General features: G+C 37.6%; 1 protein-coding gene across 1 annotated transcript; it reads left to right on the forward strand.

Moving 5' to 3' along the window:
• Positions 1-35239: 35239 nt before the first annotated feature.
• ZC3H15 (zinc finger CCCH-type containing 15) lies at positions 35240-59732 on the forward strand. The gene is made up of 10 exons (XM_066345885.1): positions 35240-35457; positions 45063-45164; positions 49743-49854; positions 50543-50695; positions 51125-51216; positions 52606-52788; positions 55153-55299; positions 55461-55562; positions 56309-56432; positions 58917-59732. Exons 1-10 carry the CDS (start codon positions 35383-35385, stop codon positions 59105-59107), a joined length of 1281 nt encoding a protein of 426 aa, XP_066201982.1. The 5' UTR covers positions 35240-35382; the 3' UTR covers positions 59108-59732.
• Positions 59733-72089: the final 12357 nt, after the last annotated feature.

Raw genomic sequence — 72089 nt, forward strand, 5'->3', positions numbered from 1 at the left:
ATTAGAGGAATTAGACAGGAACCTGAGAGAAATTTGTGGGGAGATTCTCTACTGCCGGCTTTGAGTACAGAGGGGGCCACATAACAAGAAATGTCAGTGGCCTCTAACGGTTGAGAGCAGACCCTGGGTGCCTACCAGCAAGGAAATGGGGATCTCGGTCAAACCACAAGGAACTGAATCTTGCCACAAACATATGAGCTCAAATGAGAACACAGCTAACCAACATCTTAAACTGAGAACTGAGTTGAGCTATGCCCAAACTTCTGACCCATGGAACTATGAGCTGATAAATGGGTTTTTTTAAGCCGTGAAATCTGTGGTAATATATTGGACAGAATTAAAAGAACTAACACACTGATGTAAAGAGTTTCTTATTTGAATTTTGGAATTCAGAGAAGCTGTTTCCTAGATCCAAAGCTGTATATGATTAATGACCAAAAACAAGGCAATGCCTTTCTTATTTTGTAGAATTCTAGAACAAAAATAGCTTAATATTATACAAACATCCCATTTAAAATAGCTCCTCAGAACAAATACATAAGCAAAATCTTCACTGTATTGGTCCTCTTTTTTTTTTTCCCTTTATGGAGAATCTCTCCTACCTGCCATAAAAATGGGTTAAATTTAATTATGAATTTAATTTTAAAAAGTATATTATTCCAAAAAACCTCAGCTATCAGTTCTGACACACTTCCTAGATTATATTACTAGTATTTTACATGTTTAATAATAAATACCTCTAAAATATTTATTAATATAGCATTTTATTTTTTAATCCTATTGCTCTATAGGTAGGTAATCTAGGTTAGTATTCTGGTAGAAATCACTGTTCTGAAGCAATAGAAAAAAAGGAGAGAAAGAAATCTATCCAGTTTGCCTTGTAAAGTACTCTGAGGAATCTCTTAAAAGCACACTTGCACATAAGCTATGCATATTTAGAACTTAAACAGTTTTTTTTCTTTTAATAATTGCTATGGTGCTGATGCTATTAAAATAAAGAAATCACATTAAAATTACAATAAAGTATCAACCTAATCATTTATTTTACAAAAGGTATTGGCTGCCATCTCTTGGACTGTTCAAGAATTGTGCTTTTAAAAAACATGAACAAATTAGGTCTTCAGTCTTTAATGTTGCTAAGATTTCTTCAAGAAAGAAATAACAAAGTTGTAATATTATTTGCATGTATTTGATTATCTCACTAAAAAGTTTACTTATAAAGTATTTACATATGTGGTTAAATTTTCCTGGGTGTTATAAAAGCAGTTTATCCAAACAGGTGGCAAAAAGAAAAGAGTAACTTTAAACTTTATGTTTTCATTTAAAATATTGCATATCTCCACTTTGCAATTCACCCATATTTTAATATAGTTATAGCTATAATGCTGGTCACTTCTCTACTTAATATATGTTAATAAGATGTCATGCTGGATTCAGTTCTTCTAAGGCTAGCTGATAATGTAAAGAAATAAATACTTTTATCTAATATGTAATATTTATGTGTAGAATAACTAGAATCAAGTTTATTTTTATTTTATGGACATAATATAATTGAAATTAATAGGGTTTAAGAAGGCTTAATTATTGGTATAAAACTACGGTACAGGTAAACTATCCTCATTTCATAGAAGTTAGTAATAAAAACACATTTTAATCTTCTCACCTTTTGTGATTAATTCTGTATGGCATCTGTTCATATATTTTTTAATATTTTGTAAATTAGCGACACTTTAAAAGTTAAAAAGTATTTGAGATGTCTCAATCTCTAAATATATACTTAGTTTTACCTAGGAAATATTTAAAGTACAGGACTATAAAAATTAAAACAACATAATATTATAGTAAAAACAATTTATCTCTCATTTAAAAAGTAACCCAGCATGACCAGTAATGGAGCAGTGGATAAATAACTGACCTGGGATGCTGGGGTCTTAGGTTTGAAGCACTGAGGTCGTGGCTTGGGCACATGCTCACTAGCTTGAGCACAGCGTCACCAGCTTGAGCATGGGATTATAGACATGACCCCATGGTCGCTGGTTTGAGCCCAAAGGTCACCGGCTCTACTGGAGCCCCCCTCCCCCATCAAGGCACATATGAAAAAGAAATCAATGAACAACTAAAGTGCCACAACTACAAATTGATGCTTCTCATCTCTCTCACTTCCTGTCTGTCTGTCTATGTCTCTGGGGGAGGGAGGATGACTATAAAGGAATCCTAATGATTATAAAGGAATCCTATAACACCCTCCAAATGACTAAATGAAAATTCTAAAGCAATTCTGCTTTTCAAAATAATAAGCACTAATAAGCTGAAACACTGTAATTCCATTGGGCTCACTGTGTTTGAGAAGTAAAATTTTTTCTTTGCAATTAGTAAATTGCAATAATGGTATAAAAATTAAAGGATATTTTGTCATTTTTCAAAACCTTTGGTTTTCTATGTTTAATGTGTTCTATTAAACAAGTTGAGAAGGTAAAAAGAACACCATTTAATTGCATCTGAGGTTCTGACAATTGCTCAAATATTTGAAAAGATCTAACTTTAAAATAATTTCTATTATGTTAAGTATTACATGTGTATGTAATTCACAATTATTTGTTCTCACCAAGTAGATCATCTCGGAAGAGATTACAAAAAAATTAAGGAAGTGTGGGTCTGATAAACAAATCGTTTTTAATTCATATTCATTTGTTTAAGTAGTAAAATTCATATTGCTTGATTTTTTTTTAATTATGTAGGCAAAAATCTCAAGTGGAAATCCAAATACACGAGAAGTCAAAAAATGTGTAAAAACAAATAGAATCCCAACAATTATCACCAAGAGAGAAAATTTTTTGTAAACTCATTGTGACACCTGGTGGATACTGTTAAAAATGCACATAATAGTAATATGCTTTTTTTTCTTTTTTAAGATTTTAGAAAGTGTATGGGAGAGATGACGTCAGAGTAATGGCGGGGTAGGAAGCGATTCCGATAAATCTCCCCCAAAACTCAACCAGAAACAGAAAAACCTATACTTGGAGCCTCCAGATGCTTCGCAATACACCCAAAGGTATGGTCGAGTGAAAAATTGGCTAAATATATAACCAAACCCCGAAGGAAATAGGGAGTAAGAAATGCTCCGCCTTCCTCACTAACCTAAACAGGGCGGATTTCTCTGGTAACTGTGAATATAGAAACTGAGGCGGGCAAAGGGGGTGAATAGATTCAGGCCACGGCACAAACGGCTGAACCAGGCTGTGGCACGGAGATCCAAGCCGAGGAAAAACTGATCATGTGGCAACCCGGGCAATACAAGCTAACACTCGCGCCAAACCCAAACAAAGAAAGACAAGCGGGGCGGCCATTTTACCCGGTCTCCTGGTTGGTGCGCAGTTAGTGGGCGAGAGATTTCTTCCTAGGCCCCGAGAGTGGGTGCCCGTGTTGCCCCACAGAGAAGCAGGGTCAGAGGCCTTTCTGTGGGCCGAGGGCAGAGTCTCTGGGCAGCCCCAGCGCCCTGGGAAAGCCACGCACGGGAGGGAGTGAGAACTAATTCCAACGGTGGAAATTTTCCGTGCTGCTGGGGGTTTCACTCAGAGGGAAACGCGGCCAGCCTCATATCCGGGTTTGCGCACGCAGATAGTGAATGAGAGATTCCTCCGAGTGCCTCGGCAGTGCGCGCCCGTGTTATTGCACAGAGGGGCAGAGTCAGGGGCCTTTGTGTGGGCCAAAGCGGAATCTCGGGCCGCCCCAGCGCCTTGCAAAAGCCGCACACGGGGACGGAGTGAGACTCAATTCCAACGCTGCAACTTTTCCCTGCGGTTGGGGGTTTCACTCAGAGCGTGAGACTGCTGGCCGGATATCCTGGTCTGCGCACAGCCAGTGAGTGAGAGTTTCCTCCAAGCGCCCCGGAAGTGGGCGCCAGCCTGTGTTACCGGACAGAGTGGCAGACAGAGCCAGAGGTCTTTGAGTGGGTGGAAAGCCCGCCTGATTATGCTAGCAGCTCTGACTGACTGAGCCTTACCCAGAGCCCTGTGCTGAGTGGAAATAGAGTGGGGAGTTGCCAGCTCTTTGAGCCTCTTACTATCCAGGCAGAGGCAGCAGCAACCCCATAGCTGGATTATCAGGCTACTAATTGAGGAAGGAAAGACTAGGAGAAAGGCTCCAGGAACACGGACTCTCTCACTGTCGGAGCCTATAAATGCTAATAGCCTCAACTGCCAACGAGACTAAAGCACAATACATGACATTGCCATAGAGACTTATCAACTGCAAACCTCTACCTGAGCGTGCCAAAGGGGCAGAACCCGGGGTACAGAGTCACCGACCAGGAAGAGGGAGAGAAAAGAAAAAGCAAGAAGATAACCTCTCAAAATCAAGAATAATCTGCAGACTTTATAACCTACCCCATTTTATTATATTTGTTCGTTTGTTTCTCTTATCTTCATTCTTGATACTTTTTTTCCTCCTCCAATTTGGCCGATTAACTCTCTGCCGGTCTTACTCTCTCCTCTCCTTGAACTACACTACCCATAAGTGTTACATCTCCCATTATCTTTTCTCTTCTCTTCCTTTCTCTCCATGAGGGTTGCACTCCAAAACCCTTAACTCTCTCTCTCTCTCTCTCTCTCTCTCTCTCCTTTCTTTTTTCTTCTATTAGTGGTTCCCTCTTTTTCTCTCTCTCTCTCTTTCTTTTCTCCCTCTATATTAGTTTCTTCCTTTCTCCTTTACATCTCCTCTCATTCAAACCTCAATAATGAACAAATTATCTTATCTGGGACTCAAACTTATGTTTGTGGCATTTTGGGGGGATTTTACTTCACCTTTTTAACTCACTAGCAGTGCTCCCATCCCTGGCTCTCCATTTTATCTAGTTCTTGTTCCACTAAATACAATAGTAATTTTTTAATTTGTCTCCCCATTTTTCCGTTTTCCTCTTATTCCTCTCATCACAACTCTTAGAAAACCAACACCTAAAAGCAAATCATTTTATTCTTGACCCAAATTTTTTCCTTATTTGCTTTTTGTGGGTCCATATGCTCTTTTTTTTTTTTTTTTTTTTTTTTCTTTTTCTCGTTTTTTTTTTTTTTTTTTTTCCTTTTTTTTTTTTTTTTTTTTTTTTTTTTTTTTTTTTGCCCCTTTATTACTTTTCCCCAATTCAGGCCCTCCATCACAGGCATTGTTTGTTATAATTCACAGATCACCACAAGATTTTCTCAAGAAAGAGGGGAGAGGAGAGGAGAGGAAAAAAGGAGGGGGGGAATAATTTCCTTTTTAAAAAATTTTTTTTTATTTTATTTTTCTTTATTTCATTATTAATTTTTTTTTAAAAAACTATTTTTGATTTTTTATTTTTTTTATTATTTTTTTAACTTTTTATTCTTTATTAAATCTCATTAATACTATCAACAAAACCACCCTCAGATGCCATTAAGGAAGAGAAAATCGAATTTCATGGATATAAAAGAAAGAGAGGTAACACAGCTAGATGAGGAAAAATCTATGGAGAAAAAATTTAATATATTGGAAACCTTGGAGCTAAATGACAGAGAATTCAAGATAGAAATCCTAAAAATCCTCTGAGATATACAAGAAAACACAGAAAGACAATTTAGGGAGCTCAGAAAACAACTCAATGAACACAAAGAATATATGTCCAAGGAAATTGAAACTATAAAAATAAATCAAACAGAGATGAAAAACTCAATTCACGAGCTGAAAAACGAAGTAACAACCTTAGCTAATAGAACAGGTCAGATAGAAGAGAGGATTAGTGAAATAGAAGACAAGCAACTTGAGGCACAGCAGAGAGAAGAAGAAAGAGACTCAAAAATTAAAAAAAATGAGATAGCCCTACAAGAATTATCTGACTCCATCAAAAAGAATAACATAAGAATAATAGGTATAACAGAGGGAGAAGAGAGAGAAAATGGAATGGAGAACATACTCAAAAAAATAATAGATGAGAACTTCCCAAGCCTGTGGAAAGAACTAAAGCCTCAAGTTCAAGAAGCAAACAGAACTCCGAGTTTTCTTAACCCCAACAAACCTACTCCAAGGCATATCATAATGAAATTGACACAAACCAACAGCAAAGAAAAAATTCTCAAGGCAGCCAGGGAAAAGAAGAATACAACATATAAAGGAAGGCCCATTAGATTATCATCAGATTTCTCAGCAGAAACTCTACAAGCTAGAAGAGAGTGGACCCCAATATTTAAAGTCCTGAAAGAGAGGAACTTTCAGCCACGAACACTATACCCATCAAAGCTATCCTTCAAATATGAAGGAGAAATAAAAACATTCACAGATACAGAAAGGATGAGGGAATTTATCATCAGAAAAGCCCCACTCCAGGAATTACTAAAGGGGGTTCTCCAATCAGATACAAAGAACAAAAAAAAAACAGAGCCACAAGTAAAAGCTCCAAGAAGAACACAATAAAACCAAATTTAAACTGTGACAACAACAAAAAGAAAGAGGGGGAGAAGATGGAGATTCATAGTAGCAAAGGACGATGGAGTGCAAAAGTACTCACAAAATAGTTCGCTACAATGAACAGGGTAGGGACCCTTTTCATTACTCAAAGGTAACCACCATTGAAAAAACCACCACAGAAGCACATGAGATAAAAAAGATAGCAACAGAGGAAAGATGTATGGAATACAACCAAATAAAAACAAAAGATAGAAAAACGAAAGAGAAGGATCAAACAAGACACAAAACTAACAGAAAGCAAGATATAAAATGGCAATAGGGAACTCACAAGTATCAATAATTACACTAAATGTAAACGGATTAAACTCACCAATAAAAAGGCACAGAGTAGCAGAATGGATTAAAAAAGAAAATCCAACTGTATGCTGCCTACAGGAAACTCATCTAATTAACAAGGATAAAAACAAATTCAAAGTGAAAGGCTGGAAAACAATACTCCAAGCATAACATCCAAAAAAAAGCAGGTGTAGCAATACTCATATCGGATAATGCTGACTACAAGACAGCAAAAGTACTCAGAGACAAAAATGGCCATTTCATAATGGCTAAAGGGACACTGAATCAAGAAGACATAACAATTCTTAATATATATGCACCAAACCAAGGAGCACCAAAATATATAAGACAGCTACTTATTGATCTTAAAACAAAAACTGACAAAAACACAATCATACTTGGAGACCTCAATACACCGCTGACGGCTCTAGATTGGTCATCCAAACAGAGAATCAACAAAGACATAGTGGCCTTAAACAAAACACTAGAGCACCTGGATATGATAGACATCTACAGGACATTTCATCCCAAAGTGACTGAGTATACATTTTTCTCCAGTGTACATGGATCATTCTCAAGAATTGACCATATGTTGGGACACAAAAACAACATCAGCAAATTCAGAAAAACTGAAGTTGTACCAAGCATATTTTCTGATCATAAAGCCTTGAAACTAGAATTCAACTGCAAAAAAGAGGAAAAAAATTCCACAAAAATGTGGAAACTAAACAACATACTTTTAAAAAATGAATGGGTCAAAGAAGAAATAAGTGCAGAGATCAAAAGATATATACAGACTAATGAAAATGACAATACGACATATCAGAATCTATGGGATGCAGCAAAAGCAGTAATAAGAGGGAAGTTCATATCACTTCAGGCATATATGAACAAACAAGAGAGAGCCCAAGTGAACCACTTAACTTCCCACCTTAAGGAACTAGAAAAAGAAGAACAAAGACAACCCAAAACCATTCGAAGAAAGGAGATAATAAAAATCAGAGCAGAAATAAATGAATTAGAGAACAGAAAAACTATAGAAAAAATTAATAGAACAAGGAGCTGGTTCTTTGAAAAGATCAACAAAATTGACAAACCCTTGGCAAGACTTACCAAGGAAAAAAGAGAAAGAACTCATATAAACAAAATCCAAAATGAAAGAGGAGAAATCACTACGGACACCGTAGATATACAAAGGATTATTGTAGAATACTATGAAAAACTTTATGCCACTAAATTCAACAACCTAGAAGAAATGGATAAATTCCTAGAACAATACAACCTTCCTAGACTGAGTCAAGAAGAAGCAGAAAGCCTAAACAGACCTATCAGTAAAGAAGAAATAGAAAAAACCATTAAAAACCTCCCCAAAAATAAAAGTCCAGGCCCTGACGGCTATACAAGCGAATTTTATCAAACATTCAAAGAAGACTTGGTTCCTATTCTACTCAAAGTCTTCCAAAAAATTGAAGAAGAAGCAATACTTCCAAACACATTTTATGAGGCCAACATAACCCTCATACCAAAACCAGGCAAGGATGGCACAAAAAAAGAAAACTACAGACCAATATCTCTAATGAATACAGATGCTAAAATACTAAACAAAATACTAGCAAATCGAATACAACAACATATTAAAAAAATAATACATCATGATCAAGTGGGATTCATCCCAGAATCTCAAGGATGGTTCAACATTCGTAAAACGGTTAACGTAATACACCATATCAACAAAACAAAGAACAAAAACCACATGATCTTATCAATAGACGCAGAAAAGGCTTTCGATAAAATACAACACAATTTTATGTTTAAGACTCTCAACAAAATAGGTATAGAAGGAAAATATCTCAACATGATAAAGGCCATATATGATAAACCATCAGCTAACATCATATTAAATGGCACTAAACTGAAGGCTTTCCCCCTTAAATCAGGAACAAGACAGGGTTGTCCACTCTCTCCACTCTTATTTAATGTGGTACTAGAAGTTCTAGCCAGAGCAATCAGACAAGACAAAGAAATAAAAGGCATCCATATCGGAAAAGAAGAAGTAAAGGTATCACTTTTTGCAGATGATATGATCCTATACATCGAAAACCCCAAAGAATCCACAAAAAGACTACTAGAAACAATAAGCCAATACAGTAAGGTCGCAGGATACAAAATTAACATACAGAAGTCAATAGCCTTTCTATATGCCAACAATGAGACATTTGAGAATGAACTCAAAAGAATAATCCCCTTCACGATTGCAACAAAAAAAATAAAATACTTAGGAATAAACATAACAAAGAATTTAAAGGACTTATATAATGAAAACTATAAACCATTGTTAAGGGAAATCGAAAAAGATATAATGAGATGGAAGAATATACCTTGTTCTTGGCTAGGAAGAATAAATATAATCAAGATGGCTATATTACCCAAAGCAATATACAAATTTAATGCAATTCCCATCAAACTTCCAATGACGTTTTTTAAAGAAATAGAGCAAAAAATCATCAGATTTATATGGAACTATAAAAAACCCCAAATAGCCAAAGCAATCCTAAAGAAAAAGAATGAAGCTGGGGGCATTACAATACCTGACTTCAAACTATATTATAGGGCCACGACAATCAAAACAGCATGGTATTGGCAGAAAAATAGACAATCAGACCAATGGAACAGAATAGAAAGTCCAGAAATAAAACCACATATATATAGTCAAATAATTTTTGATAAAGGGGCCAACAACACACAATGGAGAAAAGAAAGCCTCTTCAATAAATGGTGCTGGGAAAACTGGAAAGCCACATGCAAAAGAATGAAACTGGACTACAGTCTCTCCCCCTGTACAAAAATGAACTCAAAATGGATCAAAGATCTAAACATAAGACCTGAAACAATTAAGTACATAGAAGAAGACATAGGTACTCAACTCATGGACCTGGGTTTTAAAGAGCATTTTATGAATTTGACTCCACAGGCAAGAGAAGTGAAGGCAAAAATTAATGAATGGGACTACATCAGACTAAGAAGTTTTTGCTCAGCAAGAGAAACTGATAACAAAATAAACAGAAAGCCAACTAAATGGGAAATGATATTTTCAAACAACAGCTCAGATAAGGGCCTAATATCCAAAATATACAAAGAACTCATAAAACTCAACAACAAACAAACAAACAATCCAATAAAAAAATGGGAAGAGGATATGAATAGACACTTCTCCCAGGAAGAAATACAAATGGCCAACAGATATATGAAAAGATGCTCATCTTCTTTAGCTATTAGAGAAATGCAAATCAAAACGGCAATGAGATACCACCTCACACCTGTTCGATTAGCTGTTATTAGCAAGACAGGTAATAGCAAATGTTGGAGAGGCTGTGGAGAAAAAGGAACCCTCATACACTGTTGGTGGGAATGTAAAGTAGTACAACCATTATGGAAGAAAGTATGGTGGTTCCTCAAAAAACTGAAAATAGAACTACCTTATGACCCAGCAATCCCTCTACTGGGTATATATCCCAAAAACTCAGAAACATTGATACGTAAAGACACATGCAGCCCCATGTTTATTGCAGCATTGTTCACAGTGGCCAGGACATGGAAACAACCAAAAAGCCCATCAATAGATGACTGGATAAAGAAGATGTGGCACATATACACTATGGAATACTACTCAGCCATAAGAAATGATGACATCGGAACATTTACAGCAAAATGGTGGGATCTTGATAACATGATACGAAGCGAAATTAGTAAATCAGAAAAAAACAGGAACTGTATTATTCCATACGTAGGTGGGACATAATAGTGAAACTAAGAGACATTGATAAGAGTGTGGTGGTTACGGGGGGGAGGGGGGAATGGGAGAGGGAAAGGGGGTGGGGAGGGGCACAAAGAAAACAAGATAGAAGGTGACAGAGGACAATCTGACTTTGGGTGGTGGGTATGCAACATAATTGAATGACAAGATAACCTGGACTTGTTATCTTTGAATATATGTATCCTGATTTATTGATGTCACCCCATTAAAAAAATAAAATTATTATAAAAAAATAAAATAAAATAAAAAAGATTTTAGAAAGTAGAGAGAGAGAAAGAGAGAAGGGGGAGGAGCAGGAAGCATCAACCCCCATGTGTGCCCTGACCAGGCAAGCCCAGGGTTTCAAACTGGCAACCTCAGCATTCCAGGCTGATGCTTTATCCACTGTGCTTCCACAGGTCAGGCCAGTACACACTTTCAATACAACCACCACCAGCAACCTGAGGCTCTTGAACACTTGAAATGTGACTGACCCAAACTGCGATGTGGTGGTCAAAGACTTAATATAAAAAGAATATATTTTATTAATAATGTTCTACATTGATTACATGTTGAAATGATATTCTGGATATATTGTTTAAATAAAATATATTATTAAAATTAATGTCACTTGTTTCTATTTACCTTACTTCCCCATGTATAAGATGCACCTTAATTTTGGGGCCTGAAATTTGAAAAAAAATGTATTATATAAAGTTAATGAATTCAAGTTTTATTCATCGCAAAATTCATATAACTCCTCAACAAGAGTGAAAAAGTGGGAAATGCAAGTAAAAAATCTACAACCACTGTATAAGACGCATCCAGTTTTTAGGCCCGAAATTTTTATTTTATTTTATTTTTATTTATTTATTTATTTTTTTTAGAGAGGAGAGGGAGAGACAGAGAGAGAGAGAGAGAAGGTGGGGAGGAGCAGGAAGCATCAACTCCCATATGTGCCTTGACCAGGCAAGCCCAGGGTTTTGAACCGGCGACCTCAGCATTTCCAGGTCGACGCTTTATCCACTGTGCCACCACAGGTCAGGCCCGAAATTTTTAGAAAAAAGGTGCATCTTATACATGGGGAAATACTCTACTTTTTCTTTTATAGCTACTAAAATATTTTAAGGTATAGATGTGGCTCACATTTGTGGCTCAGATTATATTTCCACTAGAGAGTCCTACGACAGCATCTAAGCCTTCAATATTATAAAGCTATAAAATTTCTCAGCTCATTTGTGAAAACAGAAAAAATATTTGTAATTGAAGATTGATATATGGGGTAGGCAGGATTTTTTTTTTTTTTTTTTGCAAGACAGAGTAAAAGTAAGAAAGAAAAAGGGACAGTTAGGGACAGACAGACAGGAGAGGAGAGAGATGAGAATCATCAATTCTTTGTTGCAGCACTTTAGTTGTTCATTGATTGCTTTCTCATATATGCTTGACTAGGGGGCTTCAGCTGAGCCAGTGACCCCTTGATTAAGCCAGCAACATTGGGCTCAAGCCAGCCATCTTGGGCTTCAAGCCAGTGGCCTTTGGGCTCAAGATGGGGACCATGGGGTCATGTTCCTGATTCCACACTCTATCCAGGGACCCTGCATTCAGATGGCGAGCCCACGCTCAAGCCAGTGATCTCGGGGTTTTGAACCTGGGTCTTCTGCATCCCAGGTCCACACTCTATTCACTGCGCCACCACCTGGACAGGCGGCAGAATTTTATTTATTTTTTTTAGAAAATTAAATTTAATGGGGTGACATTGATCAATAAGAGTACATAGGTTTCAGGTAAACATTTCTATAGCATTTGAACTGTTGATTATGTTATATACCCATCACCTAAAGTCATATCATTTTCCATCACCATAAGGGTAGGTAGAATTTTAAGATGAGTGCCAATGACCCACATCCTTGTATAATTTTCTCCCTTTGAGAGTTGGCAAGATCTTTGAATATGATGGGATAGCATTCCCTTGATTAACATACACTATACGGCAATAATGAAGAGATTTCAAAGATGTAATTAAGATACTTAGTTAGCTGTCATTGAGTTAAAAAAACAGGGAGATTTTCTAGGTGGGGCCTGCCTAACCATAGCCCTTAAAGAGAGTCAAAATAGCAGTGGACACTATACTGTTGGCCTAGCAACAAACTTGGATGCTGTGGAAAGAGCCACATGGCAGGGGATGACAATCTCCAGGGGCTGAGGGCCTTAGATCTGCTGCTATAGAAAAACAAATTCTGCCAGCAACCAGTAACTTTGGAAGAGGACCTAAACCTCAGATAAGTTGCAGCTCTGTCTGATACCTTTAATGTAGTCTTCTGAGACCCTGAGACAGGACCCAGCTAACCTGTGACTGGACTCCTGATCCACAGAAACTGCAAGATAGTAAATATTGTTTTAAAGAATAAAGTTTGTGATAATTTGTTATGCAACAATAGAAAACTCATACACTATATCTTCAAGCCATTTTTTACTTTATGTTGTTATTGTATTACTAATAATTCATAAGATTATTTTTCCATTTTCACCTAAGACATATTCATCATAAGAGAAAATCAGTGATGAAAATCATAACTTTATTACAGAATGTACCTTATTGTATTATGTACTTTATCAGCACATATATAATAAAAACAGAAATAAACACAGGGAAATTATATAAAGTCTCAGTAGAACTGTGCTACTATGTAAATCACAGAAGCCCCAGCTCAGAGATCTTTAAATTTAAAGCAGTGATACATTTTTTTTTCCTTCATCATTTTGTGTTTTGGCACTTAAGATTATTAGACTTCTAGTGGTGAAGAAGGAGGGAGTAAAGGGAAATCCAGGGTTCTTGGAGAGTGGTGAAGCCCATCCTTCTGAGCTCATACCTAAGCTGGGACCTCTAAACAGAGCTCCTAACAATTTAGAAGTTCATATCAGGGTTTAGAAGTTCTAGTATCAGAGACCTTTCACTTTGCTGCCTTGGCTTCCTGAAATGTATAGCATAGTCTCCACCCAAGCTTCCTCAAATTGAGGATTAACTCAAAGAACCATGGCACACAAAGAGCTGTGCCCTACAGTCTTACCAATGATTCTGAGGGTAGTGGCTTTCTACTCTAGCTCCTCCAATTAACTTATTATTCATCAAAATCATCATAATTTTTCCTAAGCTCTTCAGCCTTTGCAAATACATTTTGCTTTTCCTGGAATAAATTTACATTGCTTCCAGGCCTGGTAAAGGTCATCTCTCCTGTGGATCTTTCCCATTGCCTTCTGTTGACTTTCTGGATAGCTTTTGCTTTTTCTCAAAGTTTTTTCTATTTGGTGAGGCCAACTAGGAGAACAAGTGTGACAACATTGTGTGGCAATTTTGTGATTATCTACCTGATTCATCAGAGCCAGTGAATGAAGCTAGAGTTTTCCAAAACACTCTCAGGTGCACAGAATTGGATCTACAGACTTATATAAAAAATAAAAAGTCCTTTTGTTTCCAATATTGACTGCTTCCCGTGGGACTGTATGACACCCAGGCCTTGGTTTCTTCATTTGCATGTTATTAGAATACAAGGAGCTACCTATCTTCTTCTTGTTAAACCTCCCTAATATCTGTTGATATCAGGCCAATGGACCTATTTTCTCACTATCCTTGTATTTTTGCATTTGATTTTTGGAAGAAGCCTTGGTTTCTTAGTTTACTTTTACTTTGTCAACATATTTCCATATACATATAATAAGACTTACTTTTTTATCATATTATATTTCTTGTCACACCAGGAAAGAGTTTTTCTCACTCTAGCTCTAAGACACTTTGTAGACTTCTGTTCCAAAATTTACAATGTAGTATAGTAACTAGTTTATGTCTATATTCACCATTAAACTAAAAACAGGGACCATGCCTTATTCAATCTGCTATTAATAATCTCTAAAAGGTAATAAAACAAAATAAAATACACTATCTAATTTAGCTTAATTAAAACATTTAAGATAAACATATCATCGCAATAGTAAACTTCCTATCCCTCTGCAATTAGTTAATGTTTTATTTGGGTGAACCAATGGGAAAGGGAGAAGAAGAGGGAAAATAAACATCGACTTGTGTCTCCTCCCTCTCCAGCTCCCAAAAAACTGAACCATTGTCATTTTTTTAAGATTTCAGAGCCACACTTGTTTAATAACCATTTAAGAAATTGCTGGCCCTGGCCAGTTGGCTCAGTGGTAGAGCATCGACCTAGCATGTGGAAGTCCTAGGTTCAATTCACAGCCAGGGCACACAGAAGAAGTGCCCATCTGCTTCTCCACCCTTCCCCCTTTCCTTTCTCTCTAACTCTCTCTTCCCCTCCCACAGCCAAGGCTCCATTGGAGCAAAGTTGGCCCAGGTGCTGAGGATGCCTCCATGGCCTCTGCCTCAGGTACTGGAATGGCTCTAGCTGCAATGGAGCAGCAGTACCAGATAGGCAGAGCATCGTCCCCTAGTGGGCATGTTGGGTGGATCCTGGCCTGGCGAATGTGGGAGTCTGTCTCTCTGCCTCCCCGCTTCTCACTTCAGAAAAAAAAATTTTTAATAAAAATTAAAAAAAATACATTGCTAAAGCCTGACCTGTGGTAGCACAGGAAATAAAACGTCAACTTGGAACACTGAGGTCACTGGTTCAAAACTTTGGTTTGCCTGGTCAAGGCACAAATGGAAGTTGATGCTTCCTGCTCCTTCCCCCTTCTCTCTCTCTTTCTTCCCTCTAAAATGAATGAATTTTTTTTAAAAATTGATAAAAATGTGATTTTCCTGTAGGTGAAATTGATGTATATTGTAGAAGAAAGTGAGAGAAATTAAAAAGAATATATTTCTTAAAAAAAAAGATTAAAACTATTCTCTGGTTTTCCACACTGAAGGTCATGAGTAGTACCCTTGAGGTGTTCTGGTTGGCCTCATTACTGGTGATATTTATTTTTATAATTATCACGTAGATTCTTTAAAGTGAACATTTTTGTGACTCCTATATTTATCTGAGTTATAATCTCTGTATGAGCTCAGCTATTATTTGAGCCTGTCTCAGCCAAGTTTACTGGCAATTGCAGTCTATTTGCCAACAACTTAAGAAGCACTCACTTTAAACTAAAGTATACCCCAATCCTTAGATACAATCCAGCCTCTGGTTCAGAAGGCCAAATCAATAGAATCATTCAAATCCAAGGTTAACTCTTATCCTGAAACCAAGCTCATTTCCATTGATTAAACTTCTATTTTTGACTTATTATGAAGAACAATAGGACCTTAGGAGGGAGGGTTATAGAAAGAAGGCACCATAAATAATTTATTTTATGTACCTTGCAATACAAATTAATTCATGTAATTTGTACTTCCAACTTCATTCCAAATAATTTTCTTGCATATAAGAATTATTTTTCCTGGTCGATAGAAGACTTTTCAATATTTTTAGTATTTTCTAAAAAACACTGGGGAACAATAGAAATTGAAATAAATCAGATATATTGTACATGAAACAGACACAAAATTTTATAAAATCAGAGTAGAATAAAGTTGTGTGTGTGGGTGCTAACTTCTAAAAATTAATGATTTTTAAGAAATTTTCATTTACTTTAGGTTACATTAATTGGCACTAGAAAAGTACTTGATATTTTATTCTCTCTGCTTTTTCCTCATGAGCATTTGATATCCTTTTTACTTTGTTTATGGTGACAAAAACAAATACACAGGTAATTTAACTGAAAGGACAGACAATTTGTGGAGCAAAACTAAAGTTTCCCAGAGAAAAGGGAATTCTGTCTCAAGATAGTACAAGATTGCAACATCATCTCTTGCTTGAATTCTAGCCTGCCAGCCTGCTCTACATATTTCAGGCTTGTTAGCTTCCAAAATCACATGAGCCACTTTCTGAAAATAAAGAAACATACACACACACATATACACACAATGTTCTTTGGAGCACTCTAACTGATATACTAGGAATATACTGTATTTTCAACTACAAACAGGTACGCAAGAAATGTCAAATTCCATTATTTCTTTTAAATCAAATTAAATCCAACTCAAAGCTCTTATCTGACAAGACAGCAGGAAGTTCAACCTAGGTCCTTAGGTCCTCTTATTTTTCTTTTTTGTATTCCCCTTTGATATCTTCCAAAGCCATTTGGTTTCTGAAGGCAGACAGCTCTGTTCATTGCACGTCAAACCTGAATACATGAAACATTTTCTAGGATAGACCACATGTTAGGAAACAAAACAAGTCTCAATATGTTTAAGAAGACTGAAATCATATTAAGCATTTTATCTGACCATAATGGTGTGAAACTAGAAGTCAAGCACAAGCAAAAACCTGAAAAGCGCACAAAGACATGGAGGCTGAACATCTTACGAAACAATGAATAGGTTAACAATGAGATCAAGGAACAAAGCTAAGGATACCTTGAAACAAATGGAAATGAGAACATAACAATCCAAAATTTATGAGACACAGCAAAAGTAGTCCTAAGAAGAAATTTATAGCATTACCGGTGTACCTCAAGGAAAAAGAAAAATATTAAATGAACAATCCAACCTTACACTTACAGGAACTTGAAAAATAACAATAAAAAAAAAAACCAAAGTGAGTAGAAGGAAGAAAATAATAAAGATCAAAGCAGAAATAAATGAAATAGAGACTGAAAAAAACAATACCAAAAATCAATGAAACCAAAAACTAGCTCTTTGAAAAGATAAATAAGAATGACAAACCCTTAACCAAACTCAAGAAAAGAAGAGAAAGGACCCAAATAAATAAAATCAGAGATGAAAAAGGAGAAGTAACAACAGATACCAAAGAAATACAATACACTGTAAGAAAATATAATAATTATATCCCAAAAAACTGATGAATCTGGATGAAATGGGTAAACTCCTAGAAATATACAATCTTTCAAAACTGAATCAGGAAAAATAAAAAAATCAAAATAGATTACAGCCAATAAAATTGAAGCAGTAATCAAAAAACTCCCAACAAACAAAAGTCTTGGACCAGACAGCCTCACAGATGAATTTTTTTTTTTTTTCTGAAGCTGGAAATGGGGATAGACAGTCAGACAGACTCCCGCATGCGCCAGACCGGGATCCACCCGGCACGCCCACCAGGGGGCGACGCTCTGCCCACCAGGGGGCGATGCTCTGCCCCTCCAGGGTGTCGCTCTGTCGCGACCAGAGCCACTCTAGCGCCTGGGGCAGAGGCCAAGGAGCCATCCCCAGCGCCCGGACCATCTTTGCTCCAATGGAGCCTTGCTGCGGGAGGGGAAGAGAGAGACAGAGAGGAAGGAGAGGGGGAGGGGTGGAGAAGCAGATGGGCACTTCTCCTGTGTGCCCTGGCCAGGAATCGAACCCAGGACTTCTGCACGCCAGGCCGACGCTCTACCACTGAGCCAACCGGCCAGGGCTCTCACAGATGAATTTTGCCAAACGTTCAAAGAAGAATTGACACCAATCCTATTAACACCAATCAAACTAGTCAAAAAAATTCAAGTGGAGGGAAGGCTCCCAAGCTTATTTTACAAGGCTAGCATTATCCTAATTCTAAAACCAGATAAAGACACTAAAAAGAAAGAAAATTATAGGCCAATATCCCTGATGAACATAGATACTAAAGTCCTCAACAAAATATTAGTAAACCAGATGCAACAATATATTAAAAAGATTATACACCATGATCAAGTGGGGTTTATTCCAGAGATGCAAGATTGGCACAACATCCAAAAATTAATAATACACCGTAACAACAAAATGAAGGATAAAAATCACATGTTCATATCACTAGATGCAGAAAAAGCATTTGATAAAATCAAGCACCCAATTATGTTAAAAACTCTCAGCAAAGTGGGAATAGAGGAAACATACCTCAACATAATAAAGGCCTAGATGACAAACCCACAGCCAACATCATACTCTATGGGCAAAAACTACAAGCATTTTCCTTAAGATCAAGAACAAGACAGGGATGTCCACTTTTACCACTGTTATTCAACATACTACTGGAAGTACTAACCACAGATATAAGACAATAAGAAGTAAAAGGCATACAAATTACAAAGAAAGAAGTAAAACTGTCATTATTTGCAGATGGCATGATACTGTATATAGAGAGCCCTAAAGATTCCACCAAAAAATTACTAGAACTGATAAATGAATTCAGTAAAGTAGTGGGATACAAAATAAATTTCCAGAAATGATCTATCAGAAAGAGACACCAAGAAAACAATACCATTCACAATTTCTTCAAAAAGAATAAAATACCTAAGAATAAATTTAACCAAGAATGTAAAAGACCTGTTCTAAGAAAATTATAAGACACTGAAGAAAGAAATTGAAGAAGATACAAACAAATAGAAGCATACATCATGTTCATGGATAGAAAGAATTAACATCACTAACATGTTCATATTATTCAAAGCAATCTATAGATTCAACACAATTCCCATTAAGGTACCAATGATGTATTTTACATAACTAGAATAAATATTCCAAAAATTTATATGAAACCACAAAAGACCCCAAATGGCCCTCAGCAATCTTGCCAAAGAACAGAGTTGGAGGAATCATGCTACCTGATATCAAACTATACTAAAAGGCCACAGTAACCAAAACAGCATGGTACTGGCAGAAAACAGATATACAGACTAGAGAGCCCAGAAACCAACCCATGCCTATACAGTCAATTAATATTTGACAAAGAAGGCAACAACGTAAAATGGCACAAAGACAGTCTATTCAATAAATGTTGGGAAAAATGAACAGAAATGTGCAAAAAAATATATCAGACCACCTTCTTACACCACACACACAAATTAACTCAAACTGAGTTATTAAAGACTTAAACAGCAGACACAAAACTATAAAAATCCTAGAAGAAAACATAGGCAGTAATATCTTGGACATTTCTCATAGTAATATATTTTCAGAAATGTCTCTTCAGGCAAGGGAAGCAAGAGACTAGATAAATGGGGCTGCATAAAACTAAAACATTTTTGCACAGCAAAGGAAACCATCAACAAAATGAAAAGACAACTTACTGAATGGAAGAACATATTTGGCAATGATACATCTGATAAGAGATTACTATCCAATATTTATAAAGAACTTTTAAAACTCAACACCAAAAAAAATCCAATTAAAAAATGGGCAAAAGACCTGAATAGACTCTTTTCTAAAGAGGACTGTATGTGGCCAACAGACATATGAAAGATGCTCAACATCACTAATCACTGAAATGCAAATTAAAATCACGATGAGATATATCACCTCACAACTGTCAGAATGGTTATCATCAATAAATAAATAAGTGCTAGCAAGGGTGTAGCTAAAAAGGAAACCCTTATGCACTGTTGGTGGGAATGCAGATTGGTAAACCAGTGTGGAAAGCAGTATGGAATTATTTCTAAAAGTTAAAAATGGAACTGCCTTTTGACCTAGTAATCCCACTTCTGGGAAATTACCCTAAGAATCCCGAAACAATAATTTGAAGAATATATGCACAACTATGTTCACTGAAGCATTATTTACAATAGCCAATATCTAAAACATACTTTTTTGCAAGCTCAGAGGAGGGAAACACTCTGGAAATGTTTAAACAACTAATCAATTCCTGTAGTTATTCAAGCAAGGCTACCAGACCACAGTCATTAAGCCTAATTTTCAGTTTATAGCAATTTTAGAAACCTACTTTCTATTTTATTGACAAATAAGCATATTTTTAGCCTTGACATATGGTAATAAAACATGAATTACACTTTAGATTCACATGTAAATGTCAGTAAAATTTATATGTTAGTTTCTTTAGGAAATTAATAACTTGATTAAAGTCATGAAATAAGGTTTGCTGCATTAACTCTGCCTTCTTTTACACAATGTCTTTTTGAAAGCTGTGTGTGGCACTTTTGCCTCACATTATAAAAAGGAGACCCTTTACTGAAGAATATCATTGGCTCTGTGTGAGCTTTGAATTGTTTCCACTTAACTTTTGAATTAATATGTCACACTTCTCCCTCCAATTTACCTGTGAGTTTATTGTAGTTGGTTAAAAAATATATTAAGGTAAGTTAGTTAATAAACTGTGATTTAGGCCCTGGATGGTTTGCTCAGTGGTAGAGTATAGACTGGAGTGTGGAAATCCCGGTTTGATTTCCAGTCAAGGCACACAGAAGAAGCAACCATCTGCTTCTTCCCCCACCCCCATCTCTCTCTCTTATCCTCCTAGAGCCATGTCTCAAATGGTCGAGCAAAGTTGGCCCTGGACTCTGAGGATGGCTACATGACCTTGCCTCAGGGGCTGGAATGGCATGGTTGCCCAGCAATGAAGCAGCAGCCGAGCCAGAAAGAGCATGACCTGGTAGGGGGCTTGCTGTGTGGATCCTGGTCGGGGCACATGCAGGAGTCTGTCTCCATCTCCCTACCTCTCTCTTAATAAAAATGAATAAAAAACTGTGGTTTAGTAGGGGTCAGAAAGCTGCACAAACTATACGGCTATAGCATTCAATAAGACATCTGATAGTGAATCAACATGTCCCTACTTCACCCTATTCTGCAGGCCTCAATAAAGCAACTGCCATAATCTTCCTCTAATACAAGTTAGTGGCCCTGGCTGGTTGGCTCAGTGGTAGAGTGTCGGCCTGGCGTGCGGAAGTCCCGGGTTCGATTCCCAGCCAGGGCACACAGGAGAAGCGCCCATCTGCTTCTCCACCCCTCCCCCTCTTCTTCATCTCTGTCTCTCTCTTCCCCTCCTGCAGCCAAGGCTCCATTGGAGCAAAAGATGGCCCGGGCGCTGGGGATGGCTCCTTGGCCTCTGCCCCAGGCGCTAGAGTGGCTCTGGTCGCGACAGAGCGACGCCCCGGATGGGCAGAGCATTGCCTCCTGGTGGGCGTGCCGGGTGGATCCCAGTAGGGCGCATGCGGGAGTCTGTCTGACTGCCTCCCCGTTTCCAGCTTCAGAAAAATACAAAAAAAAAAAAAAAAGAAAAAAGAAGAAGTTAGTTAGAATATTCTTTCTTTAAAAATCCTTTCCCGCCTGACCTGTGGTGGCGCAGTGGATAAAGCGTTGACCTGGAAATGCTGAGGTCGCCGGTTCAAAACCCCGGGCTTGCCTTGTCAAGGCACACATGGGAGTTGATGCTTCCTGCTCCTCCCCCCTGTCTCTCTCTCCTCTCTCTCTCTCTCTGTCTCTCTCTCTCCTCTCTAAAATGAATAAATAAAATTTAAAAAAAATAAAAAAAATAAAAAAAATCCTTTCCCCACAAGAAAATATAGATAAGAATATATTTTAAATATATTTAAAATACCAGTTAACATGATTTTCCCTTGCAGTACTCAATAGTAGGAACTGGAGAGAAAAGGTAGATTGTGGGAAAATGGACAGATCAAGGAGGGAAAGACTAGTCTGGAATGGGCACAGAATGCTTCCCAGTGATTTCTTTAGTTATCTGCCTACCCACGCTGCTCCCCCTCTTTTAGTGATAACCACTTAAAAATGTGGGGGGAAAAGCTATAAGAAATTCACCTGTCCTTATCTCTACTTCCAAACACCTCTATTTGTGTCCACTATACTCCCCTTCCTCTTATTTCACAGAGACTGGTACTTTCCCCACCTCTCCAAGGAAAGAATCTCTTCCTAAGTTCTTTAATCACCTTCAGCCTCCTTGATTTTGCTTCATCATTAATTCACTCATAATTTCTGCATCTAAGCTGTTTTAGTCCTCTCAATCTATAAACATGGTCAAACATCCCCACTATCTTGAACGTATCTTTCCTTATTTTTGACATTCCCTCAATCTACTTTCCTTAGGAATCATTTTTATTTACTGTTCTCACTTTCTACTTGATTTTTCTACATATTATAATGTGGCTTTCATTGCTATCAGCTCTAATGAGATTGCTGTCATTTAAATCACCAATGCCCTCCTAATCAGAACCAATGGCCTTTTTCAACGGTAGTACTATTTATCTATAGTATTTCACACAGTTCTGCCTCCTAAAAATATCACCTCTCTTGATTTTTACAACACTATTCTTTCCTTGTTTCCCTTCTGTCTGATAATGCCTTTTTATTTTTAATATCTTGTATTAGTTATCCATTACTGTGTAACAAATTACCCTTAAACTTACTGGCTCAAAACAACCAACCTTAACTATCTCCAAGTGTCTGTTGATCAGGAAATAAGGAGCAGCTTGAGGTTGGGGAACAGTGGCATTCTCACTCAGGATCTCTAATGAGGTTGCAGTCAAGACTATGACTAGGGCTAGCGTCATCTAAAGGCTTGAATGAGACAGAGGATCCACTTTCATGATGGTTCACCTACAAGGCTGTTAACAGAAGGCCTCAGTTCCTTTCTAACTTTTGACAGATGTTTCAATTCTTCACTGGCTGTTTGCTAAAAGTCTCAGTTCCTCACTACACGGGTCTTTCCATTGGGCTGTCTGAGTGTCTTCATGGTATCTTTGATGCCCTAGTCTCTGAAATTGTACATTGCCACTTCTACTATAATTTGTTGCAAGTAAGTCACCAAGTTCATCCCAACACTTGAGAAGATGTAGGCTCTACATCTTGAAGAGTATATACATATTAATTTGTGGGCATATTTGTATATTACCACAAATTTCTACATTTCATTCCTTGAATGTTAGCAGTACTTAGAGTCTTACCTCAGTCCTCTTACCATTTCACTTTATTCACCCTCCCTGGGTGCCATCAACTACTCCAGTGCCTCTAAGTACCAGCTATATTGTTTAATATATTCACCTATTTTGAATATCAAATTATTTGAGATTCATTATTTTAATCCTGATCTCTCTTCCAAAGCCTATATTTGTATTTTAAGCTTCCAGTAATACATCACCTAAAAAGCCAACTCAGCCTAATCAAAACCAAATTCCTGTTTTTCTCTCTCATTACACTGAATCTGGTTTTCTTCTGTATCTTCAGCCCAGTTACCCAAGATAGAAAACATAAAATCGTATTCAATTCCTACCTCTCCTTGTCTCTCATATCTTTTGATATAGACTTACCCATATTGGGCGCTGGCCAGTTGGCTCAGTAGTAAAATGTCAGCCCAGCATGTGGAAGTCCCAGGTTCAATTCCCAGTCAGGGAACACAGGAGAAGCAACCATCTGCTTCACCACTCCTCCCCCTCCCCCTTCTATCACTCTCTCCTTCTCTCTCTCTCTCTTCCCCTCCAGCAGCCAGGCTCAAATGGTTCAAGCAAGTTGGCCCCAGGCACTGAGGATGACTCACTCCATGGCCTTGTCTCAGACATCACAATAGCAGTGTCCCCAGATGGGCCAAGCATTGCCCCATAGGGGACTTGCCTGGTGGATCCAGGTTGGGGTGCATGTAAGAGTTTGTCTTAATAATAAAAATAAAAAATAAATTAAAAAAAGAGATTTATCCATATTCTTTGAATCTCCTAAATAATTCTCAATTTGTTTCCTCTATCATCACTATCTTTGTACAGGCTATCATTTCTCTCCAAAACCACTGCTGTAGCTTAATATATGATCTCTATGCCTTATCTCTTCACTTTCTAATTTATCTTTTGCCAGATATATCTTGACTAAAATATATATATTTAGTGTAAAGCCCAAATCCTTTAAAACAATATCAGGCCCTTTAAAATCTAATTCTAAAGCGTTTTTAGCTTCATCTCTTGTCACTGCCTCACATATTCACCAAATCATTGTCACTCCACAAAAATGTCATATAGCACATGCTATTTTCTCTACCCAGAATACCTACTATTCTCCACTCAGCTTGAAAAATTCCTATATTCACAGCTCAAACAGCACCTTCTCTAAGCTCCTCTCTCTGACTTCTCTAGGTGAGAAGTCATTTTTACCTACTATGGCTCCACATCATCTTGCATATACTAATGGCACATACTTGTTACCTATACATCATAGATGTTTTTAGGACTTTTTCAATTTCAAATGTTCTGTCTTCATGCCCTCATAAGAATGTGAATAAGTTTGTCAGATTATGTTTCCTACTTTTTTATTTCAGAAAATATGATTGTTAGTGACACTACTTGTCCCTTCCAGCAATTCCAGAATTACCAATTGCGAGAAGATGCTTATGTCTTACAGAACTTTTTGAATATTTTCTGACTTTGTGTTGCATACATACATTATTGAGGATGGCAAAGTGTCATTTCAAGCCTAGAGCACAAGTAAATATTTTACCAATGTTTATACCCTTGTGTACATTGCTCATTTCCCATTCACTGCAACGCCCAACACACCATTACACACCCACATTTCATAAACAGCTGAGGTGTCATCAGGAGAACTGAGAGAACCCACTAATTAAAGACATTTACCCTCAGGAGCCTCATCTATTAATTTTATCCTTTATTGTGGAACCTTGGAATTTAGTGACCTATAATACATCTCTATTATTACTGGAAAGTTCCCCAGATGGATCTGGGTGCTCATAACACCTTGGCACAGTGGCTTTCATTAAATTCATCTTCAATACATAAGATAAACACTCAAATACCAAAACTAAATATCATCTTACAGAATAAATGGGAAATAACCTCCAACTTTCAACTTAGTTCTCAGCCATCATCCACTTTCTTAAACACATTTATTAAGTTCCTTCCAAGAGACAGGTTGTATTAGGTGCTGTTAATACAGTGATAAAGAGTTTGAATCACTACTCCTATGAAGCTTACATTCTGGTGCAACAGATACCCAAGTAAGAAATAAACAAAAACACAAACTAATCACAAATTGTGACAGCTGCTATTAAAGACATGAAGAGAGTGATAAGACAGAGATGAACTGAAAGTCAGTGATGGAGGCCCTGTAGATATAATGGTCAGGGACAACCATTTGGAGGAGTTGGCATTTGAGCTGAGATCTCTGGGATGAAAACAAGCCAGCTATGTGGAGGTCTACAAGAATACACACCAAAGAGGGAACAAGGACAAACACACCCTAAATGTACTAAGTGCCCTAATCACTCTGAATGAGTAGCTACCCTTTCAAGCCAACTCTAGAGTCAAAATTACCCTACCAGAAAAGTTCTTCTCCCTAAGTGACCCTGTCTTAGTTGCCTTGCCTCACTTTCCCTTCCTGAACTTTTTCTATATGTGTATTTTAAATATCCCCCAAACTATTTTTTTCTCTGAATAACCCCCTTCAAAGTTGTCCATTCCCATTGACACAATATGTTCCACCTGCGTTTCCAAGCCAAATAACCATATGCCATTGGATTTGTCCACAGGGATAGCCCACTAGCAGCCGAAATCCAACAATGCTAAAACTGGAAACATTAGTTCCTTCTCTGACCACACACTTCATACATTGCCAGGGTAACTTACCTAGCACCATCAGTGATCATTTGCCCATGCTTAACACCTGAAAGTTCTCTTCTACTTTCTGACTTCTTCCCCCTCAACTCCCATATCCAATCATCCAATCTCCAGATTTTACACTCTTAATATTTTTTGGAGAGAGCTTCTTTAGAAATTAATGAGGCAAGTCCTGGCCAGTTAGCTCAGTCAGAGCATCCTTCTGAAATGCCAAGGTTGTAGATTCCATCCCCAGTCAGGGCACCTATGGGAAGTAACCAATGAATGCACAACTAGGTGGAACAACAGATAAACACATCTCTCCCCCCCTCCTTCCCTCTGTGTCTCTCTAAAGTCAATCAATAAATAATAAAAACTTTTATATTAATAAAAGAAATTGTTGAGTCAACACTGAATTCTTTACTCCTTTACACTATTACCTAGATTATATAGTACCGTATTCCCTAATGCATAAAATGCACCCTTTTTTGAAAAAATTTGGGTCTAAAAACTGGGTGCATTTTTTACAGTGGTTGTAGAGTTTTTTTACTTACATTTCCTGCTTTTTTGTGCTTTTGTGCTCATTGTTGAAGACAGTGATTCCTCATCAGACACAGATGAGGACAAGGTAATGGATGCGACTTTCAACAGTGATGAGGAGTTGTATGAATTTTATGATGAATAAAACTTGAGTCCTATGTCCACATTACAGTGGATACATATTCTGGATTTATAGTAACCTCTGTCAGAACAGGAGAGGCTGCTAAGCATGTTATAGCTCATTGTCTGTATGCATTGTCCTATTATTGGATTTCCTAAACTGGTTAAACTGACAATGCTCCTGCATATGGAGCAAAAGCATTTACTGTATTTTGTCATTCTTACAATCTTTAAAGTCAAGGTATTATTAAAGTGTACCCAGCAAATATTTTAAGGTCAATTTAAAAAAATTTAAAAGGGGGAAGTCAAATCCTGAAACTCCTACTGGTCTACCTCATCATGCTTTTTACTTAAAAAAAATTAAATTTCTTTTGAATGCTGATGAACAGGCAATGCCAAATCTTTTTCTTCAGCAAACTACTACCCTCTTTATTTGATCCAACAAATAACACTGTTTTGTCTTTTTCCAAATAGCTCCAGATATATGGAAAAGATTTATATAGGCGGATGGGGAGCCTCAAACCCCTCAGCGAGATCTTCTGAGCATGGCTTTTAAGATACCAAGGGCAGAAAAAGCCCAATAGAGATCAGGGGAACTACCAGCTTTTAGGATACACCCTTAAAGGCTCCAACGCCCCAAAGGGGTCTCATAGGATGCCATCTGGGTCCTGTTTCAATAGTGGAAAGGAAGGTCATTGAGCTAAAGCCTGCCAGACTTACATGCTTCTGCTGTGAGGAAACAGGGACACTGGAAGGTAGGCTTCTCCCTCACTCCTCTAAGGGAGGGTTCAGTCTCTTCCAGCACTGCTCCAGCCACCTATGACTTAACCTTGCCCAGAATGCTGGAGTTTGCCACTGAAGGCTGAAGGTGCCCAGGGCCGTTGGCCCCATCTACGACCCTGTGGACGAGCCTTGGGTATTTCTTCCAAGAAGCAAGTAAACTGATCTCATTTGCACAAGGGCCACTTAACTATGTCTTGCCTGAATAGTCAGGTTTTTTATTCTTCCCTCAAAGATCTCTGTTGTGGGTGTTGATAGTCCTATTTTCTGCTGTTTTGTTTAATATATAGTGTTTCCTTTATTCCTCCTACCTCAATGCCACACTCATATTTCAGGCTGGGACCTACTCCTAATTTAGAGCTCTCTTTCCCCCTTTGGCCAACTTCTATTATGAATCTACCTTTACCACCCAGCTTAGTGTATCCCAAGGTTCTCTTTACCAAGCCACAATCGCAGAGCTCCAGGGAAAAGCAACCTAGTCTCATCTCTCCAGGCAGAGGAGAACAGAAGCTCCATCTCCACACATGCTGCAGATGGCTTTTCCAATCTACCTGAATCATTACCAGCTAGAAGCAGCAGTCAATGGGACTTGGACGTGAGCTGCAAAGTATAGAATTGTGACAATTCCAGTGCCATGCGGACTTTTCCTGGATGTGGACTTTTCCTGGACTCCTGCTCCTTGTGACAGCTCCTAACAGACTGAACTGGGGTTGGGTTGCATTTTTCAGGGATTTGGCATGGTGTTGGGGCCAACTTGGACTTGGTGAACATGTTAAGTTCTATTCTTGGTGAACACGTTAAGTTCTATTCTTAATAGTTAAGAACTATTCTTTTATGGATTCTTGCTGTATTGGCCAAGAGTTTGCTTAAAGGCTTTAATCACTGTAAAAAAAAATAGAAGACTGGATAAAGAAGATGTGGCAAATATACACCATGGTATACTATTCAGCCATAAGAAATGATGACATCGGATCACTTACAACAAAATGGTGGGATCTTGATAATATTATACAGAGTAAAATAAGTAAATCAGAAAAAAAAAAACAAGAACTGCAGGATTCCATACATTGGTGGGACATAAAAACGAGACTAAGAGACATGGACAAGAGTGTGGTGGTTGGGGGCGGAGGGAGGGAAGGAGGGAGAGGGACAGGGAGAGGGGGAGGGGCACAAAGAAAACTAGATAGAAGGTGACAGAGGACAATCTGACTTTGGGTTATGGGTATGCAACATAATTGAATGACAAGATAACCTGGACATGTTTTCTTTGAATATATGTACCCTGATTTATTGATGTCACCCCATTAAAATCAAAATTTATTTATTAAAAAATAAGTAAATAAATCATTCTTAGCCAAAAAAAATAATAACTTTATGTGATACATTTTTTTCAAATTTCAGGCCCCACAATTAAGGTGTGTCTTATACATGGGAGCATCTTATACATGGTTAAATTCAGTAATATAAACTAATTATGTGTTTACCATGTGCCAATCTGAGTGTTCACATGCATTATTTCATTCTTCCAATAATTCTTTAAGATGCAAACTTATAATTATCTCTCTTTTATATATAAGGAAACTAAAGCTTAGAGATATTCAGCAATTGGCCTAAAGTCACTTATAAAAGGGGAAGCCTTAATATTTAACCCACAAATTTCTGACTCCAAAATCTGATCTAGAAAAGAAGAAATTAGATTTCATAACACAAAAATTAAGCATTTAACTTGATTTATGACTATTTTACATATATTATTTGGTATGCATATAAAACATTTTATTATATAAAATATGATTTATCTATTTCTGCTTGTTTCCTCTTTGTTCATTTGTCTGCTAGCTTAAAAAAATGTTAAGAACCTACTAACGTTTTAAGGAAAAATGTGAGGGAGAAAGCTTAAAATTGAGAACAAGAGGTTCTTGCAAGAGCCTAAGCGAGAGATGTGGCCCCGAAATAAGGTAGTGAGGTAGAAAGAGCATAAACTGAAAGAAACTTAAGAGGTGGAGTTATTAGGACTTGCCTGGATTTGGAGGTTGAAGGAGGAATCAGAAATGACTCACCAACGTTTCTATTCCTGGCACCTAAATAGAAGGTAGACTAGTTTTTATTTGGTAATGTATTTGTAAGGCTATTTATGAAAAGCTTTAAAGCTTTGGTAAGTGGGGTGTGGAGGTGGGGAAGAGGCCAGTTGGCCTAAAAGTGGAGTATAAGCTGATATAACAATATAAAAAGCAGACATTATTGGGCTGAAAAAAGCATGGAATTCCTTGTATTGAAGTCAAAGGGAACCATTAGAAGCTATTACTAGAGAAATGACATAATTGATGAGAATCATAGGAAATCTTCTTAGCTTCAATGAAGCAAATATTTGGAAATTGTACATCTTGCTTTCTTGACAAATGCCTTAACTATTATCATAACAGCACCAAGAAATATTTCAAAAAGGAACAGTAAATCACCCATCTAATTCACTGATTTAATAAAAGTCTGTCAGTATAACCTGAAGTGAAGGTTTACAAAATTGAAACTTAAACTGACAAGTTCGAAGAGATTTTACAAGCTCTGCTGAAATACTGGCAAATCTTTTGTAATAGTTCATTATTTTGGAGAAAAATAATGTCTCAAAGAAACTGCCTACATGTTAGAAACATTTTGAAGCATTCAGTATTTAATTTAAAATAACATCCTAATATATATTGCCTCAACCCATAAAATAGATCAGAAACTAACATGACTAGTCAAATTAGTCATTTCTCCTTAAAAAATTAGTAGGTTGCTAGCATGTTTTTTAGCTAGCAGAAAACAGAAAAGAAACAGCAGAAATAGATAAATCATGTTTTATATAATAAAATGCTTTTATAGACATTCCAAATAATGTGGGAATATTTATGTAAAATATAGTCATAAATCAAGTCAAATGCCTAATTTTTCTGTTATGAAAGAATTACTTGGAAATATTTTTCATGGAATCTAAAGTGACCAACTTTTTTACAGTGAAAAAGAGGACAAAAACAAATTAGAGAAAACAAATATCATAAATAAAATAAACATTTTATTCATTGTAACAATAACTATAATATGATAAATCCATAATAAAAACATTTGTAATATTTTATATTGTAATTATGCTTACATGCTGTAATGCCAGTAGCCGCGGTCACCATTACAGCTGCCTGGCCCATACAGGTTCGCATTTGATTCAGGAAGATGGTAATGAAACAACAGAGCCAAGAACTAGTGGGCCATTTTCCTTTATCCTAAACTAATACTGGTCAACAAGTAAAAACAAACACAAAGGGCACCAAAACCCACTCACATGTTCTCCTGTTCCACAACCAGGAGAATCTTTCCAGTTTTTGCTAGAATCAAAGGCTTTATCAGCCTCACTCAGTCCCTTCTGCACGCCTCCATTTTGGCTGCCTCTTCTCCTCCACATGGCCTCCCTGCCCTGCTACAACATGGTCTCCTCCTCTCTACAACAACGTAGGCTCTCTCAAAATGGCCTCCTAGCTCCTCCTTTTAAAACTTTTTGGCTGACAACCCCCTCCTCCAGCACACATTAGCATAACCTAGCCCCTTCCCGAGCAAGAAAGGCAATTAGCTGTATCGTGTGAGAGGACCATCACGTGAGCAGCAGCCATCTTTAACAATGAGAGTGGGCATAAAAATCACATTAAACTTACTTGCCCAACACATGCCTATTAATTTTTAATAATAATTGTAAGAAAAAAGTACTCATTTAGATACAAATATGTCACGTCACACACAATGGATCAACTCTGCATCGATCAAATACGGACATTTACAGATTAGTCTTCCAAAATCAAAAAGGAGGACATGTAGGAGGACACTTTTTGAGGGAGGACAGAACTTACAAAAGAAGGACTGTCCTCCCTAAAGGAAGACAATCGGTCACCTTAATCTGCAGGGGTCCCCAAACTTTTTACACAGAGGGCCAGTTCACTGTCCCTCAGACCGTTGGAGGGCCGCCACATACAGTGCTCCTCTCAGTGACCACCAATGAAAGAGGTGGCCCTTCCAGAAATGCAGTGGGGGGCCAGATAAATGGCCTCAGGGGGCTGCATGCGGCCCGTGGGCCGTAGTTTGGGGACGCCTGATAAGGAATCCTGGAAATTTGAGGAAATCCAGAAATCTTGGGCAGCCTGGAAAATCAAGCTAAAACAACAAAAGCAGGAAGAGATAGTAGTAAACAATGTAGTTCAAGTCCTAGTGCAGATGCAGCAAAGGTTTACCAGCACTGCAGAATACGTGTATTCTTCTAAAGCCCTGAAGAACTCTTGAACTCCTAAGGAGTTTTGTCTCATTCTTTTGAGACTGAAAGTTTTAGGCTTAGGTGGAGATAGCAGGAAGCATCTGCCTGCCCAACCCTAAACTATATATCTAGTATCTGGTTCTGTGGGATAAGGGGGAGAAACTTGCCCCCTTAGCTTCTAAATTGGGTATTGTAACATTAACAGGCACTCTTCCATACATACACTGTAAGGGCCTTTGTTTATTTTTGTAGTTGTTCCAGTTTTATTTTGGATCTTGAATCTTAATCCCTTTTTCCTGTTTTATTGAGATATAATTAATTTATAATGTGTTAAAGATGTACAATGTGAATGTGAATATATAGGTATATATTGCAAAATGATTACCACAATAAAGTTAAACATCCAACACCCCATGTAGTTACTGTGTGTGTGTGTGTGTGTGTGTGTGTGTGTATAAGAGAAAGAAATTATAAGATACACTCTCTTAGCAACTTTCCAGTATACAATACAGTACAGTGTGTCCGTAAAGTCATGGTGCACTTTTGACCAGTCACAGGAAAGCAACAAAAGACGATAGAAATGTGAAATCTGCACCAGATAAAAAGGAAACTCTCCCAGTTTCATACCTATTCAGTGCAGTTCGATGTGGGCTCACGCACAGATTTTTTAGGGCTCCTTAGGTAGCTATTCCATATAGCCTCTTCAGCAGCGGTTCTCAACCTGTGGGTCGCGACCCCGGCGGGGTCAAACGACCAAAGCACAGGGGTTGCCTAAAGCCATCGGAAAATACATATCTATTATACAATACATTTTTAAATAAAATATGTATTTTCCAATGGCTTTATACAATACATTTTTTAATAAAATATGTATTTTCCGATGGCTTTATACAATACATTTTTTAATAAAATATGTATTTTCCAATGGCTTTATACAATACATTTTTAAATAAAGTATATATTTTCCAATGGCTTTAGGTGACCCCTGTGTTTTGGTTGTTCGACCCCCGCCGGGGTTGCGACCCACAGGTTGAGAACCGCTGCTCTAGACTCATCATTGACTGATGGCCTACCAGAATGGGGTTTCTCCACCAAACTGCTGGTTTCCTTCAACTGCTTATCCCACCAAGTAATGTTATTCCTATGTGGTGGCACTTCGTTATAAACGCACCGATATTCACATTGCACTTTGGTCACGGATTCGAATTTAGCGAGCCACAGAACACACTGAACTTTCCTCTGTACCGTCCACATCTCGACTGGCATGGCCATGGGCTGCTCCGCTGTATACACGGTGTTACGTCATCATCTGCACATGCGCACATGCTGCCACATCATCCTACAGAAACTGAGAGGGTTTTCCTTTTATTTGGTGCAGATTTCACATTTCTATCGTCTTTTGTTGCTTTCCTGTGACTGGTCAAAAGTGAACCATGCAGCGGTAGAGCGTCGGCCTGGTGTGCAGGGGACCCGGGTTCGATTTCCGGCCAGGGCACATAAGAGAAGTGCCCATTTGCTTCTCCACCCCCCCCCCCTCCTTCCTCTCTGTCTCTCTCTTCCCCTCCCGCAGCCAAGGCTGCATTGGAGCAAAGATGGCCCGGGTGCTGGGGATGGCTCCTTGGCCTCTGCCCCAGGCGCTAGAGTGGCTTTGGTCACAGCAGAGCGATGCCCCTGAGGGGCAGAGCATCGCCCCCTGGTGGGCAGAGCATGCCCCTGGGGGGCGTGCTGGGTGGATCCCGGTCGGGTGCATGCGGGAGTCTGTCTGATTGTCTCTCCCCATTTCCAGCTTCAGAAAAATACAAAAAAAAAAAAAAAGTGAACCATGACTTTATAGACACACTGTATTGTTAACTATAGTAAGGACCTTTGGATGCTAAGAGGCAAAAAAAAAAAAAAAGAATTCCTATTTCAATACCAAATCTCCTGTTGCCTAGTGATTAAGGTCCAAGAAATATATTCTGATGTCTTCTAAAAACATAGTTATGAAATGGACTATATTAAATGCAGAAAATCCACAGCCTGTCCTACCAAATCAACTAGATTCAGCATTTTTTTCCCCAGCTCTTTCATGGTAAGCATTTACCTCAGGGTGTGAAGGCTGGAGGACATTTCACTATTTGAATTTGTAACCCTTACACTACACCATTAAACTTTTTTGTAAAGGATCAGAGAATTTTTTTGTATTTTTATTTATTTTTAAATTTTATCTTATTATTATTATTTAGAGAGAGGAAGAGAAAAACATCAGCCTGTTCCTCTCTGTGCCCTGAATGGAGTGCAAACCCACAACCTTTGCCTATCCCAAGGATGCTCTAACCAACAGAGCTAGGAGTAGAGAAAAGGTTATAGAATTCCTAACTTTGCTTCCATTTGCTATTTGGAGAGACCACAAACAAGCAATTCTCATTTCAAAAAACAGTGAATTCACTGAGTGAGGCTTCTTTCTAATCTCTGAAGAAATGACTGAGGGGGGAGGACTATCAGAGCAGGTACTGTATTTAGAAATGAATGCTTTCCATTTGAGGAAAGGAAGATCTTTTTTCTCAACCCGAATCACATGTTCAGGCCAAAAGTAAAAGCAAAGGTCAGATGGAGAAGGGAGTTAAGAGGTATGAAATTGGGTCCACTGTTAGGAGATTTTTAAAAGACAGTATTTTTGTACAAATATTAACGGGCTCCATTTATTTATAAAATACCTTTCAAATAGGATCATCTAGTTTTGTAATATTAGAGATTGGCATTTAGACTTGGAAGTCAGACTGCCAAAGTTGGCATTCCTGGCTTAACGTTTACCACGACCTTGGACATCTCACCTCCTTTCTGTGCTTCATCTATGAAATGGTCACAGTGAAACGCTTGCCTCCCTCAGTGTCGCTATGGCAACTACATGAAGTGATGTGTGAAACCTGTCACGCAGTTTCTGGACTTATCCAGCACTCAATGAAAGCTGTTGAGAGGCGCTCTCCACCTTCAAACCAGGTTTAGTGAATTTCACCCTATAAAGCGGATTTTGGAAGCGTTTAGACACTTTCCTGAAATCTGAAAATAACTATATATATATATATATATATATATATATATATATATATATATATATATATATATATATATATATATATATATATATATATTTATAGTACGTCAAAGGAGTTCAAGTGACTCTTCTGGGCGGCACTCTTCAAATAAAAAGAAACGCTTTTCATTTCTTCAAAAACTTCCCCAGGAACTGGAAGCAAGCTGCACGTGCACGCCGGCAGACCCGGTCCGGACCGGCCCACTCGGCACGGGAAGAAGGTCACAGGGAACCCTGGCCGTCTATCCAGTCCTGAGTTGCTGGGGCTGCTCGGTGGTGACTCAGAATGGTACAGGGACCACGAACCCACCCGCAGACAAACCCCCACCTGAAGCGCAGATGGACAAAAACAGTCCTATCCTCAGCGAAAAAGAACACGGACGGAGGAGGACAAGACCCGTTCGCGCGGGTTCACCCTTAGGCTTGCCTCAAACGAGGGAGAGTTGGGTGGGTGAACGACGTCACGTGTTACGCGCAGTCCTTTTCCCACGTACTATCCCGGCCCCCGACCTGGACAGAAACGCACGCGCAGCTCCGCTTCCGGGAGCGGGTCTTACCTACCCACAATGCTCTGCCGCGCCGACCTGTCGCAAAGGCCGCGTTTCGGCGGCGAGTGAACGCCTCACTTTCCGTGCGGTGCGGCGGCGGCGGCGACGGCTCCCGCGTCTTCCTCCTCCTGCTGCCGCGGGGCCAGAAACCCTGACGGTGTTCAGCTGCGCCTAAGTCTGGCCGGTGCCACCTGCTTCCGCAATGCCCCCCAAAAAACAGGCTCAGGCCGGGGGCAGCAAAAAGGCGGAGCAAAAAAAAAAGGAGAAGATTATCGAAGTGAGTACCCGTCCCCTCCCCCACTCGGGCTGCGAGCCCTCGGGGAGGCAGTCACCGCGTTCCCCCTTCCCGGGGTCCTGCTTGCGTTTTCCGGGGCCATGTGTCCCTCCCTTCGTCTCTGTATGTGCCACTGCCCCTCCTTCAGCCCCCTGGTGACGCTCGCTGCGTCTCATCGCTATAGTGACGCTGCTGGCGCCCCCGTGCCAAGCCACTGCTCCTCTCACGCCTTCCTTCTCCGACCCCGGTACGAAGCCGCACCTCCCCCTCGCTCACCCCGTGCCTGCTGCAGGGTCTTATCCTGCGGTGGTTCTCAAAGTTGCAGATGTTTCTGGACTTGTGTTTAAGATCATAACGCTAGACGGACTCGAGCAAGACTAGTAGGAAGGCCGGTTCCTGACGAGCCTTTGTGCTCCTTATTTTCCTTATCATCCATCACCTAGAAGTAGTGGTTAACTTCTTTCGAGCTAACAAATTAATATTTTGTGGCTTTTTCGATTCATTTCTAAAGTGCTCCAAGTTTCGTAAAAAATGGAGGCTTCTTTCAGGTGGCAGCCCACCCTGTGCTACATGGCGCTTGCTACATATATTTTGCATTAATAATATGGAATGACGCTTGTAAGAGGGATTAGGTTTCAGTGTCACTAACTGTGTTAAGTGCCGAATCTGGATTTGTTTTATATGTGTTGGTTTTAGTGCATTGCGCCTGTAGCCCTTAAATTGCCAAGGAACGCATTTGACATTTGTAAATGTTTTAAATACTTGTCTACCAACAACTGTATTAATGAGATTCCCTAAGAAAGTGAACCATAGTTAAGATTCCATAAACATGTCACATATTCCCCAACGAGGCATTTTTCCCTCCATTCCTGCTATTACTCCTTCTCATAATTAAAATCAATAGTTCTTCATATGGTTTGGATGTAACTGAAAAAGCAGTGACCATATTTTTGTATAAAGTGTATCTGAATAATGCCTTTTGTAGAATAGTTACTTTTTATTAGAACATGACCAAAATGCATTTCAGGTATTTTGAAATGAAATGTTTATAAATGATAAATTCTGATTTCACTTAATTAATATGCTTAGGAATTCTGATTTCACTTAATTAATACACTTAGGAAGAGTTCTACTAATTTGGGCCAAGTTCCAAATCTGAAGCAGCACCTGTACTCCTTATTTTTTAAATTATTTATTTTATCGTTTTAGAGAAACGGAGGAAGGGAGAGAAAGAAAAAGAAAGGGAAGCATTCATTTGTTGTCCCACTTAGTTGGGCATTCATTCCTCACTTCCAGTATGTGCCCTTAACCGGAGTAGGGATCAAAACCCCCAACCTTGGTTGGTGTTTCAGGACCATGCTGTAACTGAGCTAACCGCCAGCGCGGCACCTATAATCTTATTGCCAATTTGTACTCATTAGAACTGTCATGACCTAGCATAGCCACTGCTGGCATTTAGGTAGATCTCTGGGGATGGTGATCTTACGGCATTTATTGCTAACTAAACCAGGGCATTTTAGGGATGGCGTTTTCCTTTACTGAGTTTGAGTTAACATGACTGACCATCACGGCAAAGTAAAATCCCATATACGTGTGAAACTAAATATTCTGTGACAATTTAAAGTATACTTGATTATTGTTGAGCTTTAACTACATTAGTTCCTGCTCATCACAAGAGGATACTTACACAACTCTCATTGGATGCCTGATACCAAATCTTTCTGTATATACTGTGTTTTTTCCCCATATGTACATACTTATGTTGAAGTTTAATTTACAAAATAGGTACAATAAGAAATGAACAATAATAAAATAGAACAATTATAACAATGTACTGTAATAAAAATCATGTGAACGTGGTCTCTCTCTGATAACCTATCTCATAACCTGCCCTAGCTGGCTACTAAGTGACGGGTAGGTAGTGTATTCACTGTGAATACGCCACATAAAGGGATAATGGACATCCCGAGTGGGAGGGTAGGAGATTTCATCGTGCCACTGGACCAGCACACAGTTTAAAACTTAATGAATTATTTATTTCTGGAATTTTTCTATTTAATATATTTGGACTGTAGTTAAGCATGGGTAACTGAAAACACAGTAAGCAACCATAGTAATGTGACCTACTGTATATACAATCTTTTTTTTTTTCACTTTAAATTGGTAGGACTGGTGTTTTTGTTTTAAGAAATTGTACATGAAAGTTTTTTATCATATCCCATCTGTCTGTAAATGTCCCTTTCTCTCTTTCCCTCACGTGCATGTTGCACGCCAAAAAAAAAAATAAAAAAAATAAATCCAATTCCTAGCATGTCTCAATGGCTAATGCAAGGGGCATAAAAGTTAAAGTAAAATATATTTTATGACAAACTCTTAATGAACATTTTTGAAACCAGGTTCATTCTGGTTATTGATACTAGTTATTGATCTCTATCATAATTTTCTTGGAAAAGTGTTTCTTTATAGTCTATTTAGACTTTTAAAGACTAATACTTATTCAGATATGGTTATTTTGTTGCAGTTTTACGGTAATATGACCTGAGATTATAAATTGTTCAAAATTAATAATTAAGTAGAATATACGCTTTTAAAAAGTAGTTTTTGTTTGTTTGTTTTTATTTTTTATTAGGTTAGTGGTGGTGAGGCAGACAGACAGGCTCCCTGACAAGCCCCCTACCAAGCAATGCTTTGCCTATCCAGGCTGCTGCTCCATTGCTCAGCAGCCCAGCTGTTTTAGCACCTGAGGAGAAGCATGGAGCCATCCTCAGCACCCTGGGCCAACTTGATCAAACCATTTGAGCCATGGCTGCAGGAGGGGAAGGGAGGGGTTCAGAAGCAGATGGTCACTTCTCCTGTGTGCCCTGACCAGGAACTGAACCTGGGACTTCCACACACTGGGCTGATGCTCTTCCGCTGAGCCAACTGGCCAGGGCCTAAGAAGCACTTTTGAATAGACTTTAAAATAACTGATTTCCCTATATTCTTGTCCCCTCTTCTGTACCTCTGTTGCTTCCACTGCCACCACCATAGGCACTTACTGTAGAAAAAAAACAACAACAAGTTTTGGGGAACTCTAAAGGAATAAGTAAAAATAGACATGAGAGGCAGCATAATATAAAGAAAAAAGTGCCAGCTTTGGGGTCAGGTAGACCTGGGTTTGAGTCCCATATTTTAAACCCTGTAGTTTTAGGCATGTTACTTGACCTGTCTAAACCACAGTTTCTCCTCAATAAAAAGGAGCTAATTTCTGTATTACAGAGCTATAGGTTAAGTGAGATGACATTTAAGGAATCATATAGTATGCAATGAATGACAACTGTTATTCATATCATAATTAAGAACTAGTTGCAGGAAATGATCAGAGTGACCTGAATTATCTATGCAGTGCTTGTTTTTTGTTGATTGAAAAATTGTTTATGTTGTTTGCATTTTTTTCTTTTCCTCTTTAAACTCCCTAAAATTTCATGAATTTATTTGAATTAATGTGTTTTTCTTCTGAAATGAACATACCAAAAAGCATTGTGGTTTTATTAGATGTTCATGCAGTTGTCCCAAATGTCATTGTAAGGCCGGTGATTGTGGCCTTGCAGGTTCACATTGGATTCAGGCAGATGGTAAAGGAACAGTGGAGCTGAAAAACGGTGGGCCATTCCATTTATTAGAGTTTCGCAAGGACTGACAAGCAAGCAGACAGGGAAAACTGCTTCTCTTTCTCTCTCTCTCTCTCTCTCTCTCTCTCTCTCTCTCTCTCTCTCGGCTGATGAGCAAACAGAAATGGAGGGAGGAGGGCTTCTCTGGCAAACAGCAAAAAATGGCCCCTCCCAATGGCGCAGGCATCTGCAATCTACAGTCTGGCGCCCTGAGGGCAAGCACCTGCAGCCTTACATAAACCTACACGTGATACTGCCCCTTGCTCATGCACCAGTCAGGGAAAGTACAAGCGAGGAAGCCTAACACACTTGTTTGCCCAACAGGCATATACCATTTGCTTTACTTTGAGCTAAAATTTAATAAATTGAAGTCAGCTTTAAAAAATGGAACGTTTGATCATGGAAAGGGGGGAATTAATCTTTGGGTTTAAAACGCAAGCAAATAGAATATGTCCAGCAAAGGATTTGTAGCAGCAAGGGAGTTGTAATATGTAGAGACCTATAGAGATGGAATATGGTGTGTAAAGGATGCAGGAAGAGAAATAATTGGTGGTAATGAAAAACTCAGACCGAACTGTTGATCACTTGAAGCTGGGTAAGCAGTTATAGGATGTCCGTTGCATGAATAAACTACAAAAATACATTAAATAATGTGTGGGACGAGGGTGCTAAGCAGGTAAAACAGCACTAGCCTCCACATACCCTACTTTCCCAAAAGGTAGACTCCAGTTATCTTCGAGCACTAGTCAGTATTGACCTGCCTTCCTGCCCCTTTCTTTTTTCAAACATCTTATTTAAGGAGTGGAGGTTGGCCTTTAAAATAAGCAGGATTACTAGAGGAAGGGGGTGTAGTTTTAAGTGAAATCTAGAATTCACTGAGTGTAAGGTTCATGCAGCTTCAGGGAGCTGTTCTTTTCTTAGAATTAACTGCCTGTTTTCTAAACTCCTTTGTATTCAAATTTTCAAATCTGAAAAACACACACTGTTCCTTCCTTATAACCTAACCTTTGGGATCTTAATTATGTCCCTAGTTTCATCTTACCCATGACCTGGGATTGCTTGTCACCTCTTCCCACCTCACATTCCTTGTTCCCCCAAATCTAGGTTAAGTTTATGTAAAGTCTGTCCTAAACTAAAGAAAAAGGGAGAAAGCCCTTTTGAAGTATTCCAAATTGCAAACCATCGTGTGTGTGTGTGTGTGTGTGTGTGTATACACATATATATGTTAGATTATTTACTTATCTATTCATTTTTAGAGAGAAGGGGAAGGAGCAGGTAGCTATCAACTCCCGTATGTGACTTGACCAGGCAAGCCTGGGGTTTTGAACTGGCGACCTCAGCGTTCCAGGTCTACACTTTATCCACTGCACTACCATAGGCCAGGCCAAACCATCCTTTTTTCAAGAGATATTGTTGGTATCCCAGGTCCACAGTGTGGTATTCAGAAAACTTTTGTCTACCAACTGACACAGTAACCTAACTAGGTTTTTCTGGGAAGCAGTTTTTTCTAAGAGCAAGGTCTTTGCTTGGAGTCAAATATACCTTGATTCAGATATCATTTAACGCTTCATGGTCCAGACACGGTTCTCAATGTTTGGGGTAACGGAGAGGAGAGAAACAAGCCATCTATAAGTGATAACTACACAGCTCCTTTAATTCTCTCACTGGGATAAATATTATTGCCATTTTTAAAATGAGGAAACAGGCACAGAAGTTAAATAACTTGCCCAAGGTTACTAAGGTTGCAAGTGACTAGGCAAGGTTTCAAACCCAGGATATCTGGCCATTAACCTCTATATTGTCTCTTTGTAGTAAATCTTTTAACTCTCAAAACAATCTTAAGGTGTTGGTATGAGACCAACTTTACAGTTCAGCAAACTGGTAAAGAAGGTAATTTGCTCAGTTCTGTATGGGGTTAGAACGGGGGCAGTCTGACTCCAGAGCTTATGCTCTTGAGCATCATACTATACCAGCTGTCCCTTATTAACAGTGATACTTTAAAAGAATTGAACATTTATGAACATTAATGTATACATTTACAGTGTGATAAATATATCATTGTTTAGAGGATTTGATAAAATATATATTTCGGAATTTATGTAGTTTCTACTAGATAATAGGATCCCTTATCTCTGGAAAAAGTAATTTCTGAGCTCTAGAGCCTTTCAGAACTCTGTTTACTCAGTATCTCTTTAGATTGGTTAATTAAGTGCTAAAACAATATATTGTACTTAAAAACTTGTTCTTCTGGAATCTGGATCGTATACACATCTTCTGTTGTCTTGAGTTCTTTTCTTGCTGGCCAGGTCCCCTTGAAGTACTTTTATTCCTAACTCTTCATGTATCAGTATCTATCTTGATAGTTTCCTCCTTCTCTGTAGTTACAGTAGGGGCATGGGTTGACCCCAGTTATACTCTTCTCTGGCAAGTTATAGATGTAGATGCTTTTGTACTTTGATCCTGGTGATATTTTTATCTAAAGTTATCCACCTCCCTACTCACGGTGCACCCAACCCCCGTGGGACAATTTAGTTTTTGTAAAAAAAAAAAAAAATGACATTTCACATCTTGTTGCTGCATACAATTAAATCGCTATGTCACATTAACCTTGATTATATTTTCTAATTGGTTTAAGTGTTAAGGTCATAAAAACAAGGGAAGCCAGCCTTAAAAAAAAAACTCAGTGCAGAGAATTTCAGCTTGTATGTGCTGAGTTCTGCCCTTTTTCATATGTGTAGGCCACAGAAAATTCATGTAGAATTTTGTGATATGATGGGGTATCAAAACATGAGATAAACATTTAAGTAGGGAGAAGTTTTTTTTATATGGATAAATATAGTTGTGATGAATAAAAAGATACTTCCCAATGAGCAGCACTCTTAGAAGTAAAACCCTCTTTGTGATCTTAAGAACATTAAAAGGATCTATTTTATTGGTTTTGAGGTAGTGCAAAATTATGCAGTGTTGGAAGTTTTTAAATGCTAATCCTATCAATACTGTTTTCATTTCCAGCTTGTTCAGATATTTTGTGCCTATAAGACATCTTCCTATTACCCTGTAACTTCCCTTACAAATGACACCAAAGTAAAAACTATAAAATAGACAATTTATTTCAGACTAAATGCCTCTCAGTGATCTTAGGTTACTTTCAGAAGTCAAGACCCTTTGCCTCTCTTTTCTTTCTGAACCTACGCATAAACAAGAGAAAAAGAAAAATGTACAAACTCTGTTCTGAAATTAGGAGACATAATTAATTTTGAACCACAACTTACAAAAATTGATAGTGGGTATATGAGTTGATATCTGGTTCGGTAGAGCACCACAATCAGGTCTAAGTGCCCACCTAGGACCATGCCACTGAGAAACAAGTGGATTTGCTCTGCAAAATTTTGGACAAGTTCATTAATGGGAGAGTAGGTAATCCAGAGGCAAGAAACTGAAAACAAGGCATTCAAAGTGTAGGAGTAACTGATAGTTCTTATCTACCACCCCTCAGCCACATGATTACCTCTGCAAGAAACGGGGTTAGGGGGATAAATCAAGAGGCCTCCCTGCTTCTGGAATCGAGGCACAAATTGGTAGGGAGAAGTTAAAATATGAGCCTGAAAATGGCTACTAAGGAGTCTGTGATAAACTAAGAGACACCATCTCCCACCTGTTCCCGTCTAGTCCTCTTAGTCAGGTTTATTGCTCTCCCAGCTAGAGGATTCTTCAAAAACACAGGAAAAAAAGACTTCAGACACAGTATTTAGTGGCTTCCTGACACTGTTGCCACCCATTCACTAGTGAAGCTCACTAGTCAAGCCTGCTGCATTAGTTTCCCAGGGCTGCTGTAACAATTTACCACAGACTGGGCAACCTAACGAAGATTTACTCTCACACAGATGTGGATGGAGACTAGACACCTGAAATCAGGGTGTAGGCAGGGCCTGCTTCCTCTGCAGGCTCTAGGAAAGAGGTTTCCTTGCCTCTTCCTGGTTTCTGGATCTTCCGCAGTCGTGGCGCTTCTTGGCTTCCAGCTACTATACAGTAATTCTGGTCTCTCTGCCTCTTTCTTCAATTGCCTTCGCGCTGTGTCTGTGTCCTTTCCTCTTCTTACAGAGATATCAGTCAGTAGATTTAGGGCCCCACATAATCAGGGTGGTCTCATCTTAACTTGCTGTATCTGCAAAGACCTCTTTCCAGGTAAAATCACATTCTGAGATTACAGGTAGACATGAATTTTGAGGGAATGCTGTTAAAACTTTATAGTCCCTAGACACATACACACAGACGTGTCCTGGTGTCTGTTTTTGCACTGTATTCTTATTAAATATGGATAACCAAAGATCAAACTGAGTGCCTTACACATAATGAGCATTGCATAAGTGTTAACTGCTATTATATTAATGGTTTTCCCAGATTACTATATTAGTATTCCAGGCTTAAGTAACATGTTGCTTTTTAATTAGGTATACTTTAATATTTTTATTTTATCAACAGCTTCTTAGTAGTTTGAGTTCTTTAATTTTTTAAAAATTTATTTATTGATTTGAGAGAGAGAGAGAGAAACATCGTTTTGTTGTTCTACCTAGCTGTGCATCCACTGGTCGATTCCTACATGTGCCCTGACGGGGGATTGAACCCACAACTTGGGTGTATCAGGACAGCGCTCTAACCAATTGAGCTGCCCAGCCAGGGCAGTAGTTTGAGTTCTTTAATTTTTTTTCTTTTTTTCTTTTTTTTTAAAAAAAAATATTTACTGATTTTAGAGAGAGTCAGATAGAAACATCAGTCTGTTCCTGTAGGTGTCCTGACTAAGGATCAAAATGACAACCTTTGCATTTTGGAACAGTGCTCTGATCTACTTCACCTGGTGCTGGTCCACAAAAGAGTTAACCAGACTGAGGTTGTATGAAGATTATAGACCCAGGGATTGTAGACTATAGTCTTCATACAACCTCAGGGTAATTAACTTTCACAGACTGGCACCTGTCCACAGACCAGCAGTTGAAAACCACTGCTCAACCATCCTAGCTATCTGGCCAGGGCTTTTTAATTTTTTTTTTCCTTTTATACTTTTATTTCCTCATCTGTACGTTAAACATATTTAAGATTTGCATGAATTTTCAAATCATACACAGTAGTGTTCTTCATAACATGACTTTTTATAAAGCAAAAAAATTGGTAGAACCCAAATGTGTCTAAACAGGAAATTGGATATTAATTCAGAGGAATATTAAAAATGAACTAGGTCTATAATTATTGATATAAAAAATTAGTCACCATATATTGATTATTTAAATTGAATTTATTGGAGTGACCTATGTAACAAACAGGTTTCAGGTGCATAATTCTGTAACACATCATCTGTACAATATATTGGATGTTCACCACCCCAAGTCAAGTTCTTTAAATTGTTTTCAGAGGATAATGATACCCCAAAACTCAGTCCAGAATTTAATGTATCTTTATATGCACTATCTCCATAATTGTGTTCAATAATGCATAATCCTTCAGGATCCCATGAGAAAAATGCATTCTGAGGTAGCATAATTTTTAAAGTTGCTGCCTATTGTATTTCCTCTAGTAAAGGCTTCAAACTATCTTCTGCTTAGAATTAAAAACCCTGTTAACCAAGCATTTTCCTAAACTTATTTGACGGTAAGACTTACTCTGATGTAGCAACTCTGCTCATCCTGTAGAACTGATATTCCAAAATACACTGGAAAAAGCATCATAGAGTAACAGATTGAATGATGATAGTTGTAAATATGTATGGAATTATAAAGAACCCTGGGGTGATGATTTGAGGTTTAATGTTGTTTTGACTTGATGTTTTAATGGTTTGCCTCTGTATAGCATAAGAAAGAATAATTTTCTTATCAATAAGTAAATGAAAGAATGATTTTTAAGTATGAATGAAAATATAAAATTAATATAAATTGCTAAAATATATTTATATTCTTTCTCATCTAGGACAAAACTTTTGGTCTAAAGAATAAGAAAGGAGCAAAGCAACAGAAGTTTATCAAGGCTGTCACTCATCAAGTTAAATTTGGTCAGCAAAATCCACGTCAGGTAAAGAACGTAAATTTCTGCAGTTTCTTCATTTGGATGTAATACAATATCTCTTACAGATAAAAATATTTGGTATTATATTTCAAATTGGAATCCTGCTCTACAAAATTTTCTGCATCTTGCCTCTGTTCCTTATCAATACCTCTTAGGTATTCCTGCAACCATTTTGATTTAGCTCTTAAATTATTCTAATAGTTGCATATTATTCCACAGTGTCGTGGGTGTCCTGTATTCATCCATTTCACTGCTTTTATAAGTGACCACTTTGTTTCCAGCTTTCTGGCTTTAAGAAGTTAGTTCTACTAGAAATATCCTTGAATGTGTGTTCTTACATACACTTGTGCTTTTCTTTCTGTGGCATAAATTATTTGGTGGCACATTTCTACATCAAGGGAAATAGATTTCTAATTTTAAGAAATTTGCCTTTCCATAGAGATTCACGTTTTTATTTGCAGTGCATAAGTTACAGGTACTAAATTTCTTTCTAAAGTTTCCAGGCCCATGGCCGGTTGGCGCAGTGGTAGAGCATCGGCCTGGCGTGCAGGAGTCCCAGGTTCGATTCCTGGCCAGGGCACACAGGAAAAGCGCCCATCTGCTTCTCCACCCCTCCCCCTCTCCTTCCTCTCCGTCTCTCTCTTCCCCTCCCGCAGCCGAGGCTCCATTGGAACAAAGTTGGCCCGGGTGCTGAGGATGGCTCCGTGGCCTCTGCCTCAGGCACTAGAATGGCTCTGGTCGCAACAGAGCGATGCCCTAAATAGGCAGAGCATCGCCCCCTGGTGGGCATGCCGGGTGGATCCCGGTCGGCCCATCTGGGAGTCTGTCTGACTGCCTCCCCGTTTCCAACTTCAGAAAAATACAAAAAAAATAAATAAATAAAGTTTCCAGTCTGATAAGTGTAAAGTAAGACCTCATTTTTCATTTGTTACCCTCACTTCTAGTAAGTTTAAGTATCTTCATATGCTTGCTGAGTATGTAGATCTGTGCTTCTCTGATTTGCCTATTCAAATTCTTAGCTTCTTTTCTTTGTTTTGTCAATTTATGGGACACCTTTTGTCTGCATCACAGTCTGTGAGGTTTCTATAACATTTTGCTGGACACAATTTTTAGTTTTTGTATTGTCAGATATATTTAACTTATATGGTTAAAAGGTGCCCCTGCCACTTGATTATTCGTGTTTTTCCTAGATTCTTTTCTAATTATTTTCAGTTTATAATTTGTCATAAAAGTTTATGTCGCTAAATTTATTCTTTCAAATAAATAGCCGCTTATACCAGAATAATTTATCCCACTGAATTGAAGTACCGCTATTGACTTATTAAAGCCTCACATATGTTAGGATCTTTTTCTGGGTTCTTTTTTCTGTTCTATTTATTATCTACCACTTAACCAAGCATCACATTGATTTTGATTAAAGTAGCCTAGTCACATATTCTTTTGGCTGCTAAGGCATGTCCTTTCCCCAAAAATGTTATTCTTTTCTATTTTCCTTGGCTTTTCTTATGCATTTATTCTGTATGAAGTTTGAAATTATTTTATTCATTTGCGACTTATTTAAAAAAATTTAGCCCCATTTTCTTTAGGCATTTTAGGTCTTTCACTTTATTTTTAAAAGTACTTTTGTCACTACACTATCTCCTTTTCCTTAACTTTTGGAAATACTTTTTTTTAATATGAGAATACATATTTGAGAAATTATTAACCCTATCTAAAACAAATTTTTCTTATTCATGCTGTTTACAAATTTATGCCTTCAACACTTTTTCTCTTACACAGCTTAATTCTAGATCCAAAAACTATTGATCTTTCACACCTAGTTTAGTAAAAATGTTTGTCAAACCTTGGAGTCAGGTCAACTTGGGTATGAATTCCTCTGTCTTTTTTTTGTTATAGGATCTTAAATTATCTAGTGATTCTGCCTTTTATATAGTGAAACGGCAGGGTTCCTATGGTGGTAAATGAGAACATAATAAAAATCTTTATTCATAATATAGATATGTAGAAAGAATTCACTTTCTTCCTTTATTCAATCCTGTTCCTTCTCCCCCTATTTTTTCTTCTGGTGGGAAGTATGTTGACTTGTAATTTCAGATGTCATAGACCCAAGGAAGCCATATAATGTGTGGTGATAATTAGGTTTGATAGTACATTCAGTATTATAATTTTTTTTTTTAGTTTCTTGGGTACCTTACCTGGGCTTTTATCTGCAAACAGGAGGTACCTAATTCTTACAATATTCAACATTGGAAAAGAGCGTAGTCCTGCTGTCAAACCTGGGCAAAAGGTGCCCTTCCACAGGCCCTGACTACAGAGGTTGATCCTACTCTGTTACTTCCAGATATAGCTCTTCTCCGAGGCAAGGAGTTAGTGGTGCTAGGGGTGTGTGCCCACCCAGACTGCACACCAGCCGTCTCTACACAGCTCAGGGCCTACAAAGCATATGTGTGACCCTAGGTCCATCATCGTGTGTTCTGTGCTGCCAGTCTGCCTGAAGTAGTCAAAGGGAGGATGTGTGCTAGCAGTGGGAACAGAGTCTGGATTCGAGCCATGTCCTCCCCTGCGCCTCCCACCTTCCTGCTCGGGGGAGGGTGAAACTCAGGATGGGAAGAGGAGACGCCAGGGGTAGATTCTTGTTTTATAGGCATGCTCCAGTGCTAAACTCCTTTGAACTTAAGCATTTTAAATTTGAACCTGTCCTTCCATGTCATACGGTATATGTGTCAAGTAGGGGTACAAACATGTTGTATTTAACATTAATTTTATTCCTAACTTACAAATATTTACAAAAATGGTCTATGGGTCTCCACTCTACTCTTCCTCTGGGCCCTACAAATGTTTGAGATGAGCCTAAAGAGCAAAGGATACTTTTGTTAAAAGTAAAGTGGCTTAAATTTTTTCCCCATTTTTCTGTTTAAATACATCCACCACATGGTCAGAGTCAGGCATTGGAAAGTGTTTTCATCTTATTCTAGCCTTTGGCCATTACCTTCTTAAAATTGCCTCTTCCTTGAATACATTTTTGTCCTGGATTTCTACCTATTTCTTTGATGGTTCTTGATCCTTTTCATGGACTTCTTAGATTCTTTAGGCTCGTGTAACATTGCTGTTCTTCAGGGAACTATCTTCTGCTCATCGTTTTTTAAGCTGTATTTGAGTAACCTCATATACACCCAAAGTGCTCATCAGTTACCTGTGTAAGCTGCTGTTTCTAAAATCTTGATCTCAAAGCAGTCCACTCTAGGCATCAAGATCCATGTTCAGCTGCCTTGTCTGCTCCACCTATGCTCTGTAAACATCTCATAAGTATGTCTAAAACTGAGCTTATCTCCACTATCTACCCTGAAACCTGTTCCTCCTGTATTCCCTATTTTAACAGCACTAAGCATACATATGAATAATCCTGCTTTCTCCCTCTCCTTTGTATTCCATGTCCAGACAATTAGTCCTATCAGTTCTACCTCCTTAAGAGCATGTGTGCTCTCTCTCTCGCTCGCTCTCTCTCTCACCTCTTTTCCATCCCTGTGTTACATGAAAGAATTACCAGTGCGTATTTTAAGCTTTTATGCTTTCTTGCCTATTGCAATTCCATTAGCCTCCTAATTTTCCTTCTACGCATTCTTGAGTTTCTTCTAGTCCACTCCACAAACTTGCCATCATGATCTTTATATCAATCTGCTGGGTCACGGGCTTACTTTAAACCTTTGAATCTTACTCTGTCACCTTACTGAGAAAGTCCAAACTTTGTGATATTTCTAATGCCTGTTTCTACTCTTCCTCTATCTTTGCTTCAACTGGCTCTTTCTGCACTCCTTTTCTTGCCCACTAGGTGAATCTCATTTTCTTAGGCATATAGGAATTTCTTGTTGCCAGAGCACTGTGTATTATGTTACAGTTGTTGACATGTCTTCCCACTAGATTCTGAGCTTCTTTAAATAAGCATCTTTGTCTTTTCATCCTTGTATTCCCTGTCATCTAACATAGGACCTGACATATAAATATTTGGATGAATCCTCTAATCATATTAGGTATGTAAATTGTATGCCTGAAACTATGTCATATGTAATATTTGTTTTGTTTTGTTTAATCTCCCACACTGACTTGGCCCAGTGTTTTTCCACAAGGGTACTTCAGGTATTTGGGGTGATACAGTTCTTTATTGTGTGGGACTGTGCATTTCAGAAAGTTTGCATCTCTGATCTTCAAAAAGTGCCCATGTGTTTCTCGGGAGTGGGTTTTTGTTACAAGAAGAAAGTCATAGATTTTTCTTGCTGGGCATGTAGCAAATGCTTAATAAATGCTTATGGCTCTAAGCTTTTGAATATGCTTTTAACTTGGCATGGTACCATTTATAGATTTTATATTTTTTTAAGTAATTGCCACAAGACTTAGCAATTTTGTTTACAAGTTTAACCACACCATTAAATATATACTGAAAGGCCTTCGTGATACTGGTATTCAGAGGTAAGGACTATATACATATAAAAAATGCAAATGCCTTTGTTATGTTAGTGTTATATATATTGTATAATGAAAAAAATTATATGAAAACAAATTTTTATGTTATACCTGGGAATATTATAGATAGCACAAAGTGAAGCGGAAAAGAAGTTGAAGAAAGATGACAAGAAGAAAGAATTGCAAGAGCTAAATGAACTGTTCAAGCCTGTAGTTGCTGCTCAGAAAATCAGTAAAGGTAAAATTTTAATTTCAGAAGTGTTATTTTTATCAAATGTGATTCATGTTTAAAAATTTGTAATGTTTTGATATATATTCAAATTATAAGCTGATTATATTTGCTATGAAAATGATACTCCCTTAGGATTATCTATATCAGTGACTTTCTTACGATTTTTCTACATATGTACACAGTATTGTCATTGGACAGGTATAACTCCAGCCCCCCTCAACTTACAGCAAAATTAAGAATTTAGACCAGGGGTCCTCAAACTTTTTAAACAGGGGCCAGTTCACTGTCCCTCAGACCATTGGAGGGCTGGACTATAAAAAAAACTATGAATAAATCCCTATGCACACTGCATATATCTTATTTTAAAGTAAAAAAACAAAATGGGAACAAATACAATATTTAAAATAAAGAACAAGTAAATTTAAATCAACAAACTGACCAGTATTTCAATGGGAACTATGCTTCTCTCACTGACCACCAATAAAAGAGGTGCCCATTCCGGAATTGCGGCAGGGGCCAGATAAATGGCCTTAGGGGGCCGCAGTTTGGGGACCCCTGATTTAGACAGTCTGTTAAATTGATTTATAATATTGATTTATAATATTCAATCTTTGGTAGTATACAAGGCAAACCTAGGGTAGTAAGACCCAAATTCTGGCAGATTGAAATACAAATACTATATGCCATTTGACAGGTGCAGATCCCAAATCTGTGGTATGTGCATTCTTCAAGCAAGGACAGTGTACTAAAGGAGATAAGTGTAAGTTCTCTCATGACCTCACTCTGGAGAGAAAGTGTGAAAAGCGAAGTGTTTACATTGATGCAAGAGATGAAGAACTTGAAAAAGGTATTTTATAAAAAAACATTTTCTGAAAGATAAATGTCTCTGACTTTTAGGTTATTGTAAATACTAAGATATTTACTATTTGAAGAGTGTTTCAGTCTTAGTAGGCTATTTGTGAAGAGTAATTGTTCTTGGTTTTCATAAAATCTGAATTTGCTATATTATACCCTTGATTAAATAAATGAAGGTGTTTAAAAACAAGTGACTTATTTTAGATTTGTCTTTCACCTTTCTTATACTATTACCTTCTCATTTGCCTAGACTGCAAAGGATTTTGTTCAGTAATTTCACAACATTGTTTATTCCTACCTTTGATGTTTTAAAGAAAATATTAAGTCATGAGTCTTATAATACCACTTTCCTAAAACACTCTGTGTTTTACGAACAGCACATAAAAATAGAGTGTTTAGTCTTCATTTCTCTTTTATTTAGATACTATGGATAATTGGGATGAGAAAAAACTAGAAGAAGTAGTGAACAAGAAGCACGGTGAGGCGGAAAAGAAAAAACCAAAAACTCAAATAGTATGTCCTTTTTTTGAATTGAGTGGTATTTACCATTAGGGACAATTATGTGGCAGGATATTTGCTGCTTTTTTGTATGGAATTATTCAAGTTATTGAATGTTTTCATAAAGATGAGGTGTATTGAGCTTTGTTTTTGGAATTTACAAGTGTAAGCTATACGAATTAAATTCTTGTTCAAAAGCACCCTTGGAAAACCCTATGACTGAAGTCTTCCAACTGTCATTTTTTGAGGTGATCTTTCTCAAATATGGATGAACACAGTGACATATTCAGATGAGAATTCCTTATTTTTTGTGCAAAGTGAATGGAGGCAGAACTGCTAAACTAATTCACTTAATAATTTATTCTGTTTTAATGGTAGGGAGATGTTAAATCACAATGGTGAAAATACTGTTACATATGAATTGCAGAGTGAGTTTTTGGTAGGTAATGGCTCTATGATTTCAGGAAATGTACTTTTAAAACTTTTTGGTGCCTTATTTCTCAGATCCTCCGTTCATGTTCACAGTATCTGTCTCTAGTGCAGTTACAGCAAAAAACTTAGCTTGTGCTAGAACAGGGGTCGGGAACCTATGGCTCACGAGCCAGATATGGCTCTTTTGATGGCTGCATCTGGCTCATAGACAAATCTTTAATAAAAAGAAATAACCTTAAAAAATAAAACATTCTCATGTATTACAATCCATTCATTTCCTACCGCTCCTGTTCATGGTTGCGGGTGGCTGGAGCCAATCACAGCTGTCCTCCAGGACAACACCAAATTTTTATTGGATAATGCATAACGTACATGAATAAAAATTCTAAGTGCTAGTTTTATTACGTCTTGTATTTCTTCAGGAAAGAAATGTTCATGAGTTAATTTTTCCTTTGTATTTGTTAACTTGAGGCTTCAGTACAATTGCATCTTGCACCTATTCATGTTTTGAAGGGTCACTGTTTTGTTCCTTTTATACCTTGTACCCTTCTTAAATATAAGAAATTACCTATAATTTCAAATAACTTAAATAGTGTTTATATCATTACTGCATATGATTAGTTTTTAGGTTGAACAAAAACAAAATTATTGGTTTTATTTTTTTAATAGACATTTATATATTCTCTTATTTAAAAACCAGATTTTTCAGATTAAATTTACAAAGGCTAAACCCAGGCTAGTCTTTTTGTATAATTCAGAACTTAGAACAGTGTCAAAGACAAATTTTATATAGATGCTCTCTGAGAAGTTACTATTAAGTATTATATAAACATTTCTGCACAAAGAAGGATCTATACACAATGAGTTCACCTAAGGATGTGAATAAGAATATGCTTGTTCCACATACTTAAGCATTTACCTTGGAAATGAACTACACTGAGCCACTGCTTGTGAATCATATTGTCTCTGTAGGTGTGCAAGCATTTCCTGGAAGCTATTGAAAACAACAAATATGGCTGGTTTTGGGTATGCCCTGGAGGGGGTGATGTTTGCATGTATCGTCATGCACTTCCTCCTGGATTTGTATTGAAGAAAGATAAAAAGAAAGAAGAGAAGGAAGATGAAATTTCATTAGAAGATCTAATTGAAAGAGAGGTAACTAGAATCTTACCATAAAAAGAAAAAGTATTTATTGTGAAATTTAATATTTACCACTTGGGGGCAATAGCATATTATTAAGAAAGGGAAAAAGTGATTTCTTTTATATGTCTAAAATGTAAACCTACCTATAATCATAAGCCAATTAAGACACTAATTTTAGGCCTGACCGTGCAGTGGATAGTGTCGGCCTGGGATGCTGAGGACCCAGGTTTAAAACCCTGAGGTTGCCAGCTTGACTGCGGACTCACCAGCTTGAATATGGAGTTGGTGGCTCTCCCTTGTGTCTTGTCTATCCCTATCTGTCCTTTCTCTCTCTCTCTCTCTCTCTCTCTCTCTCTCTCGCTCTCGCTCTCTCTTTCTCTCTCTCTCTCCCCTCTCTCCCCCTTCCCCCTCCCCCTCTCCCTCTCCCCACCACCTCTCTTTCTCTCACTTTAAAAAAAAAGACATTAACTTTAGGATTATGAAACAGTTTTTAAGTACGGCCTGCTGGCTTATCAAATGAGTTCTTTCTATAGATTGATATACTAGTTTATCTGCTCATTGAAATGCTTAGTATTCAGATTGATTGAACTTGAAATTTTAGATGTTTCTTTCCCCTGGTGTCTTATTTTTCCACCATTTTATTATTTATTAACATTGTATAGGCCCTGGCCAGTTGGCTCAGTAGTAGAGCATTGGCCTGGCTTGTGGTTGTCCTGGGTTTGATTCCCAGTCAGGGCACACAGAAGAAGCACCCATCTGTTTCTCCACCCCCTCCCCCTCTCCCTGCCTGCCCCTCTCTCTCTCTGTCTCTCTCTCTCTCTCTACCTCTTCTTTTTTTCCTCCATCTCCTACAGCCATGGCTCAATTAGAGCAAGTTGGCCCCAGGCACTGAGCATGGCTCCTTGGCCTCTGCCTTGGGTGTTAAGAAGAGCTCAGTTGCTGAACAGTGGGGCAGAGCATTGCCCTCCAGGGGGCTTGCTAGGTGAATCCTGGTCAGGGTGCATGCAGGAGTCCATCTCTGCCTCTCCTCCTCTCACTGAATTAAAAAAAAAAAAGTCATATAGAAGGAGATACCTTCACTGCAGTTTTTTGGTTACATATTTTATTATCTCTGCACTCAAAAGGAAAATGGATCTTAGTGAAAATAATCTTCAACTGCTCATCCCTGGCTTAGCACAAAAGAATTTTGTTCGATGAGTTAGCAGATATGACTTTGAGTGTGACACAGAAATGTTGAAATTATTGGAAATACTAGATTTAGGATTGTACATTTTAAACTATATTTATTTTGCCATATCTTGAATAATTTAAATATATTATGTAAATGTCTAATGTTGGGGTTTTATACTTTTGTTCTTAAGTGTACATGTTGTGTGATGTCTCGCACTTAAACTAATAGGAAAAGGTAGATGTTAGAGTCAGGTACATTCAGGATTGTTTGTGTTCTGATTCCACTGCAGATTAATTGTTATCCTTTGGTAAGTTTCCCATCACCCTCTGTTTACTTGTGGAGATCAGTGTGTTAGCTTATAGGTATAAAGCATTAACTATGAATATCTGGCAGACAGTCATCAAGTATTCTTTTTCTCTGTGTTTATTACTTGATTATTGGCCCTTAGGAGCAGGTGGTATTTTTTGCTTGCTTCTTTTCTTGTCTACTGAGGAACACAAATGAAACTTGGATATTCTCATGGTGCTTCTCATATTTATTGTTTTCAGCAGTTGACATATTATAATTTCTCATGGCGAGTTTTACTCATCTTCAGTTTTGAAAGGATATGTCATTCATAGTAATATATTTTATTTAGAAATGTTAATCTCTGGACACCTGTTTTGCTCATTACCTTGTAAAATAAAAATAAATCAGTTTGGGCCCTGGCCGGTTGGCTCAGCGGTAGAGCGTCGGCCTGGCATGCGGGGGACCCGGGTTCGATTCCCGGCCAGGGCACATAGGAGAAGCGCCCATTTGCTTCTCCACCCCCACCCCCTCCTTCCTCTCTGTCTCTCTCTTCCCCTCCCGCAGCCAAGGCTCCATTGGAGCAAAGATGGCCCGGGCGCTGGGGATGGCTCCTTGGCCTCTGCCCCAGGCGCTAGAGTGGCTCTGGTCGCTGCAGAGCGACGCCCCGGAGGGGCAGAGCATCGCCCCCTGGTGGGCGTGCAGGGTGGATCCCGGTCGGGCGCATGCGGGAGTCTGTCTGTCTCTCCCCGTTTCCAGCTTCGGAAAAATACAAAAAATAAATAAATAAATAAATAAAATAAATCAGTTTGCTTTAAATTTAATGTCTTCGTAACAAGGACTTAATTGCATTAAGAGAAAACTACTAAACACTATTAGAGGTGACTTAGGGAAAAAAATTGACTCTCTTATATTTGCAGCGTTCTGCCCTAGGTCCGAATGTTACCAAAATTACTCTAGAATCTTTCCTTGCATGGAAGAAAAGAAAAAGACAAGAAAAGATTGATAAACTTGAGCAAGATATGGAAAGAAGAAAAGCAGATTTCAAAGCAGGGAAAGCATTAGTGGTATGTTTCAAATGCACCCAAATAGATTCTTTATTATTTCATTTTATAATTTCTGCATCATGTGAGGTTTTATCCTTATTTAATCATGTGTATGTATGTCTAAAATCAGTAACCAGGAAATATTTTAATTCCTGAGTTGATATGTTTTTATATCTGAATAGATCAGTGGTCGTGAAGTGTTTGAATTTCGTCCTGAACTGGTTAATGATGATGATGAAGAAGCAGATGATACCCGCTATATCCAGGAAACAGGTGTTGATGAGGTAAGAGAAAGTTTGACACCTCATCTCATGTTGATTAAGATAGAGAATTGAGAGTGACAGTAAAGCAGCTTGGTTAAGTGTCAACTCTGGGCCTGAGTTCAAATCCTGACTTGTACCTGGGAAATTACCTATGCTCTAAGCCTCCCCCTTCATCCATAATGTAGACATAGGATAATCCCTTAGTCACAGGGTACTTGTGAGAATCAAATGAGTTTCTAAATTTATATTTTCTTTAAAGCACTTAAAGCAGTGCCTGTTTATATAGTTAAGTGCTTATATGCATTACCTGTAAAAAGTATGTATTTTATTCTTCCTGTAAAAAAACTCATTTTGTTTAATATTTTATACTAAAATTATTATGGAACAGAGAAACTAAATAGAAAAGTACAGAGTAGGAAGCAGGAGAGAAAAGCAGAATTGTTTGGTTATAGGCAAATGTAGTAATAATAGCAGAGAGCTGGCCTTTTTTTGTATGTTTATAAAATTCTGACTTCTGTCTTGCCAATTGAAAGATAATATCATATTCCGTGTGTAAGAATGTGAAGTCAGAGGGAGAAACTTCAAGTATGGCATTGCTATTTTTTCAAGAAGTTTAGAAAAGAGTAAATTTTGACAGTTGTCAATCATTTGTTTTCACTCAACAGTAGTAATTTGTTTCATTAAGGTAAATGTCCAAAGTAAAGGGCAAGTAATTTATGAAAATCGTTCTTGTTAGTAACAATTTTTTCTTCTATGTATTTTTAAAGGTTGATGATTCAGTGAGCATTAATGACATAGATTTAAGCCTGTACATCCCAAGGGATGTAGATGAGACAGGTATTACAGTAGCCAGTCTTGAAAGATTCAGCACATATACTTCAGAAAAAGATGGTAAGTATGCTAACTTTTGTGTCATTTTCTTAGGACTAATAAGCTGTCTAAAGGGGGTTAGACCAGGCTTGGCAAACTTAGATAGATGCCTATAGGCAGCAGACGGGTAATATAAGTGTGTGATTTGAGTGCATGTAAAACTAGTGAATAGTGGAGGCGATAGAAATGGGTGTCTGGGAGGTTATTGAAGCCATTAACTGAAACTAGAAGGGTTTCAAAAATGAGTTTGGAGCTAATGAGTTCAGTTTGGGACCTCATGAGATACAGATATTTTGGTTATCAAAAGTGGCATTGTCTATGACACTGTATGGGGACATTGGCAGGAGGAAAATGTTTGAAAGTCATATAGCTGAGAGAATGAATTCACCCAAGTGTAATAATAGGATGAAAACATTGTGGAGCACACTGCAAACATCAGTGTTTAGAGTAATCAAAAGAGGAAGAGCTTGGGAAAGACTGAGAAGGACAGAAAAATTAAGAAGAGTTTGGAAAAATCAAATAGAGTGAATTGGAAATAGTTCTTTAGTTGCAGTTAGGGAAGAAGTTTAGAAATAGGGTTCCAGAGTTCATCAGGACTGCAAGAATATGAGGAATGAGGAGAAAAATGAGTACATACCACTCACTCATGGTCTGTACTTACAGGGAGACATGGTTATGAGAAGAGGCTTTATAGAAAATGAAAAATCTTAAGTACCGTATTTTCCCATGTATAAGACAAACCTTAATTTGGGGGCCCAAAATTTGAAAAGTATTGCATAAAGTTACTGAACTCAAGTTTTCATCATAAAATTCATACAACTCTTCATCACTGTCAAAACTCCCATCCATTAGCTTATCCTCATCTGTGTCTGATGACAAATCACTGTCTTCATATATTGCCTCATTCTCAGTTCCATCTATGGCATTTGAAATGCCACACTTCTTAAATGACTTGACAACGGTCTCAATCTTGATATTATTGCAGGATCTTTTCACCCAGGTACAAACTTCTCCTATAGTTGGTTTCTTCGCTCTTCCTGCTGGTGTCAAGTTGTCTACAATAAAGAGCGCAAAAATAAGTACGAAAAAGTGGGAAATGCAAGTAAAAAAAACTACAACCACTGTATAAGATGCACCCAGTTTTTTTACCCCAAATTTTTTGGAAAATGGTGTGCCTTATACATGAGGAAACACGGTATAGCTGTAGGCCAGAGAAAAGGGATCTGGGAGAGGAGAAAAAAGTGAAGGTGTGGATCTGGCCGGTTAGCTTAGTTGGTAGCATAATCCCAGGACTCTAAGGATGTTGGTTTGATCCAGGTCAGGGCAAATACAGGAAATGACTAATAAATGCACAACTAAGTGGAACAACAAATGAATGCTTCTCTTTCTCCCTCTCTCCTTTCCCCTTCTCCCATTTCTCTTTTCTTTTTCCCGTTTTTCTCCTTTGCTTGCCTCTCTCTGTCTTTAAAATATATCATTTTTAAAAAGTAAAAAAGTTGAAGATGAATATTAGTTACAGAAGCAAGATCTAGATCCGTGATGGCGAACCTTTTTATAAAAACCACCCACTTTTGCAGTGCAGATCAACATGGTCCCTCCCGCCCACTAGTGGGCGGTCCAGCTTTCGTGGTGGGCCAATCATGGCGCCATTTGGTTGCTCTGCTACCTTCCACCATGAAAGCTGGACCGCCCACTAGTGGGCGGGAGGGACCATGTTGATCTGCACTGCAAAAGTGGGTGGTTTTTATAAAAAGGTTCGCCATCACAGATCTAGAAATAAAAATAGAGAGTTTAGTTAAGAATGAAAATGGTGGGAAGTCTGACTAGGTGTGTTTGGAAATAAGGATTGTTTCCACAGTTTATGTCAGTGTATGCCTTGAGTAGTAAATTTGGTACATTTGCTATGAGAAAAAAAAGTAGAATATTTTTTAAATATTTATAAATTAGACTATTAAAAATTGTCTTTGTGTGAACGTTGCTATTACTGAACAAGGAAAGACAGCATTTTTGTTTTCTCATTTACATCCTCTATGGTAAAGTAGCTGCATGGCCTTGTGCTCCTTTTTCACAATTTGATGACTTGATGAAATGTTTCTGGATTCATACTCATTTGTAGCACTACAACTAGTTGATTTAATTACTATTTGCAAAACCAAAAGCTACTTATATCATAAACATTTTTGATTCCATAACCGTTTCTTCAGACAAAATATGTGGATATTGACTGTTTAAAAACCTAACTGCTAGGTCAGGTGGGGAACACAAAGTCTTGCCCTCAAAGGTATGAACTATTAAGCAGTCAGATATTTAAAGTGAAAGACATTTTCTGCAGGTGTAGGTAATTGGTATAAATAAGCCCAGAAATGAAGTCAGTTCTTATTGGAGTAATCTTAGGCAAGGCTTTCCTGGAAAGTGGGGAAATGTAGTACCAGTCTGTGACTGTCGGTTACTAATGGAACAGTGCTTTCTGTTTCTGTGCCTTATGATTTCAACTTTTACTTTTAGAAAACAAATTAAGTGAAGCTTCTGGAGGTAGGGCTGAAAATGGTGAAAGAAGTGATTTAGAAGAAGACACCAAAGAGGAGGGACAAGAAAATGGGATCATCGATGCTGTTCCTGTTGATGAAAATCTTTTTACCGGGGAAGATTTGGATGAACTAGAAGAAGAATTAAACACACTTGATTTAGAAGAATGACACCAAAAAAATCAGTGAAAAAATTAAACCAGCTCAGCATGAATCAGAATTGACTACATTAATTTTTTTTTTCCACCTAGAATTCTTCAACAGAATGATTTATTTTTCATGCTGATTTTGGAGGGCTTCCTCTCCTCCAGAAAGAATATTCTCCTTACATCTTGTCTTCTGACTTTGGCTACATCTCATAGTAAGTTCAGAGTAGTTCATGATAAATTGAAAATATGGTCATTGCAGAAAATGGTTGTTGTAACTGTCTATTCAAGTAGGAAGTGTTATTGCTTTTCCAGCTTTTGATCTTCATTGGGCATATGTTTACTATAAGGACAGCATAAATTTAAATTTAAAAATACCCTTTATTTAATGCAGTTTTTAATGGGTGATTTTATTTCTTTTGTATTTATATGTCTAAAAGACTGCCTAAAATACAAGTGCTGTACTTCATAAAGGAAACTGCATATGCAGATTCAGTGTTGTATGTCTTTGGACACTTAAATGGACATTTAAAGTGAAACTTCTTTAATCTGACAGGATCAGCTGCAATGCCCTGTGATAAACTGTTTTAAACTTACCCCTTTTCTTTTTTGCCAATAAAGTTGTAAATAAAGACCATCATACACTAAAATCCAAATATGAGCCTTTTTTTTTCTATGAAAGATTTTTAGTATTTCTATCTTGAGGATTCTAACTATATTTATTATAGTTAACTATCACAGAAGGCACAGACATTTAAAGAGTTCTCTTAATGCTGGTGATGTAACTACATAGAGTACTGACAGTACTACTGTGAGTTTAGCACCACAGTTAGTCTCAAAAAGATACTATAGGTTATGTTATATGAAAGGATAATTCCCGAATTGATCGATCATCAACCTAATTAAATATCACCCACAGTTTAACCAAATACTACTTAAGCATCCTGGTGGCGCTTTATGGTGGTGTAATAGCACATACCGAATTTGGTTATTATATTTGGAAGAGTAGAAACAAATCCATCAAAAACTGAACTGAGGGCCTTTGATATTGGGATCACCTGAAAAATAAGAGTAATACATTTAAAATGGGCATAATTTGCTAATGACATATTTAGTACTAGTTACACCACTTTATTTTCATATAAATGTATTTTCAAGTATAAGCACTTTTGTTACTAACAAATATAAATGGATATTAAGGCAGCTAAAATAATATCACTAAAATGTCACGTGACCTGGGCCCTAATCCCATTTCTGCTTCAGGTAAGTTGTATGATTATACTTCTGAAGTGTAAAACCTAAGAATACATGATTGTAAATCTTGTTAAATGGTAATATCAAAGTCAGTAAAGAAATTGACTTCATGCCTGTTCAGCACTAGTACTATAATTGGCATTTTTTAAATATAGAATATAGCCAATATTTCCCATCTACAATGAGAATGTACTTTAAATAATTTCTGTATTAAAAAGACTTTAACTTTTAATTTATAGCTATTATAAGATTGTTTCATTTTATGAAAAGTTTTATTTTACATGTTATTACATTTTTTAATAATGAAACATTTAAAAACAATCTGATGAGCTTAAATCTTTCTAAAGCTTTACCTAAGCAATCTTTTTTTCCACTTTTGAAACCATCTAAAACTTTTCCTAAGAATTATCTCATAAAAATTAGAATCTATTTATGGTACACTTTAAATTGTTTTTTTTTTAATGTATATAAAGTAGGCCTATGTAAACAAAGTATGCCAGAGGCTTTTAGTTTAAAGCATTACTATCTTACAGCAAACATGTTGTTTTGAAAACCAAATTTTCTTTAGTAAGTGAATTAAAGGGGAAAATACTACAGTGTTGAGGTAACTTTTGATACCTGTTATTCCTTAAATCTAGGATAGCTTTCATTTATCTTGCCCTTAGGTTTCTTTTATTATAAATACAATATATGCTCAGAGAATGCAAAAAAACATTTTAATCTGAGAATATTAAAATCGAAAAATCTGCTTCTAAAGTAACATGGTACATTTCAGAGTTTAGTATATATAATTTATGTATTGTTCACAGTACAGTCACCCTCTGTTAATACTGTAAGTCTGAAATTGGCTCTTCATTTTTAAACTTGTTTATACATATCTTTAGTTTGTTCTTACAGATTGCTCTTTTATATTATTCCTATCGTTAACACAGTAGATCTTGCTAATCCAGTTTCCCATTATGTAATTTAGCTTCATTTTAAAAGGTTTGTGGTTTAGAAATTCAGAAACTTAAATTTAACCTTCCACGGGAGGGGAACCATGGCTTTGCACTTACTTCCTTATAGTCTGAAAAATAAGATCATTTTCCCAAATATAAGAAGTTTTCATTGATTTATCTAGGAGATTACATAACCTACACTTTTTATCATATTTTCACTAACATTTACAGCCTACAGTGATCCCATGTTTGCCAAAATGTTTTTAATTCAAAGTAATACATTTTTTCTTATTTATGTACAAATGACATATGATACTCTAAGCCCACCATGAGTGGACTGATATAAAATTTTATGATTATGCCATATATTTTTAGTGCTTGAATTAGCTAACTAACCATTAATTAATTGATTTAGAATGTGATAGGAGCCTGACCAGATGGTGGTGCAGTGGTTAGAGCATCGGACTAGGACACGGAAGACCCAGGTTCAAAACCCTGAGGTCGCAGGCTTGAGTGCAGGCTCATCCACCTTGAGCAGTAGGCTCACCAGCTTGAGCATGGGGTTGCTGGCTTGAGCATGGGATCATAGGTGTGACCCCGTGGTCACTGGCTTGAGCAAGGGGTCACTCGCTCTGATGTAGCTCCCCTACCCCCCACTTCCGGTCAAGGCACATATGAAAACACAATAAATGAGCAAGTAAAGTGCTTCAGCAAAGTATTGATGCTTCTCATCTCTCTCCCTGCCTGCCTGTCTGTCCCTATCTGTCCTTTTCTCTGTCTCATTCACTAAAAAAATAAAGAAAAATGTGATAGCAATGAAACTACTGGATCAGACTTTTAGGTGTAACAGATCATTAATAAAGTATCACATTCATCCTCAGGTTTTAACACACAGCGTGGACAGAGGATATTTTTGACAAGTTCATAAAGATAATTTATGGTATTGTATGAGATCTACTCTAGACAATTAACTTTGTATAAAGAATTTGAATGATTATACACTAGACTGCTTACTACTCAATTTTTTTTTTTCTGAATTTGTAAACGGGGAGGCAGTCAGACAGACTCCCGCATGCGCCTGACCGGGATCCACCCGGCATGCCCACCAGGGGGCGATGCTCTGCCCATCTGGGGCGGCGCTCTGTTGCATCCAGAGCCATTCTAGCACCTGAGGCAGAGGCCACAGAGCCATCCTCAGCGCCCGGGCCAACTTTGCTCCAGTGGAGCCTTGGCTGTGGGAGGGGAAGAGAGAGACAGAGAGGAAGGAGAGAGGGAGTGGTAGAGAAGCAGATGGGCACTTCTCCTGTGTGCCCTGGCCGGGAATTGAACCCAGGATTCCTGCACGCCAGGCTGACGCTCTACCACTGAGCCAACCGGCCAGGGACTACTCACTATTTTAAGTTTAGGACTGTGATTCTGATATGTATGGTGTACTGTTATGTTAATACTTCCAGGTACTGAATATATTATATTCATATTGTGTGAACTCATGTGTTAGAATAAATATGTGAATACCAGATGAAAAGATAGGCTAACAAAATCTTGTGTTTGAGGTTTTTGTATTTATTCCTATTGGTAATAGCTGTGTTTAAATTACAGAGGTAGAAATTGTGGAAGTTTACGGTACTTGAACTAGAAAGTAGAATTTAGCAACATCTGTAAAATTTCCTATCTTCAGAAATAGACCTTAATGAAACATTAATACAAAATGTGGTTTGTTCTGTTTTTCTTTTTATTTAGACGATTAAATTTAACAGGGTGACATTGTTCAAGAGGGTACATAGATTCTGGGTAAACATCTCCACATCATTTGGACAGTCAATTATGTTATATACCCATCACTCAAAGTCAAATCATCCTCCATCACCTTATATTTGTCCTTAATGTCCCTCCTCCTCCCTCATCCACCTCCCTCTCCCCCATTTTCCCTTCCCCTTCCCCAGTTTTCCCTCCCCCTGGTAATCACTGCACTCCTATTTATGTCAGTGAGACTCAGTTTTGTGTCCCACCTATGTATGGAATCATACAGTTCAGTGTTATCAAAGTCCATCCATGTTGTTGTAAATGACACTATGTCATTGTTTCTTATGGCTGAGTAGGATTCCGTTGTATATATAGTATGTACCATGTCTTTATCCAATCCTCTATTGAAGAGCACTTTGATTGTTTCCATGTCTTGGCCACTGAATAATGCTGCAATGAAGGTGGGGGTCTATGTGTCTTTACATATCAATGTTTCCGAGTTTTGGGGATATATACCCAGTAGAGGGATTGCTGGGTCATAGGTAGTTCTATTAATTTTCTTAGGAACCACCATATTTTCTTCCATAGTGATTGTACTAATTTATATTCCCACCAACAGTGAATGAGGGTTATTTTTTCTCCTGCAGCCTTTCCAACACTTGTTACTACCTGTCTTATTGATAATAGCCAATCTAACAGGTGTGAAATAGTTTCTCATTGTAGTTGTGATTTGCATTTCTCTAATAGCTAGTGGAGATGAGCATCTTTTCATATATCTGTTGGCCATTTGTATTTCTTGGGAGAAGTGTCTGTTCATGTCCTCTTCCCATTTTTTTATTGGGTTGTTTGCTTGTTTGTTGTTGAGTTTTGTGAGTTCTTCATATATTTTGAATATTAACCCCTTATCTGAGCTGTTGTTTGCAAATAACATCTCCCATTTAGTTGGCTGGCTGTTTTGTTGTCAGTTTCTTTTGCTGTGCAGAAGCTTCTTAGTTTGATATAGTCTCATTCATTTATCTTTGCCTTCACTTTCCTTGCCTTTGGGGTCAAATTCATAAAATGTTCTCTACAGCCAAGGTACATGAGTTTAGTACCTCTATTTTCTTCTATGTAGTTTATTGTTTCAGGTCTTATATTTAGGTCTTTGATCCATTTTGAATTAATTTTGGTACAAGGAGACAAGCTGTAGTCAAGTTTCATTCTTTTGCATGTGGCTTTCTAATTTTTCCAGCACCATTTATTGGCAAGGCATTCTTTTCTCCACTGTGTATTTTTGGCTCCTTTATCAAAGATTATTTGTCTATATATATGTGGTTTTATTTATGGGCTCTCAATTCTGTTCCATTGGTTTGTGTGTCTATTTTTCTGCCAATACCATGCTGTTTTAATTTTTCTGTAGTCTAGTTTGAAGTCAGGTATTGTAATGCCTCCAGCTTCATTTTATTTTTTCTCAGGATTACTTTGGTTACAAAGTTTTTATACAATTCTGATGATTTTTGTTTCATTTCTTTAAAAAATGACATTTAATTTTTATGGGAGTTGCATTAAATTTGTATGTTGCTTTGGGTAATATAGCCATTTGAACTATATTTATTCTTCCTATCCAAGAACATGGGACATTTTTCCATTTCCTTGTGTCTTTTTTTATTTCTTTTAATAATGCTTTGTTGGTTTTCATATATAAATCCTCTACATTATTTGCTGTCTATTCCTAGGTGTTTTATTTACTTTTTTATGTTGCAACTATAAAAGGGATTATTATTTTAGTTCATTTTTCGAAGTTTCATTGTTGGTGTTTATGAAAGCAATAGGTTTCTGTTATTAATTTTGTATTCTGCAACCTTACTGTATTGGTTATTGTTTCTAATAGTCTTTCTGTGGAGTCTTTGGGGTTTTCTGTATACAGGATCATGTTATCTGCAAAAAGTGAAACCTTGACTTCTTTTCCGATATGAGTGCCTTTTATTTCTTTCTTATGTATGATTGCTCTGGCTAGAACTTCCAGCACTGTGTTTTATAGGAGTGGAGAGAGTGGGCAGCCTTGTCTTGTTCCTGGTTTTAGAGAAAAAGTTTTCATTTTTTTACCATTTAATATAATGTTAGCTAATAATTTGCCATATATGGCCTTTATTATGTTGAGGTATTTTCCTTCTGTACTCATTTTATTTTTTGAACATAAAGGGATGTTGTATTTTATCGAATGCTTTTTCTGCACCTGTTGATAGGATCATATGGTTTTTCTTTGTTTTATTGATATAGTGTATTGTGTTAATCATTTTACATATTTTGTACCATCTTGTGCTTCTGGGATGAATCCCACTTGATCGTGATGTATTATATTGTAATGCGTTGTTGTATTCAATTTGCTAGTATTTGGGGTATGATTTTTGCATCTGTATTCATTGGAGATATTGGTCTGTATGTTTTGTTGGTTTTGGGGGGGGAGGGTTTGTTTGTTTTTGTGTTGTCCTTGCCAGATTTTGGTATAAGGATTATATTGGCCTCATAAAATGTGTTTGGAAGTATTGCTTCTATTTTTTGGAAGACTTTGAGAAGGATAGGAACCAAATCTTCTTTGAATGTTTATGGAATTCACTAGTGTAACTATCTGGCCCTGAACTTTTATTTTTGGGAAGGTTTTTGATGGTTCTATTTCCTCCCTGCTTATGGGTTTATTTAGGCTATCCACTTCTTTGTGATTCAGTCTAGGAAGATTGTATAGTTCTAGGAATTTATCCATTTCTTCTAGATTGTTGAATTTGGTGGCATTTAGTTTTTCATAGTATTCTACAATGATCCTCTGTATATCTATGATATCTGTGGTAATTTCTTCTCTTTCATTTTGGATTTTGTTTATGTGTCCTTTCTCTTTTTTCCTTAGTAAGTCTAGCCAGTGGTATATCAATTTTGTTGATCTTTTCAAAGAACCAGCTCTTTGTTGTATTAATTTTTTCTATAGTATTTCTGTTCTCTATTTTATTTATTTTTGCTCTAATTTTTATTTCCTTTCTTCTGCTAGTTTTCAATTGTCTTTGATCTCTTTCTCATTTCTTTTTTTTTTTTTTACAGAGACAGAGGGATAGACAGGGACGGACAGACAGGAACGGAGAGATGAGACGCATCAATCATTAGTTTTAGTTTTCCATTGCGCATTGCGACACCTTAGTTCATTGATTGCTTTCTCATATGTGCCTTGACCGCGGGCCTTCAGCAGACCAAGTAACCCCTTGCTCAAGCCAGTGATCTTGGGTCCAAGCTGGTGAGCTTTTGCTCAAACCAGATGAGCCCGCGCTCAAGCTGGCGACCTTGGGGTCTTAAACCTGGGTCCTCTGCATCCTGGTCCAACGCTCTATCCACTGCGCCACTGCCTGGTCAAGGCTTTTTCTTATTTCTTAAGATATGATCTTAAGTTGTTTACTCGGACTTACTCTTGTTTTTTGATATAAGCCTGCAATGATATGAACTTCCTTTTATTACTGCTTTTGCTACATACCAGAGATTGATATGTTCTGTTGTCATTTTTATTTTTCTGTATATTCTTTTGATCTGTTTTTCTTTCTTCTTTGACCTAGTCATTTTTTAGAAGTATGTTGTTTAATTTCCACATTTTTGTGGGTTTGTTTCTTTTTTGCAGTTGAATTCTAGTTTCAAAGCCTTATGGTCAGAGAATATGCTTGGTATAATTTCAGTCTTTCTGTATTTGTTGATCTTAGCTTTGTGGCCCAACATATGGTCTATACTTGAGAATGTTCCATGTACAATGGAGAAAAATGTATTACTCTGATGTTCTGGGATGAAATGTCTTATAGATGTCTATTATATCCATTTGTCCTAGTGTTTAATTTAAGGCCAATATTGATTTTCTGTTTGGATGAACGTTCTAGAACCATCAGTAGTGTATTGAGATCTCCAAGTATAATTGTATGTTTTGACGGTTTCCATTTTTAGATCTGTTAATAGATGTCTTACATGTTTTGGTGCTCCCTGGTTTGGTGCACATATATTAAGAAGTGTTATGTCTTCTTGATACAAGGTCCCTTTTATCATGAAATGTTTATCTTTGTCTCTGGTTACCTTTGTTGTTGTCTTATAGTCAGCATTGTCAGATATGAGTATGGCTATACTTGCTTTTCTTTGGGTGTTTGCTTGGAGAATGGTTTTCCAACCTTTCACGTTGAATCTATCGATATTTTTATCCTTATAGCTTAGATGTGTCTCTTGAAGGTGACATATAGGTGGATTTTGCTTTTTGATTCAGTCTGCTACTCTGTGCCTCTTTATTGGTGAGTTCAATCCTAGAACTTCAATTTTGAATTTTCTGTTATTTAGCTTCAAGGTTTTCATGTAATTTAGATTTTTTTCTGGAGATTTTGCATCATCTATCTGAGCTACATCGCTGTCTTGTATATCCATGATACAGTATTTTATTTCTTCTTCCTTGGTGGCATGTGAGAGTGATGTTAATAACACTAACAAGAGATAACTAAAAAAAATACAAAAATAATGATAAGTAGGACAAAAATTACAGAGAACAAGGAGCAGGAACTGAGGAATAACGAAAAAAGAGGAAAACTGAAGTAAAAAACAAGCAAAATGCCCCCCAAAAAGTATGAGTCCAAAATATAATATTGATGAAGAGCGACATTCAGATGAGAGGGGAAAAAAAAAAGAAAAGAAAAAGAAGTTAATGAAAGTGTCAAATGAAACCCTCACAAAGAAAACAAGAATAAAAAATATAACAACTAAGGATAATGAAGTTTAAATGGGAAAAAGAGAAAGAAGAAAACATGAGAAAAAGCAAAAAAAAAATGTATTTTCTAGTTTTAAGACGTAACTTTTCCCTTTTGCTGGCAGGTGGTGCTGTACAAGTTTTGTTTCAGGGATTTTCTAGGGCGGAGTTCTGCCTAGGTGTCCCTGTCCTAATGATGTAGGCGGGGCCACAGTCGCCTTGGTAGGACGGGCTTTTGTTAGGGCTCTGTAATTTTATGGCTCTAGCAATGGCAATCTTAGGTCTCCAGGAGCCTCTCCCCACGTCCCAACAGAGCAGGGGATCAAACACCCGGCACCAGAGACTCAGCTGTTGGGTATTCGCTACCACCACTGTTCACACAATAAGGGGAGCAATGTGGAAATTTGGTTGTTGGGGGAGACTTAGCCTAGTCCTTCTTCCGATAACACTCAAAGCCTTCCTGAGCAGGGCAGGGGCCTACGCCAGGAATGGGGTGGGTAGGGTGCAAATCGCAGGTCAAGTGCACCTCCATGTCACGCAAGCCAAACTCCGTGGGCCCCGTGGGCCCCGCTGGCAGACTGAGCACGCCTCAGTGCCCCACCGGCTGATCTCCAGAGCCTATTTGAGTGCGGATCTCTTGAGCGCGCTCAACCCCTGTGATCGCAAACGGAGCCCAGCGATGCAGGCAGATATGGGAGCCGGCGTGTTCCTGCTCTTGGCCACACCCGCTCGTCTTCAGTTCCCTCCCCTCTGTTCCTCAGTCTCTCCACTTCTCCCGGCTCCCAAACAAAACAAAACGCAAAAAATGTCACCTTCCCTCAGATCAATGAGGAAAGAGAGAAACTCCGTCCTCCGTCATTTTTTCTCCATAAGCAGATTCTATCTTCCACCCACCTTCTCATCTAATCATACCTTTTTCTGCTGTGTGTAGATTTCAGGTGTTCTGGGATTTTCTCTCTGCCTATAGTTGTTAATTTGTTGAAATTTCAAGGGGAGAGATTGGGAGTATCACACCAACATTTCTCTGACATCACAAAATGCTTTTTTATATACCCCCTTTTCAATATTGTGTATTTGTCCTTTTGTAATTGTTTTCTATTAATATGCAAAGAAGAGAAACTAGTTTTCATTTAATTTTTTTGTACCTTTTCAGGAATGAGACGCTTGTATTAGACACCGTAGATAGCATGAACTGTACGACGTAGCTTAAGACTTACTCTTCTTGGTTTGAGTATACATTTAGAAGGGGAAAATCACAACTATGTAGGGCTATGAAACATGGAACGTTAGAAGTGCTTAACCATTAATAGGAACGCCTTTTTAATCAGAATAAACAAATTTCAGTCATTTTGTATTCCGATTTTATTGAGTATTTAGATTTTTTTAATATATATAAAAGTGTCTTTTGTGAAAATATTGTGATGACCAATTTTCAGGTAAAGGTGGTTATATTTGGTCCCTAGAAACACATTTCTGGTTTTTATACATATGTATGTATGTAAAAATGGTCCTTAGAGACTTAAGGACCAGGAAAGTCTAGTTATCATCATGCCATAATTGAAAATGAATGCATAATCATGTTTTGGGCAGTTAATCTATAGGATGTGCCATTGTTTTCAGAGGAACATATATCAGTTTCATTTCATGTGTGCAGCTGTGTTTCTGCCTGTGAATCTTTAAACTTTTTATCTAAGTCTTAAGGAAGTCTGTATTTCAGTGACTAAAGTCATCGGTACGACTTTGCTACTGTATAGATCCTAAGAATTTTGTGCTGATGTTACTGTATTTAATTGCTAGTTATTTAAGTAACCTTGTTTATAACTTTACAGCATGTATAGAAATGTAGTATCAAAAGATGTATAATTGAAAGTAACAGAAAGCTCTCAAGTTAGAAGTATTGTGTACAATAATACACTAATTATGTGGATCACTTCATGATTGTGCGTTATTGTATGCAGTTGACCCTCGAAGAACACCAGAAGTTAGGTGAGCCAACCCCACCCCCACTTCTTGTGCCCTTCCAGTTGAAAATATGCATAATTATAGTTGGCCTGCTGCATATGCAGAATCCCAACCACAGATTGAAAATATAGTAGACCCTTGAACAACGTGTGTTTGAACTAACGTGTTTGATCTGTGTAGATCCACCTTATATGTGGATATTTTCTCCCACAAGTAAGTGAACTTGTGCAGTTCTGTGTTCAAGGGTCAATTGTATAAAGTAAATATTTCACTTAAATTTAGAAAAGTTCAATGTGTGGGAGACAGAATCCATGGCATTACTAGTAATTACCATCCTTAAATTTTTACTCAGTGTTGGATAGGAAAGTAAAGACATTAGTAACTAAATCCTTTTGATAATTTTGTGAATGTGACCGAAGAAACCATTTAATTTGTAGACATGTATAACTAAATCAACTTTTATTCAGTTGTGTACAACCTAATTAATCAACCAAATTGGTTCACTCCATGAACCATTTTCTTCTAATATGCTAATAATTATTAGCTATCTCTATACTTCTTGCACTGGTTACCTATAATAGAAGGAAAGGGAAATAGTTAATTAACTTTTATATTTATATTTCAGACCTATTATCTTCCATCCCTGTAGAGGGGGTGGGATTAATCGCTGATAACTTCAGCCTATTTATTTTCAATAAAAATGTTGGACTAAAAAGAATTATGATAATCTAGTTTGACATTTTTAAATTACTCAGTTGGTCTTTTTCATTGTTTTGCCCAGAGCAGTCTTCTAATGGAATGGGTAAATGCCTTATTTAACATGCAGCCTTTCGGAACCCTCAGATGTATGGAATGGCTTATATATAGAAGACCCTACCCATCCCTTGACCCTTCTCCTACCTCTTTTTCTCTCCCAGGAAGATTTCTGGCAGAAAAGAATTATTTTTAATTAATAGTTATTCAACATTAGCGATAACTAAAAAGATTATTTAATTTGTAGGTTTAGTACACTGCTGGTTTCTGATTGCTGATACCTATAAAAGTCAAAATTGAAGGATGAAAATTGACACGCTTTATTTTAAAAAACAATCATTAATAGAAGTGTCAACACAGATGAGTTGTCTAAGAAGACAATGTTTAGAAGGATAGGGGCCCTGGCTGGTTGACTCAGCGGTAGAGCATTGGCCTGGCTTGTGGAAGTCCTGGGTTTGATTTCCAGTCAGGGCACACAGGAGAGGTGACCATCTGCTTCTTCATCCTTTTCCCCCTTCCCCTCCAGTGGTCAAGGCTCGAATGGTTCTAGCAAAGTTGGCCCTGGGCACTGAGGATGGCTCCATGGCCTCGCCTCAGGCACTAAGGTAGCTCAGTTGCTGAGCAACAGAGCAAAGCTTCAGATGGGCAGAGCATTGCCCCATAGAGGGCCTGCTGGGTGGATCCCCATGAAGGGCACATGCAGGAGTTTATCTCTGCCTCCTCACTTTCCACTTAATTTTTTTTTTAAATGGTGGGAAGACATTCACAGGTTACATCTGTCCATATACACCATGCTACTCTACAAAAATAATATTCTTTAAAAGGACAGAATGAATACAAGGACAAGTGAAACAGTTTATGATCAATTCTCTTAATTCATTTGCACAAAGTCAAAAGGTTTCATTTGTGCAAGAACAAATGTACTTTTCATTCTCTAAATGTGAGTTTTATAGGCAAAAGGAAGAAATCTTTTTAAAGGAAGGAATCTAGAACTGGTTATGAAAAAAGTCTTATTTGATTAATATGAATAAGCATGTTGAAGTCCACCTGATAAATTTTGTTCAAATGAAATGCAAGAATGTAAACTATAATAAAAAGGAAGCACTGTTTATCATCCCTATATTAAATTTGAGGATGTCACCCACAGACAATTTCAATCAGCTTTCTGCTGAGGGATAAGCTGTGATAAAATTCTCAGAATTGAAGGAAACTGGTGTACCTTGTTCCGGTCTCTTTGTTTTTGCACATCTCACACACACAGACACACACAGTTTATGTGTAAGCACAATTATTCAAAGAAATACAAGGTGTAATAACGTGAACATTTGTTGTAAAGAGAATACCAGATAGTTGTACTCTGTTGCTGTTTAGAGATAATAGAGTCTTCATAAGAATGAATTTCAGGATAGTAAAAGAGTCATACCAAAATGTAGTTTGAAGTAAGCAATCTGAAGTTTTTCATGGAAAACTGGAAGATCTTTGAGAAAGTGTACTTTCAGATATGTTTTCATTATGTTCAGAGAGACACATCTACCTTTTCTTCAAAACAGTATTTTTTAAGTGCAGAGTATTCAAATCTTCAAAAGATGGTTTTCAAATCATTTCTGGAAATTTTAATCAGAAGAAAC

Source organism: Saccopteryx leptura, chromosome 7 (assembly GCF_036850995.1).
Source record: "Saccopteryx leptura isolate mSacLep1 chromosome 7, mSacLep1_pri_phased_curated, whole genome shotgun sequence".
NCBI lineage: Eukaryota > Metazoa > Chordata > Mammalia > Chiroptera > Emballonuridae > Saccopteryx > Saccopteryx leptura.

What these genes read in the sequence shown, in the direction of transcription:
- ZC3H15 (XM_066345885.1), top strand. Translation starts at nt 35,383, where the DNA reads ATGCCCCCCAAAAAACAGGCTCAGGCCGGGGGCAGCAAAAAGGCGGAG. An exon ending in AAAAGGAGAAGATTATCGAA is followed by an intron (nt 35,458 to 45,062) that starts GTGAGTACCCGT and finishes TTTCTCATCTAG; the next exon opens with GACAAAACTTTTGGTCTAAA. An exon ending in AGATGAAGAACTTGAAAAAG is followed by an intron (nt 50,696 to 51,124) that starts GTATTTTATAAA and finishes TCTTTTATTTAG; the next exon opens with ATACTATGGATAATTGGGAT.